This window comes from Sapajus apella, unplaced genomic scaffold (genome assembly GCF_009761245.1).
Source record: "Sapajus apella isolate SASKATOON/1434 unplaced genomic scaffold, GSC_monkey_1.0 scaffold1, whole genome shotgun sequence".
In the NCBI taxonomy this organism is placed as follows: Eukaryota; Metazoa; Chordata; class Mammalia; order Primates; family Cebidae; genus Sapajus; species Sapajus apella.
Genome location: NW_022436941.1, coordinates 50,605,802 through 50,677,890, shown reverse-complemented (window position 1 = coordinate 50,677,890; position 72,089 = coordinate 50,605,802). Strand labels below are relative to the sequence as shown.

The window sequence follows — 72,089 nt, the reverse complement described above, 5'->3', positions numbered from 1 at the left end:
ACTCACTATTATGAGAACAGCATGGAGGTAACCACCCCCATTGTTCAATTACCTATGACCAGGTCCCTCCCATGACACTTGGGGATTATGGGGACTACAATTCAAGATGAGATTTGGGTGGGGACACAGACAAACCATATTACCCAGAAGCTGAAGAAAGTATACTACAAGGTGAGATATAGACCTCAAATACAATTTCCTCAACTTCTTTCTTTCCTGGAGCTAAAGTTCCTGCCAGCCTTCTCTTATACTCCCAAACATCTGGACAACCGCCTTGTAATTCAGACTCTTTATAACAACCTCTAATTGTTTAAGGTACCTAAAGGAAGAAAAAGATGAAGCTTTTAGAAATCTCCTTAAGTTGGCAGAAACTCAAAAACTATACAAAGTGTTGTTAACTTAGAATATTATTTTAAATACACAGTATTTAAAAATAGTAAGGGGCTGGGTGCAGCAGCTCACTCCTGTAATCCCAGCACTTTGGGAGGCTGAGGCGGCAAGTCACCTGAGGTCAGGAGCTCAAGAACAGCCTTGGCAACCATGATGAGACCCGTCTCTACTAGAAAAAAAAAAAACAAAATTAGCCATGGGTGGTGGTACACACCTGCAATCCAAGCTACTTGGGAGGGTGATGCAGGAGAATCACTTGAACCCAGGAAGTGGAGGTTGCAGTTAGCTGAGACCATGCTATTGCACTCCAGCTTGGGAGAGAAAAATGAAATTCCATCTAAAAATAATAATAAAAATAGCAAGAGATTGTATAAGAATATTTTATTAGGTATGTTTTTATTATAAGTTACTCAATCTGGAAAAGGAGCACTAGAGAATATTTGCAGTGATTTTTTCCAATATAAAACAGAACATGGATTATAATTTTTGATTTCTTAAATCCCTGAATATCTTACTTAGTTATGTGCCTGGATATTTTAAATTGTCCCACATCAAAAGGCTTAAGTAACAATTGTTTTATATGAGTAATTTTTATGTGAAATTCTAAACTACAAAGGACAAGGACATAAACTTTGGTATTGGTTCTGGTTCGAAGTCTAGCTCTGTCATCACTACTATACTATCTTAAGAAAATTGGACAACTCCCTAAGCTCAATTTCTTTGTTTGTAAAATGCAGACAACAGCGGTATCCTTAACACCTACAAGTAATAAATACAGGCTACTTCTTACAGATTTCTACAGATTTTAATTCATGATGCTGTAACAGTCAATATGTATAAGATATTTTGAAGTGTACTAGTTAATGCCTGGCTTCTTAGAATGCAGAAAGTAGAAAAGAAATGTTGGTTCCTTCCTAAGAATAAAATGAAGATATGTAATTTACAAAATGATAGCTCTCCTTGAACCCATCAGGGTAGTGAGATTGGAGGACAACCAAGTAGCCTGAAATCCAAAGAAAAACAAGAGCATCCAAGGAAATATAGATGTCAAATACTGACTCACCAGAAGCAGAGAAAGGGAGGAAGATGGGACTGCTAAACAAAGCAGTTAAGAAACATTCAGCTAAAATTTTAAAACATTGCTAAACTGTATGTTAACATGAAAACAGAGAACATTTGGGAGGCCAAAATACAAGGGATTCTATATCCACTCTAGCTCTTTTATATCCACTCAGAGTTTCCTCTTCATAAATTTCCACTAGGTGGGGTGGACAGGGCTCTCACTATAGAAAAACCCAGAGATCTTATGCAGATATCTTCCCCCAATGAAGCAAAAGTCTACAGCTGTGAGAAAGACAACAACCCCTCATGCTCCAGGATACAGATGTAAACCATTTGTACCTGGAGGAAGGACAGAAATCAACTCCTCCACTATTGAGGGAGAGTTAGGAAATGGAAGTCCTTGGTTATGCCAGCAACAAAGGTGATGATCCTGTATAAAGACACTAGAGAATCCCCAGTTTCACACCATCAGGCTAATAAGCACAGAGTAACAAGAAACAGCAGTGCACCTCTGGGGGAAGGGCAAGAGCGTGGAGAGAGACTCTGAGATAAAAGCACGAAGAGACAGCCTAATCTGACAGTGAGTAAGAAATATTGAGAAAATCTGACAAACCAGTCCCACGCCAAGAACGTGCTAATGCCAGATTACACTGAAGGTAATCAAGCAATGACGAAAAGTAAATCCATCTAACCCTATGACCAGACTGACTCACATTCTTACAGTAACAGCTAAGGAAAGAAAAGTACATGCCTATTTACATGCAAGAATGCCATTTATAAATCATACAAACTCTATTTTCTGATCATAACAAAATTAAAGTAGAAATCAATAACAAAAGTAAACCTGAAAAATATTCAAGTATTTGAAAATTAAATAATACACTTCTACATAACTCATGAGTTAAAATATAAGTCTTAAAGGAATTGAGAAAATAGTCTCAATTTAATGGAAATAACACAACATCAACATTTGTGGGATGCAGCTAACTTCGTAGTTAGAGGGAAATCTATAGCATTAACGGTTACTTAAGAAAAGAGAAAAAGTCTGAAATCAAAGCTTCCATGTTAATAAACTGGAAAAAGAAAGGCAAAGGAAAAGTAAGAAAAAGGAAGAAATAGTAAAGATGAGGGCAGAAAAGAATGCAAAACAGAAAACGGTAGTGAAAACCAGGAAAACCAAAAGCTATTTATTTTTTTTGAATTAATAAAACAGATAAAAGTCTAGTCAGGTTTACCAAGAAAAAAGAGAATACGAAATTAACAGTAGCAACAACAAAAGTGAATCACTAAAACCCTGCAGATATTAAAATAATAACATAGGAATATTATGAATAATGTGATGACCATAAATGTTGGCAGCAGAAGAAATAGACAGCTGCCTTGAAAGAAAAATCACCAAAGCTCATTCAAGAAAAACTAATAAGCTAAATAATCTTATATTTACTAGAATAATTAAATTTTTAGTTAAAAACTGTCTAATGGAAGCAAACAAACAAAAAACCCAGATAGGTTCACTAAAGTCTTTACTGGTGAATTCTACCAAACATTTAGGGAAAAAGTTATACCAGTTCAATGCAAAAATTTTCAGAACATATCAGAAAAGAGAATGCTTTCTAATGAATTTTATGAAGCTAGCTTTACCCTGAAACCCAAATCAGACAAAGCCATTACAAGGAAACAAACTTATAAACCAATATGCCTCATAAATATAGATGCAAAAAATGCTTAACAAAACCAAATACAGCAATATATACAAATAATGATATATCATTATCAATCAATGCAATTCCATTGTACCAATAAAGAAGTGAAAAAAATGATCATTTCAATCAATTTAGAAGAATCGTTTGACAAATTATAATATCTGTTCATGATAAAAACTCTCAGCAAACTAGGGATCAAAGGGAACTTTCTCACTTGAGACCATTTAAAAATAAAATTCACAGCCAACAACATACTTAATATTAAAAGGTGATTAAGTGTGAAAAGGAAGCATAAAGCTGTGCAGCTCATATTATCTGACTTTGAGTTGCTTTATAAACTTCAGTATAAAGATAGTATTATATTGGAGAAAGAATAGAAACATAAATCAATTGTGAAGAATAGAAGGTCCAGAAATATACTCACACATATATGGTAAATTGATTTTTTGCAAAGTTGCAAAAGACTACGAAAAATGGATAGTCTTTTCAACAAGTGATGTTGAAACTATTGAACATTGAGGACCAAAATAATTAACCTCAAGTTATACCTTTCAACTCAAGCAAAATTAAGTAAAAAGGAATCATATCCCTAAATGTAAAACTAAAGCTAGAGAGCTTCTAGATAAAAGCATTGGAGAAAATCTTCGTGAATGAATGTGAGTTAGGCAAATACTCCTTAAGTATAATATAAGCATATACTATAAAAGAAAAGAATTATAAAATAGACTTCATTAAAATTAAAAATTTTACCCTTCAAAAGATAATGTTAAGACAGTAAAAAAGAAAGACCAGATGGGAGAATATATTTGTAAAACACATATTTGATGAAGGATTTTTCTCCAGAATGTATGAAGGCTTTTTCTCCAGAATATAAAACAAATTTTTAAAGTTCTATTCTAAAAACACAAACAAACCAATAAAAAAATGGTCAAGATATTTTAAAAGCCATTTCATGAAGAAGAAATATAGTTGTCAGGCAAGGTCATTAACAGATATCGTAAACAGTACACTCAATGTCATTAGTAATGAGGGAAATGCACATTAAAACCAAAATAAGCTACATGGAAGGTAGTATTCTAAGATGGCCCCACAGTGACTCATGGCCTTGTATATTCCCCTTTCCATGAGTGTGGATAGGTCTTGTAACTATTGTGAAATATCACTTCCATGATTATGTTATGTTATAAGGAAAAGGTGAAGAGATTTTGCAGATATAATTACCATCTCTCCTCGGTTGATTTTTAGCTAATTCAAAGGGAGATAATCTGAGTGGGCCTAACTTAATTTGGTGAGCTCTTAAAAGAGAGTTTAGTGGGTTAGAAAAAGGAAATCAGAGCAATGCACCTACTGGCTCCAAAAGTAAACTGCCATTTTGTGAGAAGATCTGAGAATGAGAGACCTCCAGCAGCTGAGGGTGGCCTCAGGCCAATGGAGAGCAAGAAAACAGGGGCCTCAGTCCTACAATACAAAAAAACAAACTCTGCCAACAACCTGAAAGAGTTTGGAAGAGGTCCCTAAGACTCGGATGAGATAGCAGCCCCACTGACACCTTGATTTCCAACTTGGGAGATCCTGAGCAGAGTATCCAACTAATCTGTGACTAGCCTGCCTTGTGACTAGGACACTTGAGATAAATTTGTATTGCTTTAAGGTGCTTTGTTTGTGGTACTTTGTTATGCAGCAATTTAAACTAATAAAAATACCACTGTACACTTAAGAGAATGGTCAAATAAAAACCGATAAGAGCAAGTGCAATTTGCAATGATGCAGAATGTTTAGAACTTATATTACTGATGAAATGCAAAAATCTACAAATACTTCACAGAATAATTTGTCAGCTTCTTTAAAGATGTACGTACACTCATCATATGACCCAGAAACCCTTTGCCTAGGTATTTATTTCAGAGATGTGATCATCTATGTTCACATAAAAACTTGTAGGCGAATGTTTATGGTAGCTTTATATGTAAATGTCAAAAACTGAAAGAACCCAAATGTCCTCCATGAAAGGTTAAACTGTGGAACATCTGTGCAGTAGAATACTACTCATCAATAATAAAGAAATGGGCTGGGCGTGGTGGCTTATGCCTGTAATCCCAGCACTTTGAGAGGCTGAGGTGGGTGGATCACCTGAGGTCAGGAGTTGGAGACCACCCTGGCCAACATGGTGAAACCCTGTCTCTACTAAATATACGAAAATTAGGTGGGCGTGGTAGCACGTGCCTGTAGTCCCAGCTACTTGGAGGCTGAGGCAGGAGAATCATTTGAACCCAGGAGGCAGAGGTTGCAGTGGGCTGAGATCCCACCACTGCAGTCCAGCCTGGCAACAGAAAGAGACTCCATCTCCAAAAAGAAAAAAAATAAATGAATGTTTGATATATGCAGTTACATTGATGGATATCATACAGTATATAAGCTAAGTGACAAAAGTCAATGAATTCATTAATTTTTTACATTTCAGAAAAAGGTAAAATTATAGAGAAATAAAACAGTAATTGCCAGGGACAAGGGTGATCAAACATATTAACTACAGAGGAGCATGAGGAACTCTTTGAGGTGATACAACAATTCAATATTTTGATTTTGTGGGGTGATTACAAACATTTGCCTCATAAACTATACACAGAAAGTATTCATTTTATTGTATATAGCTTATACCTCTATTCAAATATTGCTTTGTAAAACAAAATATACTTGCTGGATTAAAATCAGTGGCTTAATACAGTAGAAATGTATCTCTTGCTCAGAAAATTTCAAAATAAACCTTTACAATCAATCCAAGAGCAGTTCTCCTGCACGTGGTGATTCAGGAAGCAAACTCCCTCCATCTTACTCACATATTCAATATATAAACCCCAGGCGGATCTGCTTTCAGTTATATAAAGAGAAAGAGCATGAGTTTTCACATATTAGAGTGCCAGGCATGAAAGTGACTTGTGTCACATTTGCTGACATCCACTGCCCAGCACTGAGTCCAGAGCTACAGCTAACTGAAGGGAGGTAGTAGAATTTAAACAAGTAGCTTGTATGGACGAAACATGTTTTGTGAACAGATAACCAGTCTATTTATTACTTTTATAGTAAATATAAAAGCATAGACTATTTCCCACATATAGTAAAGTTTAGACCTTAAAAATTAAACAAGGAAAAAAAACAAAAAAACATAATATATAACAAAAGATAAGAATGGAAGTTTACTTTTGTAAAACACTAAATTGTTACGGAATATTTCTGCTTGAATAATGTATCATTTTAAAGTGAATTGGTAAAAACATTCTTGCACAAAATATTTACCTATGATGTTATCTTTTGGAATTCTTCTGAATTGTGACTTATCTCCTGAGTTGCAGTTCAGATATGTTTCCACTCTGTCAGTTTGCCTCCCCAAATTCAAACTAGAGAAGTAAACCTGGAAAAATGATGACTTCCTAAAAAATTTTTTTACAAAATACCTTTATTTTCTATGAATAACTTTTAAATGAGATTTTAGTACATTTGTCTAACATCAGTATTCTAATTAGATTCTACTCTATTTTTTTCTTTCCTGATACAAGATACTCAGGAATAAAATAAAGAAAAAAATTTGGGTTTGGGTTCACTTCAAGAAAAAGCATTAATGTTGATGGATTCTTCAAAATAGTATTTAGTGACTTAGATTGGAAAATCCTTTAGATAATTTGAGACAAATAAACATAATTTGCCTTATAACATTTTGGTTGCTGGATGATACATCATACAGTAACATTTTACATGAAATGCCGATTATTATCTATTTTTCTACATATAAGTTATTTTAGGGTTGGTTAGTATTATTAGCAGATTTAATAATCTGCAATGTGATTTTGTTTTAAATTCATAGAATATTTAACATTATTTTCTAAATATTAGGTTTTGCTGTTGGTTCAAATAATCCCATAGGTCACTAGTTATGAATGAGAGATCTATTGCAGTGTAATAATGCAGCCATAGAAATGTTAATTCTAACAATTCTCACCAATAGTGCCTAATAAAATTATTTCCTCACTCCATAAATATCATCTAATTATTGTTTTAATAAACTCCTAGAAGGAAAAGTGCATAAAATGGATATTCTGGCCTTCTTTTAAGGACAAGGAAGTAAAATGGCATGGTTTTCTAATTATCTCTTATGCATAATAAATCAGATATGACATTATAGACTCTGATCATCTGTAAGGGCAGATACAGTTCTTTTGTATATCTAAGTTTCATTACTCAAATATTTGATAATCTATAAACTAATTTTAACATTACAATCTGATGAACTTCTATCAGTCATCATCTACAGTTATTAATGCAAGGGATGTTGCATGTTTGTGTTAAATTGGCACAGCATGAAGTGTGAATTTTGTGATATATTTTAAACTCTATGTTCATGAATTGTTTTCTTCTGAGTGGGTGGATCACAGCTATATAAAGACACATTATGTTTCAAGGTCTGTCTCAATTTGAAATATATATATTTATTTAGTGAGTATAAATAAGAAACAAAATGAGGAAAATTAAATTTGAAGAACTCAATATTTCAAAAGCTCAGAGAATTATTATTCACATTAGTTTTGAGGAGAGACTAATCAGGGGAACAAAGATTAAGAAAAGTATCAGCCTGATTCTAATGAAAACTAAGAGCATCAAAGAAAAATGTGACCAAGCACAATCAGAAAAAACAACAAACAAGCACTGTAAGGTAGACTGGTTTGAGTGGGCCTTCTTTTGTTCTTTCTAAAGCTATCAGTGCCTCTTAAATTTCATTCCGCATGATAAATCTGGTCTTATCAAGTAGATAGATACCAATCAGTCATGATTCAAATTACTAATTTGCTTTTAGAATTTATTAACCTGAAACTTCATAAAGCTTGGTCAAGATAGCACAGCAATTTAACATGCTACATATTAATGCTAAATTCTTATGTTTTTCTTGTGTAAATATTATATAGCATAAAACTGGGACTAACATACACTACCTAGGTGCAGAAAACCATAATTCATATACATATAATATGGAGCTTTTGAAATATATTTTATTCCCTTTGTTTTTATCTCCTTTTCTATGTTGTGGTTATGTTACATGAAAAACAAGACTCTGTTAAGTCTCCAGCTTAATAATAATATAATTTAATACAAGGAACAGTTTGAGAGTTGTCTAGTTCATTTATTCACAAATATTTATCATGTCCTGACTACTGCAAGACATTATGACATAAAGTGTAAAAAAATTATATGCTACCTGCAGGGAGCTAATAATCTAGTCCTAGAAATTTTAATTGGAATACTGTTAACTGAAAGTGCTTAATATTGTGATTGGGTTTACATGTTGCAGAAGAGAGTTATATGGCAATATGTAAACCTAGAAAAAAATCATGGAAAATTTGAGTGAGGTAGTAAAATCTTAGTAATGAGCTGTGATCTGGAAAACAAGCCTGCCTCAGCTAGCAAGAGTATTCCTGGTGGAGGAAATGGTGTGGAAACCCACTACTGCAGAGGGAGCACAGAGGAGGAGCAGCAGTGACCAGCACACAAATAACGAGAACGGTATGAAACACCAGGCTGGAGATGTGTGTGCTGCCTGGACATTGTAGGGCTAGCAGGTCATGAATAGGTCTTCTGTCCTGCATCTAAGATGAATCCCAAGTTCTCAAAATGTTTTAAGTTTGTGTGTGTGTGTGTGTGTGTGTGTGTGTGTGTGTGTGTGTTTATGTGGAGGACGAGCGTATAGGGTTGCAACGAGACCATTTGAATTTCAGAAAGCTCTTCCTGATCTGCGGTGGAGAAAACAGACACGTTAGGGTCAGGAAGACCAGTAGGGAAGTTACTGAAATCATCTAGATAACAGAGATTGGTGACTAGCCCTGTCTCCAGGGACTATTTTCCAAGATTTTGGGACTCTATTCTATAAAAACAAAGCTTATACGGTCTTATTTATAAGAGACTCAATTTTCTTACAGTGGTGGACAAAATCCAGCCACCTATAAGGAATTAGAACACTTCATCAGCAGTGCTAGCTATTTGGAAAGTTGGATGTGACGAGAGACAAAGCTAAAGTGTAGAATATTATTATTTATATTATATTAAGGAGAAATTAGAAAAACCTCTGGGAAAAAATGAGGGCAGAAGAGAAGGTATCAAGTCTGTGTATCAACATGACAAATCCTGTCTGTTCTAAGCTACATTAATTATCTATTGCTGTTTAACAAATTACCCCCAAATGTAGTGGCTTAAAACAACATTTTATTATCTTACAGTTTCTGTGGGTCAAGAATCTGGACGTAAACTACCAGGGTCCTCCTTCTCAGGTCTTTCACAATGCTGCAGTCAAGGCATCAATGTAGGTGTCAGATGCAACATCCTCTGGAAACTGTACTGGGGAATGGTTCTTTTCCTAGCTCACTCATGTGATTGTTGGCAGGTCAGTTGCTTCCATGCTTTTGGAAAGCATTCCTCAGCTTCTTGCTGACTTTGGTTGAAAGTCACCCTCAATTTTTTGCCACACAAACTACTACATGGAGCCACTCTCAATATGACAAAGCAAATGAGACAAATCCGAAAGAGAATGCATAAGACGGATTTTATAGTCTTTTAAAGCCTAACCTCAGAAGTGACATTTCATGACTTTTTCCATTATATTTGTTATAAGCAAGTTACCAGCTCTAGTTCACATGCAAGGGGAGAAGGTCACACAAGAGAATAAATACCAAGAGGTAGAGATTATCAGAGGCCATTTTAGAAGCAGACTGCTATAGACGGTAAGCTTTAAAATGTACAACAAACATGAACTGGGAGACAATATAGCCATTATTTGGAAGCTGTCTATTCAAAACAAGTATAAATAAAATTCATTCTGGAGTATTACATAAAATAAATCTGAAAATAAGAATGGAGGAAGGAAAAGATTCAAACTCCTAGGAAATAATGCTGTAAAGGAGACAACAGGTTCCAGGCAGACTAGGGATATATGCCACACTGAGTTAATTAAATGTTTCCTTTTTTGGCATTTCCCACTAGATTATAAGCTCCAAGCTGACAGGAGTTATGTTGTCATTTACCTTTATAACCTCAATATCTTGCATAGTGCAAGAACGTTTTAGGTGCTCAATAAATGTTATGTAATGGACAAAGAATTTTGACGTCTTAACCTTGTTTTAAAAGGCTTTAAGCAGGACTGGGTGTTATTTCCCATAGGAGATCAGCCATTAGGTGCCAGTGACTTTCAGTTTACTAATATTTATTTGTAACGATGATAGTTTGGAAGAAATGGATTATGTTTGAAATTCGGTTTGCATATCATTATGAGAGACATCGTATTCCCAGTCTTTTAAATGACATATAGTTAGAATTTGGACAGAGAGAAAAGAAAGTAGGAGTAATATAATTGTAATTGATAGGACCTCTCTTCTCTTTTTTAAAGAAGTTTACAAAATGGAAAGTCTTGACACATAATGGAAACTAAAAATGTAAATTCCAGAAAATTTGTAACAAGTATCAAATAAATCATTACAATGTCAAAGATACTAGCATATGAAAGAGGGAAAAGTTACTAGAACAAGAATGATCAGGAGAATCTTATAGATGACATGGGAATTCCAAGGATGAGATTCTGAAAAGAGAGGAAGGACTAGGTATTCTGTGTACACAAGAATATGGGTGAATGTTCAAGGAAGAGTTGAGGAGAGGCCCAAGGCCAGCGTAATGACTGCTGCTTTTCTTCTGACCAGTGTTATGGCTCACGTGGGGCTTGTTGGCAATTTTTAGAACTTAAAATAAGAAGCAAGTACAGTTTAAGGATGACTTTGCCGCCTTGCTTTTAGTTTTGATTAAACTGCCTGGGCCATACTCTCTTCATTTATAAAACTGGGAATCATGATAATCTAACCTCATGGGGTTCATGTGAGGATGAAATAATACCTGTGTCAAGGGTAGATTGTCAGGTGACTTGTTCACTCAACAGCCATTCCTAATGCTCTTTTCCCTTTGATTTTTTCTACCACTCAGGCTGGAGGTACAAATTTTCTACTGAGCTATCCTTCCAGCCAGAGGAGCCGCTTTCTGAACCTGAGATTTCAGGAAGTCATCTTGGAAGGGCTTCACTTTTCCTAATTAAAAGACAAAACTTTATGAAACCTCTAGCATATCTCTAAAACTTCAGCAAAGTTTTCTACACACAAAGATGTTAGGTGGTAGTTTGTAGGTGTAGAAACAAGAGAAAACAGATTATATCAGCACTGGAGGATAGTGAGATGGTCCATAAACTGAGCCATCCAATATGGTCCAAGCTGAAGGCTGGAGTCGGACAATGTAAATCTCCTAGGAATTCACAAGTTCTCTGGAAGTGCATGAAAGTTTCCACAGACATTTGGTGGGGAAGGCTAATTTTAGATGGTATATAGTGGCTTGCACTGACATTGGAGTTACCAGCCTAATAAAAGGCAATTCTGTAATGCCCAGACTGTATAGCGACAGCTATAATTTGAAACTCCATAATGTTTGTATAAATTATATAAAGTTTCTCATATATTTAATATTATTCAGTAATAAAGCATAAGTACAAATTACTTAGTAATATCTTTCCATTTCAAATCCAAAAGGTTAGAGGATTATCTTAACTGGGATCATATAAATGGTAAGAACACAGAGGAAATAAGGAGAGTTTTTGCAGATAACATTCTAGAAGAGACAACTTGGTGGAAAACCTAAGATTACCAGATGGATATTTCAGCAAGTGGCCCAGAAATACTATATTGTGACCAGATTTCTTATTTCTCTTGTAATCATTCTCATCAGATGCACACAAATCAGTAGATTCCTTTTAGTGAATTCTTTGCTTGATCATTTAGCATTTGACAGTGTTGGCCATCTCTACTACTTTAGTTTTCATGATACAAGTTTTTATTCTGGTCTTCTTCCGGTTTTTTCTTCTTATTCCAGTTTCCTATATGGTGTCTTCTTCCTCTCTATACTTTTTGGCAATTAGTGATTGTCAAAGCCTATCCTTGGTTTGCTCTTTTCTTTCTACTCACCCTACCTTTCTCTTTCCACTAATAACAGACATTTCTGTAATTTTGGCTATACCACTCTCCTGAGCATTTTTTCTGGATGGGTCAGAGGCAACTCCAACTCAACAATTCCAACACATGCCCCTCATTATCTTTCCTTCAAGATCTCTTCTCCATCCTGTTCTCAACTGTGGTGAATGATACCACCAATCCCAGACTTCCACCCAACCACCAAATTCTCTAGCCACACCAACTGCTTCTCTTTAATCCCTTACTATAGCTTACTGGAGGCCATTTCCTGTTCCATTTCCCTGCTGCTAGTCTTACAACATTCCACCTGCCCTCCATATCGTCACTAAAGTTATCTTTCTAAAATGCAAAGTAGTTGATCATGCCTCATAATAAAATATTTTTTAACACATGTATGACAAAATAAATATTACATAGCATTTGGGGCATTTAATGATTGTTTCTTTACTTGGCCAATCTTACTGTGCCTTATACCTTGGGCTACAGCCATATCAAAGGACTTGTCTACCTACAAATGCTTGGAAGTTTGCTGCAATTCTGTGTCTTATCAGGCTTCTAGTCCCCTGAAATGTCCCTTTCTGCCTAGAGACAAACTCTGTGAAGCCATTTTGATTCCTCACAAGTAGAAGTAGAATATATATATATATATATTTTTTTTTTCCATACCAGTAGACAGTATACTGCAAAATCAGGGGCACATGTTTATATTTCTTTATGCTCAGCACTGATATATTATTTTAAGTATTCAATGACTGTGTGTTAAATTAATTGATTGATTAATTAATGCATAAATGGTGAAAGTATTTCAAATAAGTGGATATTCTTTGTTATTTTGCTGATTTCCAGTTAGAAAGCTATTCTCTGTTTTTTTTTTTTTTACCTACTCACAACCTGTGGCTGTCTCTTGCATGCTAATTGTTACACAAGTCATACCAGCCTTTAAAATCCATGAACCAGTTTTTACTGGCACTGACATTTTCATCCTTTGATCCCTTACCACATTGCAGTTTCACAGAGTCCAATAGTTTCAAAGCTTAGACTGAATGGTTGTTAAACCTATATATACACAGAGCTGGTCTATGTCCTAAATGTACAAATTTAACTCTGTATTGCAGAGTGCATTCCATGATTAGTTTATAAGATTCCTTAATACCGAGTGCAGTCCACTTGTTTGTTTTTTCCCTTGCCTTTATTAGTCATTAGTCAAAATTTCATGGATTGATTATGTCATATGTCTAAAAAGATTGAAACACATTTTAATAATTTAGTATCTAATATATATAAACTATTCTGTTTACAAATGCATTTGGATAGCTATGCCAACTTTTAAATGATTGCTGTGTTTCAGTCCATGCTTTAAATCTTTACTTGTATCAACCCATTTACTTCTTATAACAAATCCATTAAGTAAATAACATTAGTATTTCCAGTGAAAAGATGTGGACTGCTAGGGATAGAGGATTCAGCAATTTGACCAATATCACAAGGATGGTATGTGGCAGAGCCTCAGTTTGAACTCAGAAAACTGGACTCTAAAGTCTGTACACTTAATCACCTCTCTATTCTAAACAAATATACAAAAACTAGTTTTATTTTTCAGGGTAGTCCCATAGGGAGGCATACATTTATTCAAATAATGCTGTGTTTTCCCATAACATTAAATAGATTATTCTTTTGGAATCACCTGCAGAAGTGGTTTGCTGGTGTCATAAGCATTGTAATCTGTAGACTGTACTATACCCTAACACTCTTCTCCTTTCCCAGCTTTTCTTCTTCTCTCCTCAGCTTCACTCTGCTCCTTTCCTTAACTCTGGTTTTTGGTCAACAGTCCATAAATGCCCCCAAAGCATGGCTGGGCTGACACTCAGTGGGGCAACCTAACTCTCTACTGCCCTGTCTCAGCTCCAGAGGAAGTGATGAAGGGCCACCCTGGAAGTAAAGCCTAAGGATGTTCTATGGGTTGAATGTGCATACTCCTCTCAAATTCATGTATTGGAATGTTAAATCCCAAGGTGATAGCATTAAGAGGTGGAGCTTTGGGAAATGTTATTCAGTCAAGGGAGTTCCACTTTCCTGAATAGATTAGCACTGTTCAAGAGGCTAAAGGAAACACCCTAGTCCCCTTTGCCCTTTTCTCCCCTACTGCCATGTGAGGATGCAGCAAGAAGGCCTTCACCAGACACCAAATTGTAGCACCGAGATCTTGTACTTTTCTGCCTCCAAAGCCATAAGAAAAAAATTTATGTGTTTTACAAATTACCCAGTCTAATGTATTTTGTTATAACAGCAGGAAAATGCAGATAAGATACTTGAGGAAAGCTCTACAGGAGGCAGGCTAGAAAGCAACATTGTGTGCTGCTCCTTCTCTTTCTGTGTGATCAATCGATCATACAGCGGCAGTTGACTGCAAATCATTAAATCAAGTCACTTCGAATCAAGAATCTCTGTTTTGTAGAGTCTGTGAATAGTTTTGTGCTTTTACAGTAAAAGTGCACTAGTTTTCTTTTCAGGAACCTACTTCACTTTCCTTTTTAATTTCTGTATTGGGGTATTGTAACTTGCATGGGCCAGAGGTGAACATGTAACCCAGGACTAGGCTGTGAAAGTAAGGCCTGGAATTTTTGCTGCAACTGTGGGGAAGAAGTCTGCCTGAGATCAAACCCAACATAGCATCCAGAGATTTGAAAGAGAAAGATAAGTGATGTTACTATTTGAGACATAGGTCAATTGATTTCCCTGGATTTTCAGTGAAGTGTATTGATAGATTGGTAAGGCAGAGTAAAACAGGTTTGTAAACCGTCATATTTGTGATTGCTAAATAATTGATAGCACCAGATGTTGATCAGGTAATACTCACTCAAACTGATTATCAGCTTGGCTGGACAACCCTTAGTTCACACAACACAGAGTCATTGGTCTTCCAGTTTTCAGGGGAACATTATAAAGCAAGAATATCCTCATTTATTCATTCATTATAAGGCATCTATTATGAGTTTTACCAACGTATTTGGCAGGAGTATAAATAGTGGAAATAAACCTATGGGCATCAACTACATAAAATAAAAATGTATCACATAAAGAAGTGTAAAATCACAACTGTTGCAAGGATTGCCACATAATCATCGGAAGGCCTACAATAATAACAGAGGTATTTGACCTTATCAAGGAAGTTGGGAAATTTACCTTCCTTGGTAAATGACTTCAAGCTACCCCTTTTAAGGGCTAAGCACGAGTTGAGTGAAGGCCACTGGAAAGCCACCCACCAATTCTTTTTTTTATCTGTAGAACACCAACTTAGTGCTCAGCTAACACAACTTCCACCTCCTTCTGCCCCTGGGGAAAAGCATAATGAAGCCCTCTGAAAGAGCCCCTAAAGAGGATCACCTAGCATAGCCCCTGGAAGTGATTTCAGGCATATTGAGGCAGCAAATTCTGATGTCCAAAGTAGCTGGGACATTATCTAATGGGGAAGTTTCATGCCCCAATGAGCCTGTCCCCTGAGCGGGCCCAAGGGGAGGGGCCCAACAGAGGGGATGGTCAGAGTCAGGGTCTCCACAGAATAGGGCCCAGGGCAAGAGCCACATTTGACCAAGTCTAAGGACAGATGCAAGGACACATAGATGAGTTTTGAAGACAAAGCCTGTAAGGGGAATAGAAGTATAGAGGAGGTGAGTGGGAGCATGAGAAAAAGGAACAGGGTGGATCAGCTTTTCAGTGAGGAAACATATCCTTCAACATTAAAAAGCTAGCCTGTACTTCAAGTTACTGCTTAATTTTTTAAAATGTCTGATCTATGAAAAAACAATCCAAAAAATATGACAACAAATGTCATGAAACGTAGGTGGACTAAAATTTCTGCATGGTATAATTTTCATACTAAGCTATTATCTCAAAATAACTAAGCCACGCAATCACATACACAAAGAGATGTACAACAAATAAAATATCCTCCATCTTCAAAAAGCCATGTTTTTTTTAAAAAAGAAATGACATATTTTGTATGGTCTGCAGCTGTCTAATCACTCTGGAACAAGCCCAGCTGAGTGACAGTCATTGAATATGCCCATAGCTTTTTTAGTGACATGAGCAATATACCTGCACTTTTCTTATTAAATTAAATAGTAATCAGTGGGTGGTAATTTAGGGCCCTATATATATGGGTGCATAAGGGAGTAGGGCAATAATGTTAGTTATTATTGAACTCTGAATGTTAATCATATTCAATGCATTAGCTGCATTTCAAGGTTTCAAGAGGCTTAGTTTAGCTCTGTTACTGAACTTGAAAGAATTATAGCTCTAAAACATGCATAGATTTACTAAGGTGACATGTTAGACCCACAGACATGTTAGACCCCAGGACATAATTTCTCCTTGTTATTTTCTACTTTGGCTCTGAATGCTACAATAATGGCAATTTGGCTGTAAAATGATTTGTCCCTCTAAACCAATGTTATCAGTTAGTGCCATTAAGAATAAGCATCTTTCTTTAAAAGAAAAAAAACCCTGAGACTTCACAGACTGTAAAACACTTCTAAAATAATACCTTCAAAAAAGTATTTTTTTCTATACATTAGAGTTTTAACCAAATTAGGTTTTATCTGACTTTATTTAGAAACTGTATATGTTCATCAGACATTATCATAACATCCAGTTTAGCAAATTTTGTCATTTAAATAATTTTAGTTACAAATCCCAGTTTCCCCCTCTACGTAAATAGTCTCAAAATTGCTTTAGAGCAGAAGCTCTCCAAATATGGTCTCAGCCTAGAGGTGATTTATTTATTTATTTTTTTAGGAAAAGATTTTTTTGGTTATATTAACTCTCTAATGTAAAACCCAGTGAAAAGAGAATCTGAGAAATTCTTTTACTCTGATAAATCCAAAATGTTGAAACTTTCAAGTTTAAAATTTTCCCCAGGGCACTATAAGGAAATTTTCAGGAGATAAGTTTGAAAAGAATGTTATAACATTTAGAAGTTATAAATAAATTAAACAACATAGGTCATTGCATAAATGAGCATTAACTATTTCTATCAGCCTTGAAGTTTTCGTGACCTACATTCCTTCATTTCGTATTATATTATGAGGTCTATATTCATTCCCAGAGCATTTTTTTTTTTTTTTTTTGAGAGTGACTAGACCTGTGTGGGAAAGAGGTGAAGCAAAGGAAGGTTAATGATGAGAGTGAGCACAAAGGGCCTTGAACCTGGTATCTTTCATTCACTACCCATTTCAGGAAATGGGGCTTCTCCTTCCAGGACTGCCAGTCAGGTGCCTTGCACCACTCAAAAATTAGGCTACACTTGATTAAAGCAAGAATGAGACATTTTATATATGGCAAAGAAGGCCAAACCCTTTGAGGTATAAAGTGTATTCCTCTATCTGAAGATGAATAACTTAGATGAGGCAGTTTTGAACTACCAACTCACCAAAAACTGTACTAGTTTCCATCTGTTTTTATGTAGCCCATTTAACAGGTGTTTTGATCTGCAAAATTGTTCTCTGGCATTCTCCTTCAGATTAAATACTGAACTGACTTTTGCAAAAATGTCATATTAAGAGCCACGTAGCACCCAAATAACTCAAATTGCCATCTGTCTTATCCTTAACTAAAACATTCCAGGACGAGTGTGACTTAAAGCCAGGAAAGCTATAAAAATAATGATTATTTTAATCTTTATGTTCTTCCTTGGGGTGAAAAAGGGCTGGAACATTTTGGGCACATATTTGTTGAATGGACTATGAAATGATTATTAGATATTTCCAAGGACAGCAACTAATAAATCCTATGGAAGAGAACAAAGCAGAAGCCAAAAATATGCAAAGTATAAATGTTCAAAGTTCCAGAATGTCAACTCACTCCAACTTCTTAAGTAAGTCATCTACTAACACTCAGACTCTGTCTTCCCCTCTGTTCCTGACAACTCCCAATTTCATATCATTTGCAAATTCAATTAGTCTGCTCTTTACTCCTGTCATATAACCCATCTGACCTCCTCGGTCTTTCTGCTCCATTTCACCCTTCTATCCCCACAGACACTCCTAGGAACAGAGGAATACATTTTGAGAGTCCTATCCATCCCTACTTTCGATTTTCCTTGCTGTGCTCAAAAGAGGCATGAGAAGAGGACAAACAGATACCTATGTGCATTTTGGTGCCTGAATAGAAACTCTCTGGAATAGTTTTATCCCACTTCTTATTATTACTTAATCTATGCAAAAATTGGATAAGTTTATACACAGATTAATAATTTTACATGCAAAATTTCTGTGTGCATTTATTATTTATTGTCTACAAAGGCCACATGGGGAATTTGATGTTATATGGCTGTGACATCAAATTCATATTGTGTGTCTCAGTGTGCACAGCAAAAATAAATTTGTCTTGGACTCTAAGCTACCTGTGTGGTTATAGGCACAAATATCATTAAATAAAAAGTATTTGTATGTTGGTGTTGACCTTTTAATTAAATGGAAATGGCCAGAGTCAATCATCTATTGACAGGTATTTACATAGCAAATGATTATAGGGTAAAGATATTATTTCAGTTATAAAATCAGAGGGCAAGTCATACAAACTTCAGAAATAGAGTCGCCAAGTAATCTGTAAGAACATGTAATTGCTATGTTTTTAACTGACATTTACCAAGGAAAACTAAAATCTTACGGTAAGTAATATTGTGAAGTGACTTGTAATTGAAGGCATTAGTATAATTTTTATTTTCTCAGTGATTAGGAGTTTGAAATCTCTAATAATATTTTCATTCTTACTCATCATGTGAAAGAATTTTAGAGCATCTCACCATAGAACTCTTTGTACAACTACTTGCTCTGTTTTCAGAGAGCAAGGACATTTCAAAGCTGTCTCAGGGATCATCTCAGCTCATCCTGATTTAAGCCCCAAGTGTAGCAATTCATAGCGTTCAATGCCCTAGAAATAGTATTTCTTGAGAATTCTGTGTCCAGCATTAATAAAGACAGTGGTGAAACTATGAAGAATCATCTCAGCAGAATTTCTGACAATTTGATAATTTGATGCATGTATTTTAAAAAATATTATATCTTCATATAAAGGTATTTGGATTTTGGCTCCAGAGGTTGGACCAGCTACCAGAAGAACACTACCCTCTTCTCTCCCTCCTTGTCTCTAGACTCACCTACAGTTACAAATTATTGCTCAGTCTCTGACTTCCTAAATCTTCAGCCTTTTATAATGAAGAGGGTAGCAGTTAGGACTGATTGCTAAAAATTCAGATAACACTTTTGCTGGAGTTATTTTCTCAAGTTACCTTTCAGTTATTTACGTAATAATATTCTTGATGTTCCACCATTAAAGTTTAAGTGAACTTGAATTCAGGCTACTGTAGGTCTACAATGTTGATGGTTTATGTATCACAGCTGCTCCAGATTAAGTCACTGCTCTGGCATTGTATCTTCTGTGTCTTTTTGACTTACGTGTTGCTGAAATTTAAGAAGGAATGCCAATGAATCTGGGCATCAAATGAGATCCTTTCCAACTCAGTCAGTAAAATAAACCAGAAGATGGAGAGGACATTAACAGTACAAATGGAAATTAGAAGGAACTCTCAAACTCAAAACATATCTTTTAAAGCTATCACTAAGTGATTATTCGAGTGGGTGTATATATACTTGTTTAAATAATGACATCTTTCGCTTGTCATTTGGAGAGGTACAAATTCAAATAATTTTAGCTTAAAAAGAAAGCATGGACAGTGAGAATTCTATGGAGAAAGCCTACTACCACCAGATTCCATGAGGATATTGGCTCTTCCACAGACTAAATAATAACAACCACAAGAGATAAAACAAACAATGTTGTACACTCTCCGTGTGCCAGGCAAATGCAAAGTGCTTCATGTCTTTTAACTCATTAACTCCTTTATTCAAATGGAAAAACTAAAGCTTAGAGGTAGAATTCTCAATTCTGGGGACTTTTATATTTATGCCAAACTTCAGCATGTTTCTGTCCTAAATAATTCTAGCTCCACAGGGACCAATGGTTTCATTTCTTGTGTCTTTTTCTTCTTTCATTATCTTTCCTCTATAAATCCAATTTTCAGAAAATAAAGTTTGATATTAATCTGGCTTCATACACTAAAGAAAAGATTAGAGAAAATATGCAGTCAGCTATATAAATATACACACACAATGCATTGTTAAAAGTAAGTGCCCTTTCTTTTTTTCCATTTTCTTTGCTTAAACACTCCTCATAAAAATGGTATTTCTTGGCAAGAAAAGCCCTTTTTCCTTTATGTCAGAGTCACTGTTAAGTTTACATTTATATTTGCAAGCTCTGTTTCCAACTTTCCACTCTAGTTCTATCCCCCACAGCAAGAAGAAAATCATGGCATTTGCATATTGTGCTTATGAAGTAGAGTAGCTGTCTTAAAGAGAAGCACTAAGGGGTTAGAAATCACGAACGTACACACTTGTTGTCGCAGAATCCTAATCCAACGTATTTGTACTCTGCTTTTACATATTTCTCTGCTTTCAATTAAGATGCCCTATTAAATAGCATTCAAACATGTGAAAGCAAAGACAGAGCCTGACAGAATTTCAACAGGTTCTGTGCATTCATACTGTATGTCACCTCTTAATTAGCAACCAAAACGCAATGAACAGATTGTACAGTTTACCATCCTAGCCCAGCTCCTACACTTGCTATTTGTGCGTATACAGCATATTTAAAGAGACCCCCATCCAGTGGGATTTTCATACTTGCTCCATCCCTGGAACAGAACCACCATCAACTAAATGCCACTTCATGGATGCCTTAGCCTGCGGCAGCAGCTGGCATTACCAAGCAGTTGAAAGGACATTTTAATCTCCTGTTTAATGCATTTTTCTCCACCTGGGATAAGAAGCCAAAATTGCTGTTAGCAAAAAATGCCTTAGTCATTAACTGAAAGTGCCTTTTTAAAAAGTGTTCCATTACTCCCCTACTGGGAAATTTCAGACTTTATTAGCATTTTTTGAATTTGTATTGGTAGTACCTGAATGGTAAAATGTTAACGGATGAACACTTAGCTATTTTCCATAGATTTTGCTTTTGGGCTCTCCTTGTACAGGAGCAAGAAAAGAGAAAAGAGTCAATATATTGCACTCCTCATATAGCTTTCAGTATTGAAGTTCATAGTCAAAAGAATCTTCTTAATTTTCTATTTTTCTGTTCCTGCAGAATCACAAAAGAATGGATTTAAGAACTCTCTTTTACCTAAGGGCAACTAAGAGGATGTTAAACGTTCTTTAAATGCAAGTCTTGTGTATTTAAATCACTTGCATGCTGGGCTGGTATTACCTTGCTTTGGTGATCAGACTGCATTGAATTCAGGCTGTAAGAAAATAGAAATTCGTCCATTGAAACACATGCTGTTAGTGAGTGGGTTGGTCTGTCATTTCGGCAGGAGAAATCTAACATTTAAAAAATAAGAACCATCCAAACAATGACTTGAATAAAAAGTTGCGACTTGTTCACATTTTTGTTTGTTTTGCTTGTGTCTACTCAAACCCAGCCTAATTTTTAGAAGGCTTCTGAAATATCAGGTAAGCCTGATAGAGTTGCAGTTTGTTTTGGTTTAGTTTCTGTAAGATCTGCATTCATTAGTCATGTGCTAAAATAAATAAATATATAAGTGTAATATAGCCCTTTGGGTCACAAGTTGAAAGTATATTAAAATCTTCTATCAAAATACTAGAAAAAACTGGTGGGAAAAATACAAGTTCAAAATATATTTTGAAAGCAAAGTATCCAATACTTATTCCTGGCTTTGTTATCATAGTCAACCAATTAAGAAATATATTGTCATCTTATATAACTGGCCCAGAGACCCTCTTTCTGCCTGCAGTTTTACTTCTGCTCTTTGCTCATTTGGTAACAGAGCAAGCAAGTCTCTTTTGATATGAAGAAACTATGGTTTCCTTAAAATATAAATGAAAATACAATCTTTTCTAATAAATGGAAGAGGCAACAGGGAGAAAGAAACAATAGTGGCTCTATTAGGGATTAAGGCTAACAGCAAGGCACAAGTTCCCAGGGATGCGTGTTTTCTCAAGAGGTATAAAACAGTGGCAGTACTGGGCCTGAATTAGAGAATATACAATGGGGAGATAAATACTTAGGCATTTTTTAAAATTGCTCTTTATTATTTGAATACTAAGAAATCATAATTCAAATAACATTGCAAGTCACTAAATAGTAGCCTTTCAGTGGCATGGCATAACTATTCAAAACCAGTTAGCTATATCTCTGTTACATCTCTGCCTGTAAGACTGACCCAAAATATAAGCAGCTTAGCTACGGTGAGCAACAGCAAAAGGCCAGTTTTGCCAGCTTATAAGAATGTATAGGCAGATAGATGGATAGATAGATAGATGATAGATAGATAGATAGTAGCTAGATAATCAGATTCCACTGAGGTGTTAATCTTCCCAAAGCAGTCCTCTGAGTGAATCATCAACAAATTTAACTGCATCTGTTATGCAATATGGCTTCATTGTGCATTATTCAAAATTGTAATAGAGATTTCTAGAGCATCCAATTATGACTTCTCTTTTATAATTTAATTGAAAAGTTTCCATAGTTAGAAGACCACAAACACATTGTGGCCTTTGAAGTGGAAGTGAATGGAATACTTTTTCACAGAATACAAATGTACTCTCAAATTCTGTCCTCAACTGTATGGGTGTTTTCCAAGATTTTAACTCATGAATGAAAACCTTTCACAGAAACATGCACTTTTGCAAAGCACTTTTATTATTTTCTAAAATCTCTTTATCATTCAATATGTATATATGAAATATAATAAAAATATTATTTTAAATAATATTTTTAAGTTATATTGACATGTTAAAAAAGACTGCATTGTAAAATTGATTTTCATATTCTATCTTTACATGTTTTATAGCATGTAAAGATAGATTTCAATCTTTCCTACTTAGCAAGCAATTAATAACATTTTTCTTAACTGTGTTATGAAAATATGTTAATTTTGAACAAATTTATAAAATGACATATTTAAGTTGGGAAACTGAAAGTCTATTAGCATGTAGATTGAAATATGATGATTTCTAATAAAAGCAAACAAGATTTCTTAGCTGAATTACTAATTTGAGTTTTTATAGTTTTCATTAAAGACTTTCTAAAATAGGCCAGGTACAATGCTGACACCCAGAATCCCAGCACTGTTGGGGGCAGCAAAATGAGAGAGGTGGAAGAATTACTTGAGGCCAGAAGTCAGAAACCAGCCTGGGCAATGATAGCCAAACTGTCTCTACCAAAAAAAAATTGGCTGGCCATGGTGTTGAGCACCCATGGTCCCAGCTACTTGGGAGGCTGAGGTGAGAGGATTGCTTGATCCAGGAGTTCAAGACTACAGTATGCTGTGATTGTGCCACTGCCCTCCAGCCTGAGCAACTGAGCAAAACTCTGTCTTTTTTTAAAAAAAAAAAAGAAAGAAAGAAAAAGAAAAAATTAACTCTTAAAAATATAATATTTATGCCTTTATCCTCTAAATAACTATTTTAAACATTTAGGTTGTTTGCAAACACTTGTCCACAAATGACAAAGAATGGGTATAAGGAGGTTTCATCTCAGTAGATAAAATACAAATCAGATACATTTATCAGTGCATTTTTTATTTCAACATTTTTTTTTTTAGTACTTGGGACAAATCTTGATGTGCTACTTAAGATTCTGATCAGATAAAGTAACTGAAGATCATCTATAGACAATTTTATGGCGTTACAAACTTTGTTTGTTTCGTTGTGTTTGTTATGTTTACTGTCTTTTATCAATATTACATTATCTGTTAAAAAAGATATATGACTAAGAATAAACACCTGAAATTATACAATGGTCAACTATCACAGTTTCTAGGGGTTTTGGTTAACAAGCGGGATGATTGAGTCATGACAACGCTCACCACTTAGTTGATATCTTTTAAAAACTGCTCACATTACTCTATTTCAAAGGGGGAAATTATTTCCCTAACAGTTTTATCAATTTAAAACTTTAAATGCAAATAGATATTTTCACCATTAAAAGTGTGACCTCATATTTGTATGATGTTAATGTTTTTGAAAATTTCTGAGATCCTATGTTTAAGGAGCTTAAAGTCTACTAAGAGCTAATAGAAATTACCATGCTCCATATTCCCCAGATTCCAGGCAGAACTCGAGACTGAGCCATGGAATTGCCTCATGGGAGCACTCTTTAATTTGTTTATTCAGCATAGTACCTTGTGAGATTCACTGTGAAGCTAGGCAGTGAACTAGAATTTGAGGATAAAGTGATGAAGACAGAATTCTCATTTTCAAGCAACGAATTGACTAATTGAGGCATCAGAAACAAACAAGAGTAACACAGTTTTGCTAAATGATAAACTGTGTAGGGAACAGTTAATGAAATCCTCACAAACAACGTCACACTTGAGTTATGTCTTCAAGTGTGTGTAGAAGTTCTTTGGGCAACACCAGATGGGAAAGGGCATTTCAACACAGGAATGACATATACGAAGCAGAGTATGGCCATTTAGGAGTTATTTGAGTAAACCTGCTATTCAAATTCACTTGGAAGATTGAGAGTAGGCTAGTCACAGTGACTCATGCCTGTAATCCCAGCCCTTTGGGATGCCGAGGTGGGTGAATCACCTGAAGTCAGGAGTTGGAGACCAGCCTGACCAACATGGTGAAACCCTGTCTCTACTACATACAAAAAATTAGCCAGGCATGATGGTGCATGCCTGTAATCCCAGCTACTTGGGAGGCCGAGGCAGGAGAACTGCTTGAACTCAGGAGGTAGCGGTTGCAGTGAACCAAGATTGTACCATTGCACTCCAGCCTGGGCAAGAAGATTGAAACTCTGTCTCAGAAAAAAAAAAAAAAAAAAAGAGTGAGAGCAGATATGGTGGAAGATGTCATGAAAAATCTGTTCTGCTGGACACAGAATCTGGATTTTATATGTAGGTAATGGAAAGATATTGATGGGATTTGAGCACCAAAATAAAGGGACCAGATGTGTTTTAGAAAGATGATTCCTGAGTACCCGGACTCTTCTTATCCTTTATATCCTCTTTGCTTCTGATCCTCCCATCACCAACACTTGAGAGAAGAGTGGAACTGTAGAATATTGATAACATTCAATCTAGCTGTTTGGTTATTTGGAGAGAAAAAGAGGTTTGAATGAATTTGAACACACTGGATCTTTAAACGTATGTTTATATAGATGTTCAGTGACCAGCATGAGGATTATTGCTGATTTTTTTTGAATGCTCAACCAATATTCTTTGATATAATTTTATTTGTCTATCATCTAAATCTGGCACAGGCACTTCCCCCAAGTATAAAAAACAGAAGTTATGTTCAATATGTAAAATGTTAAGTAATATTCACTATTTTGCAGCTTCTTAAAGACGTATTTCTTTGAAATGACAGCCTAAAAACAAATTTCACTTTCTTGTGAATCCACAACATGATTGATCTAACTTTAAAAATAAAAAGATATAAGGCAGGTATTCATTTCATGCATATCCCATTTTTTTTAAGTTTTAAACTTAATTTATTCATGTAGAAACCATTAACACTCATGGGGACACTCACGGGGAACCGAAAGATGTGACACTTGAATGTCCATGTCAGTTTGTGTTGAGTAGACCACTTTGGTGTTTGAGGAACCTGTTTTATAGAAAATTTTAAGCTGTGGAGTCCAGGTCACAACCAAATATTCGAAACTCTCAGGTGTTCTTTCTTTATTGACATTCTGTAGGTTGTAGTCATGCACCAGGAACTATGTTAGACATACCCTATGCAGCTTGTCTAATCCTCACAACTAATGGAAAAGAGTTAAAGTAGCTCCCCCTTATCTGAAGTTGTACTTTCTGTGGTTTCATTTGCCTGTAGTGAATTGTGACCCCAAAATTGTAAATGGAAAATTCCAGAAATAAGTAATTTTTCACAAATCTTAAATTGTCAGCTGTTTTGAGTAGCATAATGAAATCTCTCATCATCACAAGCCTTCTCACTCCATCCCAAGTGGGAAGTGAATCATCTCACTGTACTCACACTGTATATGGGACCTGCAGTTAGTCACTTAGTAGCTGTCTGGGTTATTATATTTTAAAAATAGTGTAAAATAAACAAAATAATAAAAATATAAAGCCAAAAAGAAAACTCACAAAACATAGTATATGTAGGGTTCAGTACTATCCGTGGTTTCAGGCATAGAGGTCATGGAATATACCCATTGTGGATAAGAGGGGACTACTGTGAATCCATAACTGCATATGAGAAAACTAAGGGTCAGAGAAGTTATGTAGCTTTTTCAAGCATTCTCTCTCCCTACTACACCTTCAGGTGAGAACCTGATATCTATAAATATTTTCCTTAATCTTCTTGATTGTAACCACTGATTTTCCTGATCTAGGTAGCAGCCTCGCCCTGTCCTATCAGGTCCCTTATTTTAAAATGGCAGCTCGATTAATATTTTACATCTCATTTTTTACCACAAAACATGATCCTGATCTTCTACATCCTGATCTCAATGTTGTATTTGCTATTAATGCAGGGTCTTAATCTCTCTTCACCATAAATAGAATCATTTGACCCAAATTTGAATTTGCTCAATCACACACAGTGCATTCTCTTGAAAGTCACTAGTGTAGTAAAAACATGACTAGAAAATTTAATTAATAATATTGACATTTTTTTGAAAGCCCAATTCAAAGATTATTCAAAATATTTTCTACTAAAATATAATGGAAATTTTTTCAACCTAGGTCATGAAGAGCGTAGGCATGGAGGGTAGCAAGACCGAGTCTAAATTTTGGTTCTTCCCTAATCACTGTGTGGACCTTGGGAAAGTTACTTAACCTGTCAAAAGACATTCCTCTTAAAACAGGAGTAATAACCAACACTCACAGGGCTGTTGTGAGGATCAACATAGTAAAATGTGTGAAAGTCCTAGCCAAAGTAAGAGCTCAATGAAACGGTAGAGAGAAAGCCAGGACAGGCTCTGAAGTATAAAGGAAACTACTCTTGATAGTAAGATTTTCAACTTTAGAGTAACACTGGTTCTTGTCAATAGAAATGTGAATAAATCTCTCTCATTGCCCTCAGTTCTTCCTCCTCCCTTTACACTTAAAATTCTTTAATAAGCCTAAACATAAGCAGCCACTAGGAAAAAAAAAAAAAAAAAAAAAAAAACTCTATAATTCAAAGACAATGCCTATATCAATATCACTGTCCAAATGGGAGGAACTGATTTGGTCTCTGAAACAATTTCCTGCCAAGCACTACATGGGAAGCTGTAAGTCATTGTTGAAGACAAAATAAGATACCTATTTGAAATGTCCAAAAGGACATTAGAGAAATACATGCATAACAGCAATGTAGAACTCAGGAACTAGAATCTGAACTGATAGAATGCAAATCATTCTAGTGGCCCAGGTGGAAAAATATAGAATTGATGTCCTATAGAATTTAGAAGTGACATCAACATGCTTCATTGTTGAATGCAGTGTGCATATCATACATACTCACTAGGTGTGAGCTACTCTACCAAAACTTCTATAAAATAAATTCATGTAACTTTCTAAAATCTTTGGATTACAATAACCAAGAAATTCTCATTCTCATTTTAAGAGATAAATAAATCTGACATTCAAGCAACTTGTCTAAGGTGATACAGCTAGTAAGAAGTAAAGCGCTTGACCCAAATGATTCTAAACCCAAAGATCTTGAGACATGACGTCTCAAGATCTTAACCGTGACGTATGCTCTTCGATGGATTTGGCCAAAGAAATGCCTAAAATAGATATCATAGACAGAAGTCTCTTAAAATTTTTATTGAAAATATTTGATTTGAATGTTAAGATAATTTCTGTATTTCTCTTGAAAAATAATTGTTTTCTATCATATTGGCCTTTCGGCACAAAGGTTTTCATCTACTGACAAATCAGGAATTATTTCCTCTTGTAAGTTCCCCAAATAAAAGTTTTACTAAGACTATAGTACACAGTCTTTTAAAGAAAATAGCTCTGTTATTGGATAAACTTTCATATATTCCAAAAAGATGAAAAGGAAATTAAAATTCTATTTCAAAATCTAATCAACAGGACCAAGAAAAACTGTTTAGTTGATAATTACATTTTAGCACCAAAAATAATGGCTCCCATAAATATAACAGACTTCAAGTTTTGAGAAGCATACACTATTCTTGTTTCTTCTCACTCCTACTACAGAGAATGTTGTAAATTATATATGAAGCTGTTCTTTCTCATTTTCTATGTACTGTTTACCACAGCAAAAGTGTTTTTATTCCTCATTCTAAATATTGCTTTCAAGGCACTAGTACCAAATGGTAGGCACTAGTACTAAATGGTAGTCCTACTATAGATTGCTTTGATTTTAAAGAAATCCCCATTAATGCTCCAGTCAGAGCATTAAAAGGGATCGGAAATAGCTCAGCAAAATGAGGGGTTCAAAACAATGGCCCTATTCAGCACCTACAGAACCCATTACCGCTTCCCAAAATGACAGAGTATTCTTGCAGGTAGAGAAGGGAAGGATAAGTCCTGGCTGTCCTGGCTCTTAATAGAGGAAATAAATCACCCTACACACCAGAGGATACTTTTCCAGGCTGCACGCTGGGAACTTCATTACACAAGCCGTGCCACACATTACTGTGCATATTGTTGCTGATTGGACATAGATGCATATCCACAGAATATTTCTGTCATTGTCTTATGAGGGAGATATCTATTTTTCTCCATAGACAGATACAGACTTCAAAAGGACACAAAGCAAATAATATTGTGTGCCCAAAAGATCTCAATCTTTGGAAAATATTATCTTGACTAATGATTTGTCTAATTTGCCCTAACCTCATCTCCTGGTACATAAAACATGATCCTTTGATTATAACATTGTTTGATAGTCACACAATCTTATTTGATATGAAAATGATTGTTATCAAACATAAGTCTTATTGCTCCTGGTCTTCACCTCATTAAAAAGAGAGCAAAGTATTTGCCAGTAGAAGAGTTTTCAGTGCCTATTCTTCACTGGTAATCTTATTGGTTCATTCATAAAGACAAGTTTTATTTACTTAATTTTGTCAGTATGCCATGAAAGTAGCTTAATCTAATTTAGACCTGTTGTGATAATGAAAAAAAAAATTGCAAAGGAAGACATAATCTTCAGGCTGGAAGTACAGTGTCATTTTTGAAGTCAACAACAACATAAAATTAATGAACCAAAAGAGATAAAATTAATGAATATAGCTATTAGCAAGCTTCCTGTAGTTTGAAAACACTAATGTAAATTTAGATGTAGCGTCTTCATAATTTAGCCACTTCTTACAGAATATTCTGTGACAAAACACTTTGGCCATTCCTGGTTTGGTTGAATAATATTGTCCATTGAAACATACATGGGATGCTCTTGTTGCTATATGTGACCCTAAGCATTATAAAAGTAAAAGTAATAGGTATTTCCTTGAATCTTGAGCCAAATTAATTTTGTGAGTAAAATGAAGCTTCTATAGTTCCATTGATTAAAATCTGTAAGTATATTAAAACAAAAAAAAAACAACAAACAAAAAAAACTAACAAGGGCTTAATATGCCAGTTATCAGTTCTCAAATGTTGCTTGTGGAAAAGACTCTACATTCCTTTCCTACCAGACTGACATAGTGTGCCATTTGAAGCATCTTTATAGTCTTAGGACAGATGATTCCCTTTAAACAGTGTTTTTGTGTTTCTGCTTCGGTTAACATTACTTCATTGCTTATCAAATAAATGCTTCCAAAACTCTGAGACTCTAAAGGTTGTCTTCTTTGGAGTAGCACCTGTCACATGATGCATTTATACAAACAAGTTACTCTTATAAGACTTAACATTTTTGCATCAGAAATAAATTTGCAGACTGGGTGCAGTGGCTCATGCCTGTAATTCCAGCAATTTGGCAGGCCAAGGCAGGTGGATTATTTGAGGTCAGGAGTTCGAGGCCAGTCTGAATGACATGCTGAAACCTGATCTCTACCAAAAATGCAAAAATTAGCCAGGCTTGGTGGTATGCACTTGTAGTCCTAGCTACTCAGGAGGCTAATATGGGAGGATCATTTGAGCCTGGGAGGTGGAGGCTGCAGTGAGCCAGGGTCATACCATTGCACTCCAGCCTGGGTGGCAGAGCAAGACTCCATCTCAAAAATAAGCAAACAAGTACATAATAAATTTGCAATTTGTTGAATATGACACATTATTTTCCATCAACTGGCATTTGGAGTCTGAGTTTATTGATTCTGGTAATAATGTAGACTGTTTTCTTGTGAGTACCCATTCTCCTTAATTCTCATAAAGAAAAAAATAAAAATAAATATGGTTCAATCTAATTTTCTATTTATTATTTTTTATTCATTTTTATTTATTTATTTATTTTTTGAGATGGAATCTTGCTCCGTCACCCAAGCTAGAGTGCAGTGATGTGATCTCACTGCAATATCTACCTCCTAGGTTAAAGAGATTCTCCTGCCTCAGCTTTTAGTTACTGGGATTACAGGCATGCACCACCACACCATGATAATTTTTGAATTTTTAGTAGAGATGGGGTTTTGCCATGTTGGCCAGACTGGCCTCTAACTCCTGACTTCAGTTGATCCTCTGGCCTTTGCCTTCCATGGTGCTGGGATTATAGGTGTGAACCACTGCACCCAGCCTCAATCTTTCTTTTCTTTCTTTCTAATTGTACTTTAAGTTATGGGGTACATGTGCAGATCTTGCAGGATTGTTGCATAGGTACACACATGCCTTGGTGGTTTGCTGTCTCCAACCCTCTATCACCTACATCAAGCATTTTTCCCAATGTTATCCTTCCCCAACCTCCCCATTTCCTGCTGTTCCTCCCCAGCCCCCACTCCCCAACAGACCCGAGTGTGAAGTTCCCTCCTTGTGCCCATGTGTTCTCACTGCTCAACACCCACCTATGAGTAAGAACATGTGGTGTTTGGTTTTCTGTTATTGTGTCAGTTTGCCAAGAATTGTGGTTTCCAGATTAATTTAGGTCCCTACACAGGGCATGAACTCATCCTTTTTTGTGGCTGCTTAGTCTTCTATGGTTTATTTGTGCCATGTTTTGTTTGTCCAGTCTATCACTGATGGGCATTTGGGTTGGTTCCAGGTCTTTGCTACTGTAAACAGTGCCACAATGAACATACATGTGCATGTGTCTTTATAATAGAATGATTTATAATCCTTTTGGTATATACCCAGTAATGGGATTGCTGGGTCAAATGAAATTTCTATTTCTAAGTCCTTGAGGAAGCGCCACTCTATCTTCCACAATGGTTGAACTAATTTATACTCCCACCAACAGTATAAAAGTGTTCCTATTTCTCCACATCCTCTCCAGCATCTGTTGTCTCCAGATTTTTTAATGATCACCCTTCTAAATGGTGTGAGATGGCTTCTCAATGTGGTTTTGATTTGCATTTCTCTAATGACCAGTGATGATGAGCATTTTTTCATATGTCTGTTGGCCTCATAACTGTCTTCCTTTGAAAAGTGTCTGTTCATATCTTTCGCCCACTTTTGAATGGGTTTGTTTGTTCTTTTCTTGTAGATCTGCTTTAGTTCTTTGTGGATTCCAGGTATTAGCCCTTAGTTCTTTGTAGATTCTGGATTTTAGCCCTTGGATGGATAGATTGCAATTCTTTTTCCCATTCTGTTGGTTGCTGGTTCAGGCTGATGATTGTTTCTTTTGCTGTGCAGAAGCTCTGAAATTTAATTAAATCCCATTTGTCTATTTTGGCTTTTGTTGCCATTGTTTTTGGTGTTTTCATCATGAAGTCCTTGCCTATACCTATGTCCTGAATGATTTTGCCTAGGTTTTCTTCTAGGGTTTTTATGGTGTTAGGTCTTATGTTTAAATCTTTAATCCATCTGGAGTTAATTTTAGTGTAAGGTGACAAGAAGGGGTCCAGTTTTAGCTTTCTGCACAAGGCTAGCCAGTTTTTCCAACACCGTTTATTAAACAGGGAGTCTTTTCCCCATTCTTTGCTTTTGTCAGATTTGTCAAAGATCAGATGGTTGTAGATGTGTGGCATTAATTCCAAGACCTCTGTCCTCTGTTCTGTCCCATTGATCTATACTTCTGTTTTGGTACCAGTACCATGCTGTTTTGATTACTGTAGCCTTGTAGTATAGTTTGAAGTCAGGTAGCATGATGCCTCCAGTTTTTTTTTTTTTTTTTTTTCTTTTTTTTTTGTGCTTAGCATTGTCTTGGCTATGCAGGCTCTCTTTTGGTTCCATATTAAGTTTAAAGTGTTATTTTCCAGTTCTGTGAAGAGAGTCAATGGTAGCTTGATGGGGATAGTGTTGAATCTATAAAAAACTTTGGGCATTATGGGCATTTTCACAATATTGATTCTTCCTAACCAGGAGCATGGGATGTTTTTCCATCTATTTGTGTTCTCTCTTATTTCCTTGAGCAGTGGTTTGTAGTTCTCCTTGAAGAGGTCCTTCACATCCTTTGTTAGTTGTATTCCTAGGTATTTTATTCTCTATGTAGCAATTTTGAATGGACGTTCACCCATGATTTGGCTCTCTGTCTGTTATTGGTGTATTGGAATGCTTGTGATTTCTGCACATTGATCTTGTATCCTGAGACTTTGCTGATGTTGCCTATCAGCTTAAGGAGATTTTGAGCTAAGACAATGAAGTCCTCTAAATATACAGTCATATTGTCTGCAAATAGAGACAATTTGACTTCCTCTTTTCCTAATTGAATACCCTTTATTTCTTTTTCTTGCCTGATTGCTCTGGTTAGAGCTTCCAATACTATATTGAATAGGAGTGGTGAGAGAGAGCATCCTTGTCTAGTGCCGGTTTTCAAAGGGAATGCTTCTAGTTTTTGCTCAGCCTTTTGGCTAACATCAAGTGTAGTATCTGTTCTTATCAGTTGAATCCAACTTTCTTAGTCAGTTTCTTGTATTACATTCTATGATCTCAAAGTGTTAAAGGAAAGATTTCCAACAAATTTCTTAGTGGGGAAAAATTTCTAGAGCTAACACAGAAATTTGGACTTTATATATAATTATATATATAATTATATATATAAGTATTATATATATATAAACATTATACATATGTATATAATGTTTATAAAAAGTCTGTGACTTTCTATGGTAATAGTCCTATGGAAAAAATGTGATTTCTTATCATAAATAATCTCTTTCTCTTTTTATCCAAATAATTTATTAAAATTATGATTTTTGAAGATTTGACAGTGAAGATGTATAATTATTTGACTAAATATTTTAAATTCTTAGACTGACAGCAATGTTGAAACTACATATTTTAAAATTTCTTTTGTTATTTCTTTGTGTGTTTCCAAATAAAATACATGGTGACAGAATACAATTAACAAAGAAACAAAGATGATGGGATGGTATGTGGCTCCATGACGCTACAGAGGACACTCGAACCACCAGGATGAAAACATATTAGCAAAGACTCAGTCTTTGCTTTGGCATCACCAGTCACTAGAGATCATGATCAACTGTGATGCAGGTGTAACTCATGGTGTTTTCATGGTGAACCATGGCTGACTCAGGCAAAGCACTGATGAAGGCGAACACAGGGACAAATCTAAGATGTTATGCAAAAAGTTCCTCATCATATAAAATAGTTTTTAAATAAATAATATTGAGAAAAATCATCAAAACTTAAGTTCAAATGACCTTTTAATAGATTACCTTATCCATTCAGATGTATCAACTTATGTCTTGAAATACAAGACGGATTCACACTGGTCTCTTTGTATTCTGGTCTTCCACAGCATTGTGGATATTTAGGTGTAGAAATGTTCACTTAATTCATGTGCTATTGTACTTTTACATGCTTGCATGGAGAGACTTTTTTCAGAGGCTACATTATCTTCTTTTGGGAATAGGAAAATATTTTTCCTAGCCTGCTGTCCTCAGGCCATTGACTAACTTCCTCTATCCAGGCTTTCAGAAATGCCCAGCACCATTTCTAATGGGTACACTACTGCCAAAAGTGGCAATAGAAGAGCCATAACAGCAATGCATTCTCTGAATGTTTCCTGATCCTAGACACTTCTATGAATGTCATCCAGTCTCATTTTTATACAGTTGTGACAAGTTATATACTTGTATTAATAGGCTTGAGCTTTCTTAATGATATATTACAGGATAGGTGTTGTAAAGAACCAGAATTAATCTTCTTCCTGTCTAGGATCTGGAAAACCAAGATCAATATACCAGCATGGTTGGGTTCTGGCAAGGATTATCTTCCTAGCTGGCAAATGGCCATCTTTCTCGATATCTTCACATGGTGGAGGGAGAGCAAGCTCTTTTGTGTCTCTTCTTATAAGGCCTCTAATTTCATCATGAGGGTTCCCCCTTGAACTTCATGTAACCGCAATTACTTTCCAAAAGCCCCATCTCCAAATGCTATCACATAGGAAGTTAGAGCTTCAACACATGGATTCTAGGGTGGACACAATTCAGTTGGTAGCAATTCTAATTTTGTGTTCAACAAAGAAGTTGTTAAATAACCTCACTACAATCAACTCCTTGCAAAGGAAAATAAGATTTCTCAGTTTTTCTCAGGGTTTGTACAAATTGCCTAAAGAAAATCCTGAGCATTTCAGCATAAATTTATGTGTGTCTCCTAGCAGATGGTAATAACAGAGTTTTTGTGTAGAAGAGAATAAATGAAAACAATTGGGTTGTAAATGGTGACTTGAAGATCATTCTGGAAAATTTCATCTGGTAAAAAAGATGATGGTGGGGACTACTGGGTCATTTTGACTGGCAAGGAAAGATAAGAATTAGTGGCACCCTTTTGCAACAATTCTCTTTTGAAGTATATGGAATTAGGAAATCATCTAATAACTGCTCAGTGTCCATCATTAGCAGGCACTCCAATAGAGACACATAAAAACTTTTGGTCTTTTCCAGGCTATCTACAGCTACTTTTGCCAAATCTCCATACTACCTCTACTTTTATTTGGTAAGTATAGTTTCTTAACCAGAAAAATATTTGAAATGAACACAAGACAAAGCACTGGTTAGAAAACACTGATTTTTGCAGGTTCTGAGCCTGAAGACTGTATGTTTAATGGAGGTTTTAAAGACAGCATCCAACTGTCAGCTTTCTCTCGAGGTACCATAGGATCTTTTTTAAGTTGTATATTTCTTACTTTGTGATTCAATTTATTTACAGTTCCAAATGCACCACCTGAAAACATCTTTTACCCTCTGCATTTATACTTGTACCCTCTACATTCTAGTAAACACTGATCTATATGATCAAATTTGTTTAGGACGTAGGACCCACTCCTTTGACGTTTACAGTGCACCTATGGAGAAAAGACAAGCACAATCACAATTATAGTATATAATGCTTCATGAGAAGAGATAAGTAACCCAAGGGAAGTATACAATAACATAGAAGAGCAATTTAATGAAAGCAACAATGATCCCTTCTGACTTGGAACCCAAAGAAGATTTAATGAAAGATGGGTTGTTTAATATAGTATTTAATGAATTAACAAATTATTATTATCAATTGCCAATGGTTAAAAGGCATCCAAATAGAAAGCATTTTCAAAGCAGATGGTATCTAGCATGTTCAGAAAATGGTATATACTTCAGTTATGATATCAAGTAGTATATAGGGGTAGAATAAGAAAATGCTAGAGAAATTGAGGCAGAGTGGAGGATGCATTGTTCCATGATAAGTAATTTGGCCATTTAGGGGTAGAGAGTAATCTGACAAGAAGTGTGGAATCAGATTAATTTCACAATACTGTACAGAGTAATTGGTGATGACAGAGACTTAAGATGGAAAGACTATTGTTGTGATCCAGAAAAGAAACAGCAGAGATCTGATTAGATGAGTGACATTGGACACCAATAGTAACAACAAGAATAATAATAGCCATAATTATTAAGACTTTCCACAGTGGGCCCTGCATCAAAACCCATTTCATGGACTAGCACTTTAACATTGATGAGACCTCTTTGAGATATGTAATATTTTCACCTTCATCTTATAAATGAGAAACAGACCAAAGATTCCATGTAGAATTGAAGTTTAGATATAGGTCACTTAATCCTAAAGGCTCAGCTTTTAACTATAATCCTATACTGTATGGAAATGTACAAAATTAGCTCATTTAGAGCCATTATAGTGTCAAAGTGAAATGGTTTGTGACTTATTAGATATAAGAGTTAAGGAAGAAATCAAGGTTAATGCTAAAGATGTGAGCACAGGCAAATGAACTGATATTAAAAACAGGAAAATTAGACAAAGGGCGGTACTAATAGAACACACAGGAGGTAATGTAAAAATACAATGAAAATGCTTTGTAATTTGGAGAAAAATCAAGATATCAACTCTAGTGTATAACTGTTACTGTGCCTAACTTCTGAGAATATGATCAGTTTTGCCCTAAAATTACTGTGTTCTAAGAATCAAACATCTGGAAATGGAGAATAGATTTTCACTAATTTTTTTCTAAACAAATTTAAGTATCTTTCTTTCAAAAGAGATGTTTTCCTATTTTATCTTTTAGGAAGAGGAATTGTATTTTTTTATTTCCTTATTAGTAAGCTCACTGGTATTTGTAACATTCTTTATACGTTACAGTAGCAATTATGCTCTCTAGTCCCCTGACTAGCTTAATTAATGTCTAGTTTGTTAAAGAAAGAAGTGTCTTCAGCTTTACTCTAGAGTAAGGAACAAAGTAGCTACGAACTACTGATGATGGATCAGCCTGGGGACTAATCATTAGGTGTATCTCGGCAGTGTGTAATATTAATCTGTGCTTATATTATTTGAATGAAAATCAAGTTCGTTTCTCTGTCTCTCTTTTATAATAAAGACCCAAAATTCTCTCAGATGCAGTCAAGAAATCATCTAGTCAAGAGTTGGGATGATAGGTCTGGGTACAAGAGAAGAGTTCAGCTTCAGGCTACTTAGGTACTAATAAAAGCTAACATGTTCAATGTGCCAGGCAACATTCTAATTGCATTGCATATATCTGTGCCTTTATTCCTTCTGTATTTTTGAGGCAGATATTGTTATTGTTTGCTATTATATACATGTGAAAAATCTGAAACACGGAAATATTGTTGAACTAGTAGGTTGTAGAGCTGAGTTTCAAATCAGTCACTTGTGATTACAAAACTCATGTTCTTACAATGCCTCTTAGATTTAGTCCTATCAAATACCAGCACCTAAGCTTAATATATATATGAGACTTGTTTACATTGAACAGTAAAAATATGTTTAGTTAAATATCTATAAAATTCCGCTTTAAAGAGTAAGAAACTGCCTCAGGAGAAAAGTAAAAACTAGAATTGTTCATCTATTCAACACAATTTATTACATACCTGCTACATTTAATCACCCAAATACATGACCACCCTTTATAGGATTGAGAGGATACCTGGTTAAAACTACAACATTTTGCCATTTTTGCACATAAAAATTAGCCATTTAATTACCATGAAATATTTTCCCTGAACAAAAGTATTTGTTCTCATTCTTTTGACGAGGGGAGTTTGGATGGCAATTATGGCAGTTACTAAGTCACAAAATTTTGGGGTATGATCAGCATATGCTCTTGATCTACAGCTTTGAAAAAGGACTTCTGATAAGCCATTTGTTTTTCTTCCTAGGGATTTATGTGCTAGCTAGCCCAAAAGGAAGAGGCAGGAGGAATCACACCTCAGTGGTCATTGAATATCTCCAGGAGTCCATTATGGATTTAGCATGTCTTTCTCCAGAGTGGTAAGGTTCTGCTTGTTGAAACACTCAGATGGCCTCTGTCATAGTCAGAGTTCTCTGAAGGGACAGAAATAATAGGATAGATGAATATGTGAAGGAGTTTATTAGGATAATTGACTCACAGGATCACAAGGTAAAGTCCCAAAATAGGTTGTCTGCAAGCTTCGGAGGCAGGAAGCCAGTCCAAATCCTAAAACCTCAAAAGTCGGGAAGAAAATAGTGCAGCCTTCCATCTGCGGCCGAAGCCCCAAGAGCCCCTAGCAAATCACTGGTATAAATTCAAGAGTTCAAAAGCTGTAGAACTTGGAGTCTGATATTCAAGGGCAGGAATTATCCAGCACAGGAGAAAGACGGAGGCCAGAAGACTCAGCCAGTCTGCTCTTTCCATACCTGCTTTTATGCTGGCAGCTGATTAGATGATGCCCACCCAAATTAAGGGTGGGTCTAGCTCACCCAGTCCACTGACTCAATTGTTAATTAATCTCCTTTGGAAACACTGTCACGGACACACTCAAGAGCAATATTTTGCATCTTTCAATCCAATCAAGGTGACTCTCAGTATTAACTATCACAGCCTCCTTTACCAGTGGAAACATGTAGAAATAGCAGCTAGTAGAGGCAAGAAATGAACTCTTACCTTCTCTCATCCTGGAGGAAGTGTTCCTTATATACTTTTTGTTCCAAGAGACTGCATTTCTTTTTCCTCCTATTATTTTCTCAGAGAACTTTCATCTGTCTCATATTTTCTTAACTTTGAATGTTTAAACATCAAAGAATTTCTCCTGAGATAAAAGAAAACAAAGCTGATGCAACAAATACACACTTTCAACGGATCTGAAAAAAATCCTATCTTGATTAAAGTTAGACTCTGATCCCAAAGCCATTATCTGCTACTCCTCACCACTCATCACACATGTAATAATCATACCAAATATGTGTGTTAGTGGGTTAAAAAATAGACAAGCCTGCTAAAAAGAGAAGCAGTCGATTATTTAACTTATGAATGACATTTTTTTTGTCCTCTTAATTAGGAGTACAAAATGTCACTGTTTGTGGAATAGCAGCAGTTGAAACAAAGTTCTTCTGCTCTACCTAGGATACAAAAAAATAAAAAAAAATAGGAAGTCTTTTTCAAAAGGTATACAATAATTCTTGCAGTGTTCAAACTCTGTACCTTACTTTGCCTAACTGCTTTGACTCAATCTATAGCTTGTCCTCTGTTTCAATAGTATGCAGCCTGAAATGAACAATATTCCATTTCAGCTATAAGCTACTATTTGTACTAGATAAAATTTCACATGGCATAATATGTATGTTTGTATTTATATCACTTTCACTTCCTGACTGGGATAGGCATGCTAAATTGCTATGTGTTATTAAATAGATGCCAGATTTTACCCTTGACTTCATGTGTTTCCATAATGGATGAAAGCTTGGGAATTTGGAGAAGGCTTTGGCAATTGTTAAAGATGTTAAAGAATTGTATTAATGAACATATTACAATTTCACAAAAGAAAGCTACTAGTTCATTTTTAGAAGTCTCATAAATAGCATAGTTGGTATATCTATGCTAGAATTTTCCAGATATATCATTCTACAATGATACTTCCAATATGCACTTTTTTGTTTTCAAAAATGAAGGAAAAAGTTCAGTCTCATTCAAACCATAATTCAGTGCTACCAAATAGTCATTTCTAATTCTTTTTTTTTTTTTTGGAAGAATCTCCAGAGGCCCTTTAACCCTCTCAAGAGGACTGTTATGAAAGGTAGAAAATAATCTGAAAAGAAAAGAAAATTAACTTAAATCAATGTAATTTACAGTAAATTTTTTTTACACGGAATCAGTTAAAGAGATGATTGTGGTAATTCCAAAAATTTTGGTAAATATATCAAAGACTACTTACCCAGTTGTAGAATAAATGTTCTTTTCATCTTCCCACTAATTGTTTTTCATTTATTTATTATAATGTTAATATTAATGAATGTGTATGAAAATAAAGTTTATATTACCAAAAATGAAAAATGAAGTCAAGAAATATGCTAATGTCTTAGTTCAGGCTGCTATAAAAAGTTACCATTGACTGGGTGCCTTGAACACCACCATACATTTATTTCTCATTGTTCTAGAGGCTGGAAGTCTGAGATTAGGGTACCAGCATAGTGTGATTCTTAGTAAAGGGACTTTGCCTGGTTTATGGGTATCTTTTTATTGTAACCTCATGTGGCAGAAAACAGAGAGAGAGAGAGAGTGAGAGAGAGAGAAACAGAAAGAGAAAGAGAGAGACAGAAAAAGAGGGAGAGAGAGAGAGCAAGTTATCTTCTTAGAAAAGTATAAATCCCACTCATGAGGATTTCACTCTCATGACCTAATTATCTCCCAAAGGTGGCACTTCCTAATACCATCACATGGGGGGTTAGGATTTCAACATATGAATTCTGGGGATGTACAAACATTCAATCCATTAGAGTAAGCAAAGGGAATTAATCATAAATGGATTGTGTCCCCACAGATTTCACGTGTTGAAGCCCAAATTCCTGCTCCTCAGAATGTAACTGTATTTGGAGATAGGGCCTTTAAAGAAGGAATTAGGTTAAAATGATGTCATTAAGACTAGCCTTAATGCCGTCTGACTGGTATCTTTACAGGAAGGGGAGATTAGGACACACGTACTCATATGGACAGAGAAGAGACCATGTGAGAACACATTAAGAAGGCAGCCACGTGTAGCCAAAGAGAGAGTCCTCAGGAGAAACCAAACTTCACATCCTGATCCTGGATCTCTATCCTCCAGAACTGTGAAGGTATAAATTTCTGTTGTTTAAGCTACCCAGTCTGTGAGATTTTGTTATGGCAGCCCTAGAAAATTGATATAGCCATCAATTAGCCTCATATTCTCCCAATCTGGAAACAATTTCAAAATAGCTATATTTTAATTTTATAGTGAACTTGTTATTTAATTACCCTGCAACCAATTGATTGGTTAGCTGGTTAATAGTCTGACTGCTTGATGATAGAGATGTTTTATATAGTCCCTCACCAAAGTTCAATAAAAAAATTGTCATTGCACTGGAACGATTATGAACATGCATCCTTGTCAGTAAAACGTCATTTAACCCAAAACACATAATGAGAATTTAAATTGACTTTTCATAAATATGAATGATTCATTATTATATATAGACAATTATCCTGTGAAGTAAAGAAAAAATTGCTAACATCCTAGTACTATCATTGTGAGCATACAACTAAAGATAAGCAAAATTCAATGGAATACTTGCTCTTTTTTTTCTTTTGTTAATAAGTATTATTTTTGTTCCAAATCTTATTTGCTCAAATTATTCATAGGAGAAGAGAAGTTATTTATTGGAGGAAAAAAAAAAAACTGTTTTGCTATTGCTTGCAAGGCAAATGGAAATGTCGGGAGTATCAATGCCAGCAAATCTCACACACGTTACATCAACGAAGTTGAAAAGTAGTGGTTAGGTGCTTTACAATAGTCTAAATCATCCTATGTGCGTCATCAACATATCACAACCTCTTTTACATTGAGATTGTTCTTGCCTAAGCATCCTACACTAGTGAAAGAGTTGCAAGATAACAAAGATAAATGCAATCTTATCATTAATATTAGCCCTTCCTGTGACTATTAATGATTTTTGTGTGTGTGTGTATGGAAGCTTCTTAAAATAATTGTGTGTTAGATTTCAATGCCTCTTCATTTAAGGGAGGTTGAATGTGTGTTTATTATATTATTATTTTGTCCCTAACATAATTTATTTTGTGGACGTTTGCTTCCACTGCTTACGTTACTTTAGACAGTTTCTGAAGTTGTGACTCATAGCAAAATACAGCAGGAGGTGGTTCTTGTGCAATAATAATTAGAGGATGTTACTACAAACAACTTTAGCATACAAATAGGCAAACTAAATTTCTAACTTTTAAAAGGCAGAAAACTTCCTTCATTATTTCAGAGGCAAAATTATGGGACTATTATTATATGAGTTGTTATATTTAATTTTGGCTTGTGTAGCAGGCTGTGTACCATGAAATTTCTGTTTAGCTTATGAGAGGTAAATCACTATTTACAACCTCCATCATTTGAAACATGTATTCTTTTGCTTTCATTTTCTTCTGACCATGTTAAAACCCGCTATTTATACATGTTAAAATAGAAAAATCACTCTCTATTTGCAATAAATAAAGAAATAATGGCTTATATTAGTAGTCAAACTATAACTATTTGAGTTAGAAACTATATGTGAAAATGGACTGGTAGATTAATCTTTCAGTTAATGATGCCTAGTTAACATTAAGAGTACCATGGCAATTAGTCCAAACTGATCACCCCATTCCTTAAAGTCACTTTTAACTTTAAATAAATGTTTGAGGTATAATTTGTCCTTGTATACCACAATACTGCCTTTACAAAAGAGCTGTGAACACAACTATAAATATTGTTATTTGTTCCAACTGTGAGAGATAAATTATATCATATCATCTATCACATACTGATTTAAAGACACCTACAGTATCTTTCTAGAAAATATTCTACACACTGACGAGAATAAGCAATGAACTCCTATGTTTAAGAAAAGAAAGAAATCAATGTAAAAAAAAACTTCAATTTTCAGGGCACACCCAATGAATCAGCTTCATCACCTCCAGCGCACCAGACAGTAACATTCCCCTGGCCTGAAGAAGAGCATCTGCTTTGGACCCCACTCCTATTATGCTTCTTTTTCTGCTTCAGTGTTAAGATGGATCTGGGGGGATTTGTGGCTACTCTAATGAAAAGCAAAGAATTGAAACTACATCTTGGAGAACGCTGTGGCGAAGTGTTCTCTAGTCTTGTTTGGCCCTGTCTACACTTTTGTCTTCTGCATTCCTAAGGGCAGATTAGCTCTGCAGTGTGTGTGTTTGTGTGTGGGTATGTGTGTCTGCACGCACATGCATCAGTGTGTACACAAGCTCATGTAGACTAGTTTACACGAAAAGAATAAAGAGAAGTGGGAAAAGAAAACTTTATCCTGGTGTGTACAGCCTCAAGCTCATGGCTTTGTGAAGCTAATGTTACCCAGATCCTTGAAATGGGAAATTTCCACACATAAGTACCCTTTCACAATGCATCAAATGTTGGTGCATCAGAGTAAGCTTGCATGTTGGGCTTTTGATATAAGAAAAAATCAAAGGTTGAATGTTCTGGCAAAGGTAAGGCAGAGCCTCCCCTTTATTTCATCTCAAAGATATTCTTGAAAGCCTCCTTTTATGGCTGAAAGTTTGTTCAATATTTTACAATTAATTACTTGGCAATGCTAGTTTGGATGTAGAGTGAGCATTTGTTAGCCAAAGATAAAGTTGAAATAGACTTCAGAGACTTGCAGATTTCAGAAAACTAGATCATTCACCTACTTTCTTTTGCCTTTCCATTCTCCAAGCCATTTTATTTTTCTTTGGATGGCTTAGATAGGTGAATGAAACTAAAATCATACAATGGTAATTAAATGAAAGGCTTTTAACATTTAATCTGAGTTCTCTGATCATGGAAAGAGTCTAAATTATTTCCAGAAGAGAAGAGAGATTCAAGGCCAAATTCCTTGGTTAAAGCAGATCATGACCAAAAGTCTGCAAAAACACCCACTGTGACCCTATGCAGATAATAAAGTATGGCTAATCCATCTCCACTTGCTGTAACAGGGTTAGTGATAAATTGCTGATCAGTCAGTACAAGAGAGGCATTATAATTAGGATGGACAGTGGCCTTAGTGGGAATCAATGAGTTGGCATGGCCACAGTTACTTAGACAGCTTGGACTAATTGTTGAGTGGCTCCAAACTTGCTTAGATGAAGCATAGAGTTGGGGTGCAGGATACTGATCTTTTGGTTCCTGTGCATAATCTTTGAACAATATGGCCTCTTCTTTACCTCTTTTGGATAATATAGCATTTCTGGGTTCTCCCTTCATGTGTGTCAGTTGCAAATTTTCAGAGACACTGAGGGCAAGGAGATTCATGTCTTTTCACCATTAGATTTTGTCAGATAAATAGCCATGGACATGTGTTTCCTTAGTGAGCATCATTTTTTCTTCTGTAGTTCAGGTGAGAAGTTAAGAGGCTATTCCAAATATAGTTGAGAGGATGTCTGCACTTGCCTTCATTCAGAAATATTCTCTCGTTCTTATTACCATGAAACCAGAAGGAAAAGATACGGCTTTTATCCAGGAAATGTTTTCAACAGGCTTCGTCAGAGGGAATATTTATTAGTTACCACTAAGACGGGGAGTATCCACTTTTGACTCTCTTTCCTGATTTCTCTCATTCTCTCAGATTTTCCCCCGTTTTAATGTCCTGAAGGTTTGTATTGTGAGTCTCTGTGAGTTGCTTCCACTGTAGTAATATAAAACGTAGCTTCTTGTTTTTTTTTTTTTCAATTTTATTGGAATATTGAGGAACACTGCACCAAACTAAGGGGCTATTTCTTCCCTTCTAATAGTTCTCCTGGTAAAACCCAACCATGATCCCTGTGAGAATGGAGTGAGGCCATTCACCAAATGATGGTACCACAAATAACATTCCAGGTTGGACCTACGGGATCCAAGACCGAATCTAGCATTTGAGCTTCTGCAGATTGCTCAGGAATACTATGATTCTCTCCCATACACCTCTACTACCAAGTAGAGTAGGGCCATCATCCAGGAAATTTCAAAGCCAATGAATTCACTATTGATTATTACAATAATACTTTGTGTATATTTATATCATTGCCTTTACACATTGGATTGTAATTGTCCTCTATCTTTATTTCCCTTAGAATTAGTTGAAAACAGGTATTAAACTTCAATTGTTTATGCCTTTATATGCAAACAGTAAATATTCATAAATGTAAAAATTAGGGGTGTGGAGTAGACATTGGCCATAGTGCATTATGCTGTCTGTAATTCAAAATTCCTTCTAACTAATGAACTATCCAAATAAAGCTTTTATTGATCTTTTATTTCTACCTTCCTTTTAAAGATTATTCACAAATGATACATTTAAATCATTGAGTTGGATCCCTAAATCTTAATGTCCTTTGTCTTCCTCTCCCACATAATTAATAGAAATAATAACAAAACATGACTTTTAGTCAGCATTTGTTATATTCCAGGTAGTGTTCTGAGTGTCTTATGCATATACATTTTTAAAAATTATAGAACAATTTGATGGAATAGTTTTATACGTTTCCATTTTATGTAAGAAAATTTAGATCTGAAAAATCCCCCTATACTCAAAATTTTGGTGTTTTTTGGTTTACTGTTTTTAGTTTCGTTTTGTTTTACTTTTTTGTGACAGGGTCTCACTCTGTTACCCAGGCTGGAGTGCAGTGGTGCAATCACGGCTCACTACAGCCTCGACCTCCTGGGCTCAAGTGATCCTCCCAGATCAGCCTCCCTTGCTATAACACTGTTATAGCAAGTGGAGATGGATTAGCCATACTTTATTATCTGCATGGGGTCACAGTGAGTGTTTTTGCAGACTTTTGGTCAGAATCTGCTTTAACCAAGGAACTTGGCCTTGAATCTCTCTTCTCTTCTGGAAACAAGTAGCTGGGGCTACAGGTATGCACCCACATTAGCAGCTACTTTTTCTTTTAGTTTTTGTAGAGATGAGGTTGCGCTATGTTACCCAAGCTGGTCTCAAGCTCCAGGGCTCAACCCACCCACTCACTTCTGCTTTCCAAAGTGGTGGGATTACAATCATGAGACACGGCACTGGCAATTTTGTTATTTTTTGACCAGGACAGTAGCTTTAAAGGTCACTCAACTTGACTAAATCTTAAGCACTTGACAATAGGCCCGTGACCTCCTCTTTCTTGGAAAATTTGCAACTGTGAATTATTTCTCTGCCCCTTTTTAGATATAAATCTTCTCCCAGTCTCTTGCCAGTTTCATAACCCATGAATCTCTTTCTCAAGGACATTCACTGGGAGCCATCTCTTTGAAATACAATCATCAAGAAAGATAGTGCCCCTATCTCTCAGTCTCTGTATTAGGGTAGGACCCTCATTTCATAAGCAACACACAGATGACCTAATCACAGTGACCACCTTCCCCCAACATCCCCCAGTACTTGTCAGTTTCTTAAATAGTCTTGACGTCTATTGAAATAGTTTTCAATAAAGTCATCCTTCCTATTCAACTCTGCCCAGTGCAGTTTTTCTTTGACATTCTCCAAACTTTTATCTTCAACTTCCCACAGCATTTTATACAATCTCTCTTCTTCTTCTTGATAATCAAGTACTTGCCTTACTAAAAGTCATATCTTTCTAGAAATTATATGTATTTCTCTCCATTTCCCTTTCTGTTAATTTCTAGAGGGCCATTCCACTGGCCCTTCAGTTACTCCTATGACCCCAGAGCTGTTTGCCTAATTATGTTTTCAAAATCACTTTGACCAACTTCCTGGTCTTTTAGACTGTAATTTCCCCCAACACACTGGTCTACAATCTTTTTTTTGCTCTTTTTTTAGTTATCCTAGAATTTTCCTTCTACCCTGACCACTTAAATTTTCCCCACCCTCCATAAATTTATGTTTTCATATTCTCAGCCACTCAACCTTAGTTTTTGTTTTGATATTATCAAAGTGAAATGGACAAAAGAAACAAACAAAAAATGATTAAAAAACAAAAGTTTTCTATAGCTTTAGACTGCATAAAAACCCAAGCTATAGATTGCAGTTATGTTACTATTCCAGAATAATGTTTGAGGATAACAGTTTTAGAAATATTTATGGAGAAAGATGATAAAGGGAGTTTATCTGGTGTTTAGCCTGTGGGAGGGGGATGGGCGAAAACGAATGTGGCTGGGCATTGCTAGGACAGAGGCCTTTCCTACAACCACAAGAGGTAGACGTGCTGCTTACCCTTTACTTACATGATGGATGCATCCTGAGAACATCTTGCATTCCTAAGAGATTTCTTGGTATTCACGACATTGTTAATAATAATAATAGATTTAAGAAACTGATGAGTCCCCTGCCTCTCCCACATGAGAACAAAGCAGTCCTAATTATCTAGCGCTAGGAAGCCTGTGCCAGTGTGGATTTATGTTCCCTTCCAAACTAGAATATAGCATCACAACTGATTTTCTTTTTCCAATTCTAATTTTCCAGACCTATTAAAATGACTCTAAACCAAACTGCTTTGAATGAAATAATATTGGCTTTTTCCCATTATTCCTTTCTTTTCTCCCTTGTCCCCTTTTTACTAAATCAAATTAATCTGCTTTAAAAATAGAAAAGATAAGTGATTATATAATCTTCTAAGGGAGGCAGGAAGCTGTGGGACATAAGGCACAGATGAAATGCTCACACATCAGGCATATTTCTACGGCATGCATGTCAATCCAAGCCTTTTGTGGCCCAGTACTGTGGGGATGCAGCAAATGGAAATGGAAAGGTTTTCCCTTGTCTGAGGCCTCCAGTGATGTCAAGCACCTTCTGAGGGAAAGGAAATGCTTCCACAAGCCCAGGGACAATGTTCAGGTGCCACTCTGAGCTCACGACACTTGGAATTACAGCCTGGAGGTGACTGAATCCTGACACAGGAGACAAAGTGGGAACATGTAGCAGCCCCCTGTCACTGTCACTGTCACTGTTAACTTTAAAACCTCATAGAGTCGTGCTTTTTATTCATGTATATATGAAAGAAAAGCAAACAATACAATAACAAAGCAATTTAATTATATCAGGTAAGCACTGGAGCTTCACTAGAACGGAAGCAGGGTCTCAGCCCCTCAGTTCCATTTCCTAAAAGCCAAGCTTCAGTCCTACCCATCCCCAAGAAGATCATCAGACTTTGTCCAGAGAAAAGTCAACTGAGGGGAAGGATGGCATTCTGTGTGAACAGAGTTATTTTAAGAAGCTACCAGCATTTGCATTTCTAAACTATTAGGAGACAAAATGAAGGGAAAATTTTAAAATGCATATACATATATACATGTTTTAAAATCTAATTCGGGGTCACAGCTGTAATTGCAAAAGCTTTGGATGGTGTGTCATGCTGGAATAATGTCGTGTTAGTGAATGTAAAGCATTCAGCATTACTTTATGCCTCATTGCACCCTAAGTGAGATGCTATTTCAATACAACACCTACCACTTTTAGGTCTTTATGCTTAAGTATGTCTTGCTGGATGAAATCAAGCTACAAATTGGATGAAATTGGGTCCTCCCAGTTGATTCTACTGCTAGAAGCTCCAAAACTCAATTGTTTTTTTTAAGTCCAATTCCATGAATTCAGATTTTAAATTATCATGATTTCTTGCCCTGAAAAATAAATACAAAAGCTCAACTTGCTGCACAGCTGAAAAGCAGTTTTTTGGCTATAAAAGTAAACTTTTTTTTTTTTGTTCATACAGGCATTAGAAATGGCCCAAAAATGGAGCAAGCAGTATTTGAGAAAATATAACTTGCAGGAATTTGGAACATAGCATACCCTTTGTTTTGAAAAAAATTTAAAAAAAAAATTAAAAGGTCCTTCATTCAAATGATTCCATCCAAAATATTTCACAGAATAACTGCCCCATGTTCAGGTTCCTTTACTCCTTATAGAGTAGATCAAATCATTCTATACCACCTAAATTTGTGATTGCAACAAATTGGTAAATTTTTAAGACAATATTCAGATAACGATGTCCTTTCGTTTAGCAGTTAAAGACGCATGTGAGAAGATTATTCTGCCCATACAATGCTACTAGCCCACCCTCAGAGGATTTTTGTTTCATTAAGTTGTGCAAGAGGTCATAGATGGGATACAGATTTTCAGTGTTGCAGGAAAGTTAAAATTGAACCTAACTGGAAATGAATCCAAGTTTCAAGTAGGGCAATTGTTACTGCTGTTTTTGAAGATTCTTAAATTAATTCTCGAAAGTCCTTGTCACTGTAGTGACAAAAAGCTCTTCAAAACAGTAGTACTTTGGCTGGCACTATATATTTTAGGGGGCAACTCTAATAAAACAAATTGCTACAAACAGTCAGAAGTTCTTGTTCCTTGCACACATTTGAATTATGCTAAGTGAAGGCTGCATTTTTAAGAGAAATATATATATATATTATATATATATATATATATATAGTTTTATATATATATAAAACTAAAGAAAAATATTGTACTATTGATAAGTTGGTATAATAACTTATACAAATGTTTACGTGATCCAGGTAATAAAAAATAATTACATTTGCCAGCAGCTAACTTGAGGGAAAAGTAGGCTAAAAAGAATAGCATTACAAGTGGATGCATTTGTGTTTATTTTCAGTGAAAGAGATTATATTGATCATGTAGTGGGTAAAACATTCTGGTAAACAAAAGCAGCATTATATAGAAATTAACCAGTACAGGTTAGGCACTAGGATTCTATCACATAGGGCTTCGTCCTCTTTAGATAATCTAATGGCTCAAACCATATAATCTTGGAAGAATCAGACTAAATTAGATTGGACTAGAGGAAGAAGCAGTGTCATCAACACCGGAGGAAAAAAAGAAAAAACAAAATTCATGAATAGCAACATCAGCATTTGGAGTCATTGAAGAAGTAAAATGGCAAGGAAAGCTACAGACACAGATAGTTCAGAAAGATGGAAGTAAGCTCTGACAAAATGTAGTTCTCTCCAACCCATAATTCCAAGAGCAATCCCAGTTGATGCTTGTGATCATGAAGTAGTTTATGATGCTGCCCTCTACGTGGCTCTGATTTCTGCTCTCAGATTATACCTAGCTGTCCACTTATTTCTTTTTCCCTCCTTGTCACTACTGATGCCTCAATTGATTACTAAAGTGGTGATCATTTTTCAGTAATAGGGGCTAGCACCAGGTCTCCCTTTAATCACTGCTGCCAAGCCCTTAACACATACCTAGAAACCTCCACAGTTAAATGCAATAATCTACCTTGATGACTTTACTTACTTACTTATTTAATTTGTGTACATTAATGTATATGAACATATTCTGTGTACGCCCCTTTCCAGCTGCATACCTCTCCAAAAAACATCCTGGAGAACTTATAGATGGAGGAGGAATCATAATTCCAGAGGCCAGGAGAGGGAGGGAGAGAGAGACAGAGAGAAGAACAGATTGATTCCTGAAGAAGCTTAACTTGTGTGTAGGGTCATTGAAGAAGTAAAATGGTAAGGAAAGCTACAGGCACACATATTCAGAGGTAGACGCTGCAACTTCAAGTGGATCCATGTCAGAGAAAGTCTATCATGTGAGAGTAGGTTAGAGGGAAATGTTTTAGGTTCTACTCTGATATCTCCCCCACATTGCCATGAGACAATTGTTTTTTTGCCTCATTGCAATGGAAATCAGCATCAAGCAGCTCAAGTCAGAAACGATGACAGCACACCGCCAAGTTCAGCTGGAATGAGGAGATTCACCAGGCACGCTGGAGCAGTAACTCCTCTGTTAGCAACTCCAGGGAGCCTCCAGAGTTCGAAATTCCAACCAAGAAAGACTGAAAAATAACATTAATGAACACAAACTATTATATATAGCCAAACACATGTTAATATATTTTTTCTATTAAAGCATATGTATATAATATGTACACACACATACATGTCACACATACATATATCCAAAGAGAGAGAAATGTATAATTTTTATGGACAAAACTTCTATATACCATTAATCCTCATTATTTGTGGGTTCTGTATTTGTGAATTTGCCTACTTCTTAAAATGTATTCGTAAACTTCCAAGTCAGCAGCATGTTCACGGTCATCTGCAGACATGTGCAGCGTGGTGAAAAAGTTGAGTGTCCTGATGCACATGTTCCTAGCTGAGGTCAAACAAGGCCACACTGTCTTCTTGTCTCAGCTCTCATAGTGTAAACAAGTGTCCCTTTCACAGTCTATTTAATGCCGTAATTTGCTACTTCTGTGCTTTTTGTTGGTGATTCTGCTGTTTAAAATGGCCTCCAAGTGTGTGCTGCTGAAGTGCTGTGTCGTGTTCGGCAGCCCATGAAGGCTGTGCTGTGCTTTGTGGACATAAGCATCATTCAGGCATGTGTTACAGTGCTGTTGGCTTGAGTTCAATGTCAGTGAAACACCATATATTAAATAAGGTGTCTTTAAACAGAAACACAACATCAAATAAGGTGATGTATTGATCAGTTGATGAAAATATTGTGACCAGAGGCTTGCGGAAAGATAACCCTGTATTTCTCCTGGGAGCAATGGTTCCCTATTCACTAACTCAAATGTTCTTAGTGACTTTATAGAACATAATAAGAACTGACTGTGTGTATTCTCACACACACCCACCACACAATGTTACACATATAAGAACCAGATACTAGATACCACGAAGATGATTTACAAAAATGGACCATGTATTTGTCTATAAAGTCAATCTCAATAAACTGCAAAAAATATTATCTTATCAACTATGGTCTCCAACCCTAATGCAATAAGTATAAAAATTAAAAATAAAATAGGAGTTGTAAAGTAGCATATATTTGGAAATACATGATTACATATTTGATACTGTGTTTATATTACTGTTTGGATATATAGTACATCATGAAGGAATTAAAGAAATACTTATAATTAAATGATTTTAAAAAGTGCCAAAATTTATGGAATGCAACCAAAAAAAGAATGTAGACTTAAACTTATAGCCTTAAATACACATAATTTAAAATCAGATTTAAAATAGTGTTTAATCACTATATAAAAAGTTTTTAAACTAAGGACATAGTATGGTCTGAATAAAAGGAGAAAGATCTAGCTTTCTTAAAGAGGACAACTTAATAGTATACTAATATCAATTCTCCCTAATTAACGTATAACTCCAATACAATCCCACTCCTTTCCAGCTGGATGTTTTGATAAATACTCTTACAATTTATTTAGAAAATGAAAGACCAAAAATGCCACTAAGACAAATATATAAAAAGAATGAGAGGAGACTTTTTCAACAAAATATAAACTATTAGATCATAGTATTAAAAGTCATACATTAGCACTAAAACAGAGAAATGCCTCAAAAAAGTACTCAGAGATAAATCAATGTATATCTGAAAACTTAACATGTGATTTAATTCAAAATGGAAAAGATGACTTGTTCTTAAATCGTATAAGGGAAGTGGCTCATTTTGTGTAGCAGAATAAAACTGGTTCATAAGATTGCATACAAATTTGAACCCCATGGATTTAAAATCTATCAGGTTAATAGAAAACATAAAGAAAAATGTTGTCACTGAGATGGGTAAAGAAAAATATTTTAAACAAAATTTTAAAAACATAAATCATAATCCAAAATAATTATGAATGGACAAAAATAAGAGATATGATACATTGATGGAGCAATGTGTAAGAACAATAGCATTCAAAAGATTTCAATAATTCCTACAGTCCAACAAAAAAGATAGGAACTCCAATGCATACATATATCAGAACATCAAATTGTTCACCTTAAAAAAATACAATTTTTATTTATCAATTATACCTCAATGATACCGGGGAAAAAAGTGAAAAAGAAATGAATAAACATTATGAGGAAGAGGAAATTTAAAAAGGACACTAACAACATAGAAATATACTCACATTCATTACTCATTAGAACATGAAAATATAAATAATAGTGTACTATCAACATGCTATCTCTTTAACCTGGCAAAAATTACAAACCCGAAAAACACCAAATGTTAGTGAGGCTGTATGAGTACAGAGACTTTCATGCCTGAAAATCTTGACTGTTGTCATTCTAAGGAGTAGTCTGGCATTGTTTAGTCAAGTTTAATATGTTTATGCCTCATGGTCCAGCAATTCCAAATTCTTACACAGGGTTGAGGAAGTTTATTCCAGTATAATTTGCTGTTTCAGTACATTGTAGGCACTTAGCATATCCATCACTGGAAGAGCAGAGAGGTAAATTTCCATAAATGCACATTCCCACAGTTCTATACAGTGGTTAGAAGCAATGGGCTAAATATCCACCTAGCCACAAAGATCTTAAAAAAATAGTACAGAGTAAGAAAAAGAAAAGGGAAAAAGGAGGATATACACAGGCAGAAAAAAAATCAAAAACATATGCAGAAAAAATTAAAAATGCCATTCAGAAAAATTAAAAACACATGCAAACAAAATATGCATGCACTGACGTGGACCAATGATGATAAGGTGCTATGAACCAGAGGATATAATTTATTCACCCTTATACCACAAATTTACATGCAATTAAGTAACTTTAAACATTATATTAGAAATTATGACATCATCATAGGTCTCTGTCTCCTAAAGATATGGCATTTTAGTGGTACAGAGTGCTCTTTAGAAAAGGAATGTCAGGGAAGACCACTCAGTATGTTATTCACATATCCATTCAGACTGTAATAGCAGTATTTAGTCTAGATTTGGGGCCCCCACTTCACACAAAACCCTGATGAATAAAGAGCATACCTTGTGTAGATCTTGGTGGGTGAGAGAACTGCAGACTACCGAATATAAAAACCAGGGGAGTAAATGGAACCATTTTACCTGGAAACAGAGAGAGTATATGTATATCTCTTCAATTAACATATGAGCTAATATATAGAAGAGAAATAAGAATTGCATGTTGTGTACAGGGGTAACAACAACAGAGGGACCCTATAGATGAGTTAATTTGGGGTGAAAACAAAAGAAACTTTTAATAATGAGAAAAATCCAAAATGGACATTGTTACAGAAGAACTTCACTGCCTAGCATTTTGCAAACAGAAGGCAGACATCATATGTGAGGTATACACAAAGATTCCTGCCCTAGAATAGAGTATAAAGGGAGTGGTCTGTAACGCCCCTTCTACCATTTAAAATTTTGTAAACCTAAAGATTTTAAAAGGTAGAGAAAAATTAAATATTAAGCACTTTCCTTCCTTTTCCACAAATTTGGATCAAACAATGACTTGTGTCTAAATATGCTACTGAGTCAAGAAAAGGAAAAGAAAAAATAACCTGAAAACGATTCAAAGATTCTGTTTCTTTCGGAACTATCCATAATGCCAGTGTGTCTCCTTTACTCATTAGTCTCTATTGAAGTTAGTAAGGGTACCTTTGGATGGCTCCAGGTATTTACTCATACATCAATCTATTTTAATACCTATGATTAGAAGCTCTCCACAGTTATGATCATGTACCACAGGTATTTGTTTTTCTTCATCAGGTTGGAACAAATAACCCCAGGGCATGAAATATTCAGAGGTAGAAATTCTTCATATCAATATTATGATTCAGATTTCTATAATAAAAGTGACCAACGGCCTTGTATGGCAACTTCCCTCAGAAACTATATTATTGCTAGCAGTCATAGCATTTGAACTGTTCTGATTGCGTATTAGAACAGATTAATTTATTCCTTTTCCTTCCTGTTAAGTCCTTACTGTTTTGTTTTCTCTGACCCTGATCGAGTTCAACCTGTACCTTAAGGTATTAAGGTATTCTTGAACAAGGCTTGAATGTCAAAAAAAGTAAAACTTGACTTTCTAAATAAAATGAGTTAGAATGAACTTTATGTCACAATCCCCTGTACTCTTAAAATGTATGCTATTTCTTATTTAGTACAAATGTAATGATTTAGCTGAAAATATAACTCAAGACTAGAGACATTATTTTCTTCATTTACTGGTCATTCAAAAACACTAATACTTGGTTCTTTTTTACTTCTGGTTGAACATCTTACGTAACAGCACTTCTCATTTTACTAAACTTAATGAAAGGATCAGAAACCAATCTGTTAAGGATTATGAGAAGAAGAAAATAACATCATCACTAAAACAAGATTCGTGATATTAGATGCCTAAGCTGAATACGCACTGCTGAACTCAGAGTTGTTCTAGGGAAAAAGCAGCAGAACAATTGGTTGATGGTCAGAGGTCAGCAAATCCAACCTCATAAAAAATAAATATTCTTGGAACACAGCTGTGGTCATTCATTTACATATGGTCTATGGCTGCTTTGGTGCCACAACTTTGTTGAGTAGTTGAGCCTGAGACCACATGGCTTGTAAAGCCTAAAATATTTAATATCTTGCCCTTGCAGAAAAACTTTGTCAATCCCTGCCCCAGGTCCTCTGAAGACCTGTGAAGAAGACTTTGAGACTCTTAGTAAATCCGAAGTAATAGCTATGAATAAATTTAGGTGAATCAAAGCTACCACAAAACTAGGTGAAAAAGAAAGATACCACAACAGGACAGGAAACTCATCTACAAGAAGAATATTAGTAAAAGGTATTCATTCATTCATTCATCAGATGTGTGTGATTAAGGTCCTACTGTTTGTTGGTCACTCTGCCAGGCCCTAGAGATACAAATTAGAACAAAGAGAATATGATTTCTGTCCTCCTAGAGCTGGATATAGATTTCACATATTAAACAAATTCTGAAATAAATATAAAACCATAGACTCTTGTGAGTGCTATCACTTACCACAGGGTGCCGTGAGAAATAAAAGCTAATAAGTTTAAGGTGGACATCTGCTATTATTTTTTTTCCCCTGAATTCATTTCTCTATTTGGGTAACAGCAACAGTAACCCTCTTTCCTTGGGAAATATCTATTCCATTCTAAACTTAGATTTCTGGAAAGGCTTGCAAATTCACACTTTACAACTGATGGAGTTGGAAAGATTATACTAGCTAGGTGAGCTGGAATAGCCCAAACGCCCAGTTATAGCAATTATTAGTGCACGAAAAGTCCATGACCCAAGTCTATCCCATTGCAAGCCTTTTTCAGCATGCATTTATAGTGAAGAGAAGTTATCTTTTTTCTTTCCTCTTTGATCATGATTCAATAAATATTTCAGCCCCCAGCTGCCAGGGACCTTCTTCTCTTTCATGTGATCACAGAAAGAGACATGGACAGACATAAACAGAAAAATACAGAGTGGCCTCATGGCATTTGAGGTCCTGATACAACTGACCATGGAGCCAAAGACAAATCACAGGTGATCAGAAAAAAAGATGGATTTCTCATGTAAGATCTCAGGATAAATTGCCCCAGGCATTCATTCATAAAAAGAGAATAGTTGTCGTTTTTGCATTGAACTGACCCTAAAATGAGAAAATGGACATAGTTCCTGAGGGCATTTGCCAAGTGTGATTGGGAACAAGGACTCTTTATGTGTGTAAGGTGGACAGGTATGTCGAAAAATGAAAATAAAAGTGAGGTGTGATAAAAATCCAAGCATCAGTTGAGTGGGAGCTGCTCTTTGCTGTGACACAGTCATCTATCACTTAGATATTGAAGATAAAACATATACACATAAAAACATGGGCAGATCTATTACTGTGCATTTAAAAATGTATACAGAGGGCACTTGCCTGAGAGAGATGTTACCTCTTGCCTTCAAAAATTACCTCTACTGAAACTCAAAGAATATACAGGGAACTAATAAAAGAGGTTACCTTCTGGAGTTGGAATGAGTGAGTCAAAACTGAGTGAATAAAAAAAGATGAAAACTTCTCAATGAATATCTTTTAAGGTCACTTTGCCTTTGAATCATGTGCATGAATGTTTTACCTATTTTAAAATAAAAGTTTTTAAAATACATTTTTCTTATGTAAAGGAGAATTTAGAGGGGAATGATTGTTTATTCCTGATCTCTCAAGTTTATAGCTCCACTAACTTTCATTTGTTCCTTAGTCCACTCCAGCCAACTTCCACTTCAATCACTACGACACAACAGCCTTGGCTAACGTCCCCAATGATGGCTTGAGCACTCAATTAAATTAGACATTTTTCAGATCTTACCTCTGTTGACATCTTGGCACTATAGCTTCTGCCCTACTTTTTGAAACACTCTATACCCTTGGATTCTGGGGCCCAGACTCAGTTCTTGCTTCCTTATAATTTCTCAATACTCTTTTCTAGATCCCTTTGCAGATTAATGCTCCTGCGTACATCCACTTAATCTTGGAGTTCCCAGACTGGGCCCTACGTCCCCTTCTTCCTTTATATTCTCTCATGTTCAGCAAACTTGTCTCCATCCACAGTGTTAATTACTATCAATACCTTAAAAACCACAAAGTGAATATCTTTATTTCAGAGTACTGTTCTGAATTACAGGTACATACCTACACCAATCTTTTCAACATTTTGTTCTCGCTGGTCTTAAATGAATCCTCAAATTCAATATGTAAACCAAGGATTCATGAATTCCTCCTCTAACATTTCAGTGCCCCTTATCCAGTAAATGACACAAACATGATTCAATATAAAAACCTAGAAGTTATTATTTTTACAACTTTCTGTATATTCCCAGCATTCTATCATAAATCTCACAACTTAAAATACTGGTTCTCAAAGTATGGTCTCCTGGCCAGTAGCATCAGCATCATCTGGAAACTTGTTAGAAATATAGATTGACAGGGATCACTCTAGATTTTCTAAATCAGAAACTGACTTTAGGGCCCAACAATCTGTAAAGCCTACTGAAGTTTGAGAACTACTGAATAAACCTTTTAAGAAACTCTGGAGTTTGTTAACTTTTCCCAATCCCTACAGTCATCCATGTAGTGAAAATGCTACCAACCCTAGCCAGGACTCTAGTAGACTTCCAATTGATCTCCCCAAATATAAACACTCCATCCAGCACAGTTTATTTTTAATTTATTTAAAATTAATTAATTAATTACCTTTTTTAGAGACAGGGTCTGTCTCTGTCACCCAGGCTGTAGTGCAATGGCACAGTTATAGCTCACTGAAACATCAAACTCCTGGGCTCAGGTGATCCTCTCACCTCTCAGACCCCTGAGTAGCTAGGACTACAAGCATGGACCACTACACCAAGTTAATTCTTTTAATTTTTGTAGAGGTGGGGGTTGTGGAGGGGGCAGTTCTCTCTTTGTTGTCTAGGTTGGTCTCAAACTCCTGGCCTCAAGTAATCAGCCCCCAAAGTGCTGGGACTATAGGCATGAGCCATTGCATCTAGCCCTACTTGATTCTGAATAGAGAACATTGTCTCAGCTGTTTCCATGTTAACTAAATTAAGCCTTGTTACCACTGAAACCCTGATCCACCTTCGGTTAGCCGGCGTAAATGGAGATCCATTCAGAAATGCCGTCTTCTACGCTTGAAGAAAGTCTAAACCTCTCCAATGTTTGGTATCCCCCAAAAACACTGGCACAAGGTCCTAGGGAAGGCTCATGACCAGGGGAATTCAGTGTCCTCCTTTAGCTGCTATTGCTTTGGTTAGCAGGGAACACACACAAATTCTTTCGTTCATTCGTTCATTCATCCAGTCATCAAAAACATATATATTTAGCACCACTACTTGGCACAGATATTAGGACTTGGGAGTTCAGAGATAATAGGGTTCTGGGTTTGGCCTACACAGAGTTCCCTATCTAATTGAAGAAGATGATATATTAGTGTTAGGTGCTAAGTAGGTAAGAGATAAGTGGTTAAGACTTCTGAGGGTAACAAATCATCTGGAGTGTAAAAATAAAGAAGGAATCACAATTCTATGGAGAGTATTAAGGACTGGCCCAGAATGATAGGAAACAAAGAGAGGAAAAGTGCAAATGCACTGAGGCAGGGAAGAGCCTGAGGCTAATGATGAACCGCTTCAGAGTCAGTAAGGCTGATAAGAAGTGAAGCAGGAGAGAGGATGAGATGAGGCTGCAGAGTGAGGAGGAGCCAGACTGTAGGGTCCTCCTAAATTAGTGTAAGCATTTTGAATTTTATTCTAAAATCCACAGCTGCATTAATCTAGCTGCTCTTCAAGAGAATGGGCATGATGAGAACAAGAGCAGATATGGATGGTCCCACTGCGAACTAAGGTCAGAACACAGAACACACTGTTTTGCTTTCATGGATCAGTATATCAGTTCAAGCACGTTAAGAATCCAGGAGACTTTTGTGGGCTAGCCTGGGGAAGTCACCACAATTTCTCATTGTGTTTTTATAATGAAATACATTCAAAAAATCTAAACAACTAAGGAAAAAGACTAGGAACACATTCTCTAAAGTTGGAGAATACCACAAAAGTTCTAAGTATATTTATAGCTAAGTTACTTGGTATCAATACTTTTCAATACTTTTACTGGTGAAGTTAATAGTTACTTTAAGTGTTTCTAATTTTTAGAACCTATGATCTTCTATTATCGAAACAATCAATTACTGACGGTTTTCAATCCCACTTTTAGCTTGGACATCTCAATCATATGTTGTTTTAATTTATATTTTATTTTAAGCTTTATTTAACTCTTCTGTTCTTGTCTTTTGTTTATTTAAATATGAATATGCTCGGCAGACAGGTGACCATATTTGTTAAGCCGCCCCTGGTCCTTCTAAAAATAAATAAATAGCTCTTATGTGATGGAAAAATGAAGTGTATTCATTAATTAAATTCAATATTTTCCTCCTACAAAATCTCTTTTATTGGATTTTCTGCCTACTTTTTGGCTACATTCTTTGCTGCCTGGAAAGGGAACAGAAAGGTGTAAATACTGTTCACACCTCCTAATTGGTGTAATTAATAGATCTCTGGGTTACTTTGTAGCATGAAGTATCCTGTTTCACTGTAAGGGCTAGAGGAACCAGTTTAGATACTTAATGATCTGTCCACACACAGGAAGAGCTCCAGCTTCAATCCACTAGAACTTACTTGCAAAGCAATCATAGAGTATAATCTTCTACAAAGAAGCATGCCTAATAGCCATTTTCTAACTTGCTTGCAGCTATTTCAGCTGCAGCATTATTTCCAATTCAGGAAATGTTTTCCAATGCAAGGGAAAAAATAGACATATTTTTAACAACTCTGAAAAAAGAAACCTTGCTTTTAAACTTTGTTCTGCTCCTAATGTCAAAGCCAATTTCCCGACTAATTAGGGCCCTAAGTTCTCGGTCAGAGCCCTGAGCTTCCTGAAGCTTTTACCTTGATCTTATTTACAATCAGCTCAATCTAAGAACATATTCCAAATATTAGCTAGGTTGATTGCTATCTTAATATCTTCTCTCTTAGACAAATGGTCTTTTTTAAAAATCGTATGTAATCAGTAAAACATAGTAAGATTTAGGGCTGTGTGGGCTGTTAGCAAGTTTGAAGCCTGTCTCTTGTGGAACTTTAGGCAAGTTACTTAATCTCTGTGGCTACAACTATGAGATTTAAATGTAGGATGCTAAGTTAAATTTGAATTTTAAATAAACAATGAAAATTTTTTAGTAAAGGTATATCCCATGCCATATTTGACCACTGTCAATCTGAACCCTACTTTGGGCCTCAGTTTTCCTAAGTGTATGATGAATGTAATAACGTGATAATAGGGAGTTGTGAAGATTAATCTGGTTGAAGCACTATGCTTATGGTGCATGGACATGGTGAGTCATCATTAATTCTTAGCTGATGTGCTGCTGTTATCTTGTTCTCTAAGAAATAAAGGAGGTAACACAAAAATATCTAGATAGAGCTTCCCACATGCTTGGCAAAAGGAGACCAAGGCATTGCTGGATACATACTGTTTCTACCAACACATTGTTTTTTAGCTGTGACCGTGTGCCAGGGCCTAAATGGTCTCATCTAGTCCTATGATTCCATGTGCTGTAGTAGTTTTAAGATCTATTTTATAGAGAAAGAAACTGAGACTCTGAATAACGTGCTATCAGACAGCAAGGTAGTATCTTGTAAAGCTGGGTTTTATTTTTGTGAGACTCCAACACACAGGCTCTTTCCTCTATTCTGACCAGTGTCCCAAAATGATGTAAAATTTGGCATCACTGAAAAAAGTCTTTGAATTTCAGGAAAAAGTAATACACATTTTCATCTTAATAAGTATCAATATGAAAAAGATAACTGAGAATAATATAACACTTTAAAAAGCCGCAAAGGACTAGCACCATAATTTTTGACTTTATCCAACAATGGAACTATAAATATGCCATTTCTAGTTACCCTCTTCTCACAAATGAGGCATGAAATTCAGGACCTCGATGTCTCCCTTATCAGCATGGAGCTGTAAGTGTTAAAGTCAGGACGAGTTTCCTGGTGCTGCCATAATAAAATATTACAGACTGGATGGCTTAAACAACAGATATGTATTTTCTCACAGTTCTGTAGGCTGAAAGTCCAAGACCAAGGTGACAGCAGGGTTAGTTTCTCCTGTGGCATCTGTCATTGGCTTGAAGATGGAGACCTTCTTGCTGTGTCCTCTCATGGTCTTTTCCTTGTGCACACGCATCCCTCCAGTCCCTTCCTTTTTTTTTATAAGGACACCAGTCATACTGGTTTAGGTCCACACCCTTATGACCTTATTTAACCTCAGTTATCTTTTTAAAAGCTCCGTCTTCAAATAGGGTCACATTGCAGTTTAGGGCTTCAACATTTGGATCTGGGAGAAACATACTTTCAGTTCATAATATCAAGTTTTCTCATTACTGGTCCTATCCATATTGTTAGTCATGATGCTTTTCTGGGAGTACTGTAAAAACACATTCTGTCGTTGGCATTTTTGATGGGGAAAGAAATATGTAAAATGTGATATAGATACATTTATAAAGATTAATAAATATTTGAAATATAAAAATTTTAAATATTTAATAGTTTACACATTTGATAACTACACACTAGGGGTCTGGTCCACTGCAATATCTTAGACTATGAGAAAAACAATGAATCTGAAAAAAATTGATCCTAGCTAATATAATAACTAATCTCACATGTTAAGAAGTATCATGGTGCGTGCCTGTAATCCCAGCTACTCAGGAGGCTGAGGCAGGAGAATTGCCTGAACCCAGAAGGCGGAGGTTGCGGTGAGCCGAGATCGCGCCATTGCACTCCAGCCTGGGTAACAAGAGAGAAACTCTGTCTCAAAAAAAAAAAAAAGAAGTATCAGGAAGTTAGAATCTATATCATACATGTTTGAGGAAGAAACAATAGTGGAGCACACACTATCTTAGCCTAATACCTTCCAACTTTAAAGTTCTAAAGTGTAAAAAGTGTAGGCAGCACTCTATCAGTCAAACCAACCTCGACATGTACCTTTAAATGCCACGTTAGATTAAGAGCTGGGTATACTGAATGATTCAATGGATGATTCATAGGACGACTGCTTACTCCTGGAATCAGAAGGATTCTGTGACACAGTTTAATTTGTTTGCACTTCGCAGTAGTGTGGACCAAGTAAGGGAGTCTATAATGGAAGCAGCTGGAGGAGAAATCTGTAGGAAAAATGTGAACACATCTTTCAACACTTAGTGAATGTAGGTAGGGAGCATTTAATATGGACACCACTACAAATGATTTGAACTGCAATATTGGCTTTTAAAAACACAGTCTGTCCAGTAGTATTTTTATAGTCAGTGTCAAGCACAGTTGTTTTTAGTTACAGCTTACATAACAGTTCAAGATAAATCAAAGTGAACTGTTCTGAATTTAAAAAAGAAGCACAGATTTGCTAATACTGTAATCATTGCTTTGACCAAAGGCTACTTTGCACTATGTCTACATAACACTTATTCGACAAATATTTATTAAGTGTTGATTATTTTCTATATACTGTCCAAGACGCTGGGAATACATCAATGAATAAAACACAGTCCCAGCATGCAATAAACCTATAGTGTCTCCTGGGGAGAGAAGCACCTGAAACTCAGGGTAAGTGCTAAAAGTGATACAAGTGTTTGTTCTGGGTTCTGAAGAAGGGGTCAACAGCTGTGCTTGTCTTGGCTAAGGGAAATTAAGGTAAGTTTTCTAAAGAAGACAACGTCCAAGCTCAGCAACGAGTTGACAGGAAGAGCCTCCCGAGAAAAGGGCTACGTATGTTCAGTGTAGTGAAGATCAATCTAAGCACAGGATAGCAAGCCACATACCATGACTGAACAACAGAATGGGAAGCAAGGAGTGCTGAAGAATGAGGCTGGGAAAGTTCTCAAGGGAGTGTGTGCACAATGAAGGGGAGCTTTATTCTGGAGCAAATCACAGCTTTTAAAGAGCTTAAAGAATGGGAGTGATATTTGGCATTGTCTTTTGATTTATTTTTGAAAAATTACTTTCGTAATTGTTGTACAAAACAACAAAAATAAAAAAGACACAGTAGGAAGATCAGGTAAGGGCTGATATAGTAACGTAGGTATAAGTTTATAGCATCCTGAACAAAAGCATAATGTGGACCTGTTTGACATGTTTTAAACAGATAATATTGACTGGATTGAACGCAGAAAGTGAAAGAGAGAAAAAACTAAATTATGTTCCTGAGGATTCTGAGTTAGGCAACTTGCGAATCAAGGTGCTGTTAACTAAGAACAAGGAGCTGGCTAGAGGAAAGACAGTGGCATATGTCAAATACTATTTTATTTTATTTATTTAAACAGTCCTTACTGAAGCCCTACTTGTTCTTGATAATTGCAATCCATCAGGCTACTATAACAAAATACCATAATCTGAGTAGTTTAAACTACGGATATGTATTTATCTCACAGTTCTGGAGACCGGAAAGTCCAAGATCAAGACACTGGCAAATTTAGTGTCTAGAGAGGGCCTGCTTCCTGGCTCATAGCTGGCCATCTTTCTGCTGTGTCCTCACAATGGCAGAATGGGTGGAGGAGCTTTCTATGGCTTCTTTCACAGAAGCACTAACATTAATGAGGGCTTCAATCTTATGACCTAATCAAGACCCAACAGCCCAACCAAATATTATCTTGGATGTTGGGTTTCAACATATAAATTGATGTAGTATACAAACATTTACTCTGTAAGATTTCAACCTTGGGTCCCCAACATTTATGTCTTTCTCAAATGTAAAATATATTCACTTCATCCCAATAGCCCCATAAGTCTTAATTCATTCCAGCATCAACTCAAAGGTCAAAAAGTTCAAAGTCTTATGTAATTATCATCTAAAGCAAATGGGTGAAACTCAAGGTATGATTCATCTTGAGGCAAATTTTTCTCCAGCTATGAACCTGTGAGAGCAAACAAGTTATATGTTTCTAAAATATAATGGTATGACAAGCATAGGATAGACATTCCGATACCAAAAAAGAAATATAAAACGAAGAAAGGGGTAACAGGTTCCAAGTAACTCCAAAATCTAACAGAGCAATTAATGTCAAACCTAAAGGCTTGAGAATAATCTTTGACTCCGTGTTCTCTCCTCCAGGCCCACTGGGACACAGGTCCTGCCTTCCAGGCACACCGGGGCAGGGATACCGCCTGCTGAACCCACTGGAGTGGCAGTCCAATACTCTCCTCTTTGCTGGGCAATAATTAGGCCCCCAAAGTTGTGGGTGGGTCTGTACCCATGTCTTTTGGAGCCATGACCCCAATGACTCCACTGGGCATTTCCATGGTGGGGGTTTTCTGAGGTTGGCACAACGTCACTAGGGCTTTCTGCAGTGATCCTGCACCCATGGCCATTATCTTTCTGATTCTAACCCAATAGGCATCCTATGCCTGTGGCTTTCCTGGTATCCCTTAACATCTAAGTGGAGGTAGCCCTTCAGCCTGGCTCTGATGGCTGTCATGCACTCCACACCAGGGTACTCTGGAGCCACACTCGGAGTACCTTAGGACCATGGCACTGGAGTGGAGGAAGTAAGAAGTGGAGCCTGCATTGTGAGGCAATACCAGCACCAGCAGTGAGACTGAGGTCCCACAGGCTCTGTTGCCCTCTCTTTTGAAACTGCTCTGTCCCTGTGACCCTGTGATGGGTTCCATCTGTGAGCATGTGATGGAAGTGGCAACCCTGATGATATCTGAATCACCTTGGTAGAGGGTCATTTTTTCCATTCACCCTTCCATTTTTCCACTGCCATGAACAATAATGGCTCCTGGCTTCCATACAAATAGCTGACCAGTGTCTCTATTTTCTCAATGAATAGCACCTGGTTTCTGTTGAGATGGCCCATCCTTACTAATCTCCTTATCACACAGTCACTTGACCACACCCTTAGCATTGTCTCCTGAACAGCTTCTCATTCTTTTCAGTACTGACAGGCTGATAATTTTCCAATTCTTTAAGTCCTTTTTCCCTTTTGATGAACAATTCCACCTTTAAATCATTTCTCTCTTTCCAAATATTACTATAACCCAGTCAACAGAAATTAGACCATTCTTTCGACACATTGCTTAGATATTTCCTCAGCCAAATATCCAATTTTAGCACTCTTAAAGTTTCATTATGAAGTTATTTCCCACTTTATAACAGGATGGCCTTTCCTCCAGTGTTCAAGAACATGCTCCTCATTTCTGTCTATGATTTCATCAGGATATCATCCCAATAGTCTGTTCAGGGTTACTTAGGTATCCGCTAAAAAACTGAGGCTTTCTCTGTACCTCATTTTTTTTTTCTTTCTGAGGCCTCACCAGAATTGCCCTCAACAGTCTGCTGATGGCCACCCACATAGGCTTTTTCTAGCATACACCTCAAAATCTTTTAGTCTAAACCCACTATGAAGTCCTAACATGGCTTCCACATGTTTAGGTATTTTTTATACCAGCACCTTACTCTTGGTACCCATTTTCTGTCTTTTTCAGTTTGGGCTCTTATAATATCATAGAGTTGGAGGCTTATAAACAAAAATTTATCTAACAGTTCTGGAGGCTGGGCAGTGCAAAATCAAAGCGTGGGCAGATTTAATGTGTGGTGAAGACTCTCTTCCTAATTCACATATGGCTGTCGTTTTGCATGTCTTCACATGGCAGAAGGGGAAAATGAGCTCTCTGGGGCCTCCTTTATAAAAGCAGTAGTGCTATTTAGGAGAACTCCACCCTCATGACCTTATCACCTCCCAAAGGCTTAACTCCCAAATATCTGCACACTGGCAGTTGGGTTTCAGCATACAAATTTTGTGGGAACACAAACATTCAGTCCATAGCACTCGGCATTGTGATAAACACTGGGCATAGTGGTAAACAATACAGATAAAACCCTGTAGCTCACATTCTATTGATTTCCATAACTAGATAGAATGATCTAGAAGGCAAGTGGCTCACTACAGAAGTTTGGTAATTACAGCCCATGGGTGATATTTGACACCAGAGGAAAGGATGAGATCATCCACAGAAAATGCTGAACAAAACAAAAAAGACGTTTAAAAATTTTGAGAAATACCATATGTAGATGATAAGAAGCATTTAGTGAAAATTGTGAAGTGGCAACTAATATAGGAGGAAGACCAGAAGAGAACATTTATTGCATGGCAGACTAATCATTATCTGGTTGTTTGGATCACTGTAGAAAGTCAATCAAGGTTACTATGATGCAAAATCATGTTGTTTCTAGGTGAACTGGTACCTATTCCCTTCAATATGAACCACCCAAATAAGTCTCCCTTCAATACTGGATAGAGGAACAGAGGTATTCAGAAAGAGTGACTTGAGTGAGTCCTTCCTCTCATAATAGTAGAAAGATTAATGTCTCCTTCTTTTCAAAAAGGAAACTGAATTCTAGTTCAACATGCAATTACATAACTGAGTAGTTGCAAAAAGACGTCCACAAAACTGATATTTTATTGAATACTTTACATTTTAGATTTTTCTCTTCTCCCTCAAAAGATTCTGAATAGAAATTATTTTACACTGTATAATAATGAGTATAATGATGACAAATTTTATTAAGTGCTATATGCCAGGCAAAACGTGCCCTACATGTATTTACTTAATTTAAATATCATGAAAACATTTTGAGATTACAATTTAGGAAAACTGAGATTTGGAGAAGATGAGTAACTTGTCCAAGGTCACATGGCAATTATATTAGTGGAAGTGAGGTTTGAACCAAGATATAGCAGACTTTAAACTTGTGTTCTATGAAAATGCCTCCATGAAGCCAAAAAGGCTTTTGATTTGCCTTTCAGAGGAAGCTCTATATTATGTTCAGAATTAATTTTAATCTGGTATGAAACCAAAAAATATATTGCTACATTTCATTCATTAAAATTACATAATACCCTCATCTTGATATACAGATAACCTCCATAAAAGTGAAAAGAAATTCACATAGTATTTTTCTCCTATGAATTTTTTAAAGAGCTAATTTATTCATGAGCAAAAATGAGTAAAACCACCTCCTAAGCAGTAAGGTCATGTTGTTTACATGAATCACTTTTTGCTTGATGAAACTAGATAGTGTCCATTGGGATTATATTTTGTTTCATATGCAAGTGTCAATCATAAAGGAAACAATATTTGTTAAAAAAAAAAAAAATTGGTTACTAGCATCTGAGTTCTATGCATGGATAATACCAACTGATATAATTTGACTCTGTGTCCCCACCCAAATCTCATCTTGAATTGCACTCCCATAATTCACAAGTGTTTCAGTGAGAGGGACCCAGTGGGAGATAATTTGAATCATGGGGGCAGCTTCCCCCATACTGTTCTCATGGTAGTGAATAAGTCTCATGAGACTTGATAGTTTTACCAGGGGTTTTCACTTTTGCGTCTTCCTCAATTTTCTCTTGTTGCCATCCTGTAAGATGCCTCCTGCCACGATTCTGAGGCATCCCCAGCCATGTGGAACTGTAAGCCTAATTAAAGCACTTTTTCTTCCCAGTCTCAGTTATGTCTTTATAAGCAGCAATGAAAACAGACTAATACAGTAAATTGGTACCAGTAGAGAGGGATGTTGCTGAAAATTACCCAAAAATGTGCAAGAAACTTTGGAACTGGGTAACAGGAAGTGATTGGAACAGATTGGAGGGCTTAGAGGAAGGCAGGAAAATGTGGGAAAGTTTGGAACCTCCTAGAGATTTGTTGAATGGCTTTGACAACAATGCTGATAGTACTATGAACAACAAGGTCCAGGCTGAGAAGTTCTCAGATGGAGATGAGGAACTTGTTGGGAACTGGAACAAAGGTGACTCTTGTTATGTTTTAGCAAAGAGAATGGCGGCATTTTGGCCCTGCCCTAGAGATTTGTGGAACTTTGAACTTGAGAGAGAGGATTTAGTCCTTTAAGTATCTGGCAGAAGACATTTCTAAGCAGCAAAGCATTCAAGAGGTGACTTGAGTGCTGTTAAAAGCTTTCCATTTTAAAAGGGAAACAGTATAAAAGTTTGGAGAGTTTGCAGCCTGATGATACAGTAGAAAAGAAAAACCCATTCTTTGAAGAGAAATTCAAGCTGGCTGCATAAATTTGCATAAGTAAGAAGGAGCTGAATGTTAATCCCCAAGACAATGGGAAAAATGTCTTCAGTGCATGTCATAGGTCTTCATGGTAGCTCCTCTCATCACAGACCTGGAAGCCTAGGAGGAATAAATGGTTTTGTGGGCCAGGCCTAGGGTCTCCATGCTGTGTTCAGCCTGGGACTTGGTGTCCTGTGTCCCAGCTGCTCCAGCCATTGCTAAAAGAAGCCAAAGTACAACTAGGCCCATGGTTTCAGAGGATGCAAGCTCCAAACTTTGGCAGCTTCCATGTGATATTGAGCCTGCATGTGCACAGAAGCCAAGAATTGAGGTTAGGGAACCTCCGCCTAGATTTCAGAAGCTGTATGGAAACACCTGGATGTCAAGGCAAATGTTTGCTGTAGGAGTAGGACCCTCACATGGAGAACCCATGCTAGGGCAATGCAGAAGGAAAATGTGGGGTCAGAACCCCCACACAGAGTCCCTAGTGGGGCATTACCTATGGATCTGTGAGAAGAGGGCCATGTCCTCCAGACCCCAGAATGGTAGATGCAACAGCTTGCATGGTGCACCTGGAAAAACCACAGACACTCAATGCCAGCCCATGAAGCAGCCAGGAGCAGGGCTATACCCTGCAAAGCCACAGGGATAGATCTGCCCAAGACTATGGGAGCCTACATCTTGCATCAGCATGACCAAGATGTGAGACCTGGAGTCAAAGATCATTTTGGAGCTTTAAAGTTTGACTGCCCCACTGGATTCTGGACTTGCACGGGCCCTATAACCCCTTTGTTTTGGTCAACTTCTCCCATTTACAATGGCTGTGTTTACGCAATACCTGTGCCCTCATTGTATCTAGAAAGTAACTAGCTTGTTTTTGATTTTGCAGGCTCATAAGTGGAAGGGACTCACCTTGTCACAGGTGAGACTTTGGACTGTGGACTTTGGGTAAATGCAGAAATGAGTTAAGACTTCGGGGGACTGTTGGGAAGGCATGGCTGTTTTTGAAATATGAAGACATGAGATTTGAAGGGGCCAGGGGCAGAATGATATGATTTGGCTCTCTGTCCCCACCAAAATCTCATCTTGAATTGTTCTTTCACCTTCCACCATGATTCTGAGGCCCCCCCAGCCATGTGGAACTGTAAGCCCAATTAAACCTTATTTTCTTACTAGTCTCAGGTATCTCATTGTCAGCAGCATGAAAACAGACTAGTACACCAAAACTTTCTCTTTTTTTAACTTTTATTTTAAGTCTAGGGGTACAAGTGCAGCCTTATTATATAGATAAACTTGTGTCATGGGAAGATTATTTCACCACCCATCACTATTAAGCCTAGTACCCATTAGTTATTTCTCCTGATCCTCTCCCTTCACTCATCCTCTACCTTTAGAAAGGCCTACTTTATTTGCTTCCCTTAAATAATTTAGATTATAGTTCTAATCACCTACCTGCCTTACTGGAAACCTACTAGCATAATTATCGTATTTCCTTCTGCAGAGGAGAGCTCCAATAAAGTTAAAGTGAAGCCATACTGGAGTAAGTTAGGCTCCTAATCCACTATGATTGGTGTCCTTATAAGAAGATGATTATGTGAAGATACAGGGGAAATTCTATGTGAAAATGTAATGACTGGAGTTATCCAGCTGCAAATCAAGGAATGCCAAAGACTGCCAGAAAACCACCATAAGCGTCTTGGCTATATTAGTCCTTATACGTTTCCATAACAAAATATCTAGACTGGGTAACTTATAAATAACAGAGCTTTAATCACATTTCTGGAGGCTAAGAATTCTAAGCCCAATGCACTAGCAAGTTTGATTCCTGATGAGAGATTGCTTTCTGGTTGATAAATGCTGGCTTCTTACTGTGTCCTCACATGGTAGAAGGAGCTACCCAGGTCTCTGGATTCCCTTTTCTAAGGGCACTAATTCTTTTTATTAGGTATCCTCATGACCTAATCTCCTCCCAAAGGGCCCACTTTCTAATACTATCAGATTGGGGATTAAGCTTCAACACATGAATTTTGGGGAAACACAAATGTTCAGATCATAACAAGAAACTAAGAGAAAAGAATGAAACGAATTCTTTCCTAGGTTGTTCAGAGGAAGCATGGTTCTGGTGACACCTTGATTTTGGACTGTTAGCCCCCAGAACTCTGAAATAATACATTTTTGTTGTTTTAACCAACCCAGTTTGTGGCACTTTGTGATGATAGCTCCAGTAAATGAAAACATTTTTTTTTTTTTTTTTTTTACCGTGTTTGCCATCACAGTCAGCTTTGCATCATGAAATACTCTTGGAGTTTATTAACCTAATAAGGTAATAAAATCTTCCTAAAAATAGAAGGGGCATTTTGGGTCATGTAGTCCAATCTCCCAACCCCAAACGATTTCTTTCAGAATCATTCTTGATATATGATTATGTGGTCTCTGCTTAAATTACTAGTAGCCCAATATACCATGATAGGTACAATAGAAGATATAGGATATATAAACCATTCTCTATCTTCATAGAACTTATAATTTACCTGGAGAAAATATTTGTAGCTAAATACTTATTCAATGATCTTAATAGATAGAAATAGGATTATTTAATATGCATGTGTTGGAAAACTCAACTCTTACTGACTTAAGCTAAAGTAATCAACTTACATAATAGAGTAGTCCACAGATGGGTCTAAATTTAAAAACACACTGACAGAGAACTTAAAATATATCACTACAATGAATATTTGGTCTTTTCTTACTCAACATTGTCTTTAACCGTAGGCTTAGTTGCCTCATATATAAAGAAACCTAGATAAAGCAATGTTAGGTATTATAGCTTCAACCAAATAAGGAAGAGTCCATCAGTTTCTCAGCAAAATATCTGAGGTTAGCAAATGGTGGGTTTACATGGGTTACATGCTCACTTTTTAAATAATCACTGGTTTAGAGTAGCAGAAAAATTCACCTCTGGAGCACAAGGAAGGATAATGCTCCTAAACTGAGATGAAGAAAGGGATAAACCTTGGAAAGGACAGTTGAGGGCTCTTGATGTTATAAATAAGACATTGCTGGGGAAGCAGCCAGCCAATATCTATTAGATAAAAACAAATTCTACCGTATTATGTTAGTACATACACATAGAAGACATACTTCATTCCTTCTGAGCTATTTGAGAAAGTTTCATGAAACAAAACCAAACGAAACAAAACAAAACCAAACATCTTTTCTAGGTCTGAAATAATAGAAAACGTAGAAAAAATATACATAGCTGTGTATAATGAAGCATCATAAATCAACACAGAGACTCCTAAAAAGGATTATAGTCTTAGGGTGTGGTGAGTAGGAATTAGTATAAAATAACAATGGAAGGAAAGGTGTGAGTTGAATTGTAAAGGACCAGAAATGTCATCAGAAGCAATGCTACCTTTACACTAAGGAGCCATCCTGACAGACATGAAGTTGCGAAGTAATCTATGTCTTAAAGCTAATCACTTAAGTTACTTCAAGTGATACATTAAAGAGGAGACAGACAGGAAACGACAGTAATTATTTAAAATAAAATATGAGGGCCTAAATTAGGACTGAGGAGGTGAAAATGGAAAATGTAGCACCAATATGCTAATCTACAGGATTTGGTGGTAGGTGAGAGAGAATGGTGAGAAAATACCTCTGAAATTTCTTCAGCAATCATTAGGAGAAGGCAATGCCTTTATCCAAGGCTGGAGCTAATTTAAAGGGCGAGAAAACAGTGAAGAGGTAATAATTTTAATTTTGAATTTATTGATTTTACGGCACGTAAATATATTAATATAAAGATTTTTTTAAACTACATCCAGAAAAATTATATATATTTATATATCCATGGAATATATATAAATTTATATATATGTGAAATATATATATGTATATGAAATTCTCAGGGGTCAAGAGATTAAAATGCTAATTTTTTGCCTGTACTTAACTTGCATTAAGAGAAATCTGAAAGGCAAACTTTGTATAA

General features: G+C 36.1%; 1 pseudogene; it reads left to right on the top strand.

Annotated features, from left to right (window-relative positions):
- The first annotated feature begins 33,109 nt into the window (after window positions 1-33,109).
- LOC116554652 lies at window positions 33,110-33,263 on the top strand (annotated as a pseudogene).
- The last annotated feature ends 38,826 nt before the right edge of the window (window positions 33,264-72,089 follow it).